We start from the raw sequence: 72,089 nt of genomic DNA on the forward strand, positions 1-72,089 counted from the left end.
GGAGATTGGCCAAACGCCGTCATGCATGGGTTGTAATAAATTCGTACAAAAGACTAAAACCACAACCCTACTTAGCAGCCCACTTCCGTTTATCACTAAAAAGGAAGTTTACGGCATATAGACTAGGTGATTACTACTCATAGGATCTGGTCCCCACTTGGAAAAGTAAACAGCAAGCAAAGACATGCCGTCTATGTGGGTACCATACAGAAACTTTATGCCACCTAATGTGCACGTGTGAGTCCGTAAAATAGGGGTTTCCAAACCGGTGTGGAGGGCCGGATCCATGCCAGATTTTTAAAATAACTCCATGTATCTCAATGGGGATCTACTCAAAATCTGGCATGGATCCGGCCCTCCAGGACCGGTTTGGAGACCCCTGCCGTAAAAGAAGAAAGAAGGAAATTGCTGAAATGAGTCTTAAATGACTTAAATATTCGTACTTGCCGACAGGCGGTAAGAAGTTGGATGGGTGCCACATCGAACATTTTAATATGCCGCGGGGTAAAATTTATGACACAAGTAGACAACTTACTCGCGAAAGTAGAATAAGATCAAGGTCCGGGGCCGGAAAGGAAATTTTTTTAGAAACTGTAAATATTTTAAAGCATGACTAGGAATATGTAGGGTGACCGCTCAGCCCTCAACAGGGCTTGGTCGCCCCACTCACTGCTGCCGCTCCTGCCTGCCTTTGCCGCCTCCTGCCTGCAGATTCCTTCGCTCGCTGCCCGCTGCTCCTGGGTATTTCCCGCTGCTCCTGGGAATTTCCCGCTGCCCGCTGCTTTTTGAATTTCCCGCCGCTGCCTCCCTGCGGCCCCGCCCCCCTGTGATTCCATTCGCCGCCCCGCTCCCGCCACCCAGCTGCTCCTCCCTCCCGGCTCCTTACTTATGACGCCCCCAGGGCGACCGCGCAGCGGACGCGCGCAGCGGGAGCGCCGAAGGTGTGCCAAAGGTAAGCCCGTCTGCGCCCGTCCGCGCCTGGGCCGCGCCCAGCGCCAGGACCCCTGGCCCTCCCCGCCGAGGCAAGACGACCCGACTGACCTACGACGCCGCCACTCTCAACGCACTCAATGCCGGCCGGACCCACGCCTGCTGCCGAGCCACCCCGAGACGCACCCACGGACCCTTCACCTGCTGCACCTGCAAGTTCACCTGCCTCCGAACCTGCCCCGCACCCGCCAAGACAAACACCAGCAGCAACCACCTCAAGTGCATCCTGATCAACAACCGCTCCATCCACAGACACGCCGTGGAACCTCCTCGACGCTACATCACCGGACGTCGCTTTCCTCACGGAAACCTGGATGAACGCCTCCTCTGCACCCGACATCGCCATCGCCATCCCGGACGGGTACAAGATCATCAGAAGGGACCGCATCAACCAGACCGGAGGTGGCATCCCCATCGTCCACAGGAACACCATCCGCATCACGACCGACGCCAACGACTCCTTCGCTGCAGCCGAACATCTCCACTTCCAGATTCACACCGACCCTAAGACGACCCTCAGAGGCACCCTCGTCTACAGACCCCCGGGACCACGCACACAATTCAGCAAAGACATCACAGACTTCATCAGCCCGCACACCCTCCCCTCCACTGACTACATCCTCCTCGGGGACCTCAACTTCCACCTGGAGAACAACAAGGACCACAACACCACCGCCCTGCTGGAAAACCTCGCCAACCTCAGACTCAAGCAACTGGTCAACACCCCCACCCACTACGCCGGCCACACGCTTGATCCCGTCTTCTCTTCCAGCAAGTACATCACCTTCAGCCACGCCAGCAGACTCCACTGGACCGACCACAGCTGCGTCCACTTCAGCTTCAAAAGATCCACGACCCACCACCACCCGCAACAGGTACCTCACAGGAATTGGAGCAAGATCACTGCAGACCAGCTCACCACCTCCCTCAGCCAGAGCCCACCCGCCAACACAACGGACCCCAACGAAGCAGCCCGCAACTTCACACAGTGGCTGACCGCCTGCGCCGACGACCTCGCGCCACTAAAGAACCCTCCCAGCAGACCCAGAAGCAAGAAGGCATCCTGGTTCACCGACGACCTCAAGGACTCCAAGAAGACCTGTCGCACCCTCGAGAAAGCCTGGCTCCTCGACCGAACCACCGACAACATGACCGCCCTCAAACACGCTACCCGCAAGCACCACTAGCTCATCCGCACCACCAAGAAGAAATCCCTGAAGGAACGACTGGACAACAACGCCCACGACAGCAAAGAGCTCATCACTATCATCAAGGAGTTCTCCATCCCCAGCCCCGGCACCAACGACATCACTCCGTCACAAGACCTCTGCGACTCCCTCGCCTCGTTCTTCCACCGCAAGATCGCTGACATCCACAACAGCTTCGGCGCCCCACCCACGCACCCAACCATCGAACCAACGCCCCCCACCGCCACCCTTCGCACCTGGACCACGGTGACCACCAAAGACACAGCCCGCACGATGAACACCATCCACTCCGGATCACCGACCGACCCCTGCCCACACCACGTCTTCAACAAGGCCGACTCCACCATCGCACCCCAACTCCGGAGCATCATCAACGCCTCCTTCAACACCGCCACCTTCCCGGAGAGCTGGAAGCACGCCGAGATCAGCGCCCTCCTGAAGAAACCTACAGCGGACCCCACCGATCTCAAAAACTTCCGCCCCATCTCGCTCCTCCCTTTTCCTGCTAAAGTCATTGAGAAGATCGTCAACAGACAGCTGACCGCCTTCCTCGAGACGAACGGATCCCTCGACCCCTCGCAGTCCGGCTTCAGAGCCAACCACAGCACCGAGACCGCCCTCATCGCAGCCACCGATGACATCCGGACCTTGCTCGACAAGGGGGAAACAGTGGCCCTCATCCTCCTGGACCTCTCCGCTGCGTTCGACACGGTCTGCCACCGCACCCTAGTCCAGCACCTCAGCAACATCGGTATCCAAGAGAAGGCACTGGAGTGGATCATCTCGTTCCTCGACGGAAGAACACAAAGAGTCCGCCTCCCCCCGTTTCGCTCCGAGGCCACCGAAGTCATCTGCGGCGTCCCGCAAGGATCTTCACTCAGCCCCACCCTCTTCAACATCTACATGAAACCTCTCGCAGCCATCGCACACCAGCACAACCTCAACATCATCTCTTACGCCGACGACACCCAGCTGATCCTCTCCCTCACCAGAGACCCCGACACCGCCAGAACCTGCCTACACGAAGGGATGAAAGACGTCGCCGAGTGGATGAAGGACAGCCGCCTGAAACTGAACTCGGACAAGACGGAAGTCCTCATCCTGGGATCTTCGCCCTCCGCCTGGGACGACTCCTGGTGGCCCCCAGCCCTGGGCACCGCACCCAAGCCAACCGACCACGCACACAACCTGGGCTTCATCCGGGACCCCTCCCTCTCGATGACCAGACAAGTCAACGCCGTCTCCTCATCGTGCTTCAACACCCTGCGTATGCTTCGCAAGATCTTCCGCTGGATCCGGACCGAGACCAGGAAGACCGTCACCCAGGCACTCGTCACCAGCCGACTGGATTACGGAAACGCCCTCTACGCCGGAACCACAGCCAAGCTACAGAAAAGACTCCAGCGGATCCAGAACGCCTCCGCCCGACTCATCCTGGATGTCCCCCGACGCAGCCACATCTCAAGCCACCTGAGGAACCTGCACTGGCTCCCCGTCGACAAGAGGATCACGTTCCGGCTCCTCACCCACGCACACAAGTCTCTCCACGACCTGGGCCCCAAGTACCTCAACGACCGCCTGACCTTCTACACGCCCACCAGCCAGCTACGGTCCACCAGCCTCGCCCTCGCAGCCGTACCACGCATCCGAAGAGCCACCGCCGGAGGAAGATCCTTCTCTTACCTGGCTGCCAAGACTTGGAACTCCCTCCCCATCCACCTTCGGCTGACCCAGGACCATCTCGCCTTCAGGAAACAACTCAAGACCTGGCTGTTCGAGCAGTAGCATACCCCTCCCCCCAAGCGCCTTGAGACCCTCCCGGGTGAGTAGTGCGCTATACAAATGGCATGATTGATTGATTGATTGATTGATTAAATCTAACTGTTAATTTTTTCTATATGTACACTTTATGGTTGTGACAAACCAAATAAAGTTATTTTTGACTGACTGACTGTATTGTAGACAGTATATACAATGGTCCTTCAAAGTAAAGTGTACGAGTCAGATGACTTCCCTCTACATTTGGGATTTCCTTCAGAGTACCAAGATATTCCAGTACAATTAAATATAACTCTGTCTGCCCCATGTGGTTTCTATAAATAATCATAACACAGTTTTCTAACCATGAAAGACCTCAAAATGTGAAACTTTTTTCCCACTGACTGATGTGCCAGTGCGCAATAAGTCCCAGAACATAAATGCTAGAATTGAATTGCCTTCACAAAGACAGATATATTGTGTAAATATTAAAATTAAATTAAACTCAGGACGGTGTCCATAAAACTGTTCCTGAACAATGTTACTGTAACTTCAGTGATAATTAAGAAGGTGAAAATAATGTTGCTCGTTTGGTCATGCAGGGAGGGCACTCGTTCCATGGAGATAAGATAAGCAGGTTGGGTGGTGTTGTGTTCTTTAGCTTGCACCTCCTATCTCTCTCTATCTCCCTCTCCCCTCTTCACCCCTCCTTTACATTACGTCACCAGCTGGAATGTTGACAGCTGGAGATTCGATTCTGACAGTCATCACGAGTCCAACGGTCATGAGTGATTCGCCCTGAGGCACACACTCACGCCGCTCCTGTTCAAGGTGTGCTGACCATTAAACTGAATAAAAGACCTATGTTACTTATCTCTGCCTCCAGAGTTATACATAACAATATAGCGACGAGGTAGTAGGATGCACACCAAAGGACCCACCAAGAAAAAGGAATAATAAAAAAGGCAGAACCGGAAGGAAAAAACTTGAAAAGAAAATCGTCTTTACATAGGCAAGTGACAAAGAAAATAAAAAGTAAGTCGGAAGCTTGTGGAGACGAGAGAATGAGTAATGGACTAATATACATTTAAGTAGTAAAGGAAAAATTAATTAATAAGTATTGAAGAACAGGAGGGATTGTGGTCTATACATAAAATAAAACATGTGTGAAAAGCCAAGCTAATGAGTCGGATGTCTAACTGAAAGTATTTTGGAAGCAAACCACTCTCCTGGCTCAAACGAGTGCATAACGGAAGCGCATTTATAACAGGTGAGAACTTTTAGGAATAAGATTCAAGTACTTGTAATTTAAAAAAAAAAAGAAACAGAGCATAAAAGGAGAAGGAACTAAGCAATTAATATACTGCGTCTTTCGTGTATTTAAAAGTGTTGGTGTATATAAAAGTAATTTGAGAGAATATAAAGCATGGCTTCAGGAAACATTTATAATCTACAGCCACCGGAAGCGTTCTTGAAGGGTGCAGGTCCACCATTGGTAAAATGGGAGGAATGGAAGGAGCACTTTTGTAATTACGTTTCTACATTTGAGAAAAATGATGAACCACTAAAACCAGAGGAGAAAAAAAAGATTTTATTACATAGTTTGGGTGCAGGTGGTTTAAAAGTGTACAATAATATCGCGAAAATGTTAAGAGAAGAAGAAGGAAGAAATGTTTTCAATGATGCCATAGAAGACTTCGATAATTATTATAAGCCCACGGTGTGTGTTGCTGTGCACAGATACAAATTTTACAGAAGGAAACACGGGAAGGAGGAAAGTATAGAGGACTATGTTTCAACACTAAAATGTCCGGCAAGGAATAACAGATGTACTAAGTGTGGACTAATGGGGCATTTTCAAAAAGCTTGTAAAAGAAGACCGTGGACAAAAATAAAATATGTAGTGGACAAAGAAGAGGAGGAACAAGAATCGTCGGATGACTCGGACTACAACCTATGTGTAGTAAACGTGACGGAAGAAAGGGAAGGTGAGGAAACAAGGATGGTTAAAAAGAAAAAACCCATGTGCATAGTAGAGATTGGTGGGGTGAACCTTGAAATAGTAGCAGACTCCGGTTCACCCTGCACCATAATCAACCATAATGTGTGGAGAGAGAAATTCGAAAGAAAATTAGGAGGGCGCATGGAAAAACCTGATATAACTCTAAAAACCTTCACGGGCGAACCTATTCATCTAATGGGTTTTAGGGAACTTGACTTTGGATTCAAGGAAAGGGTAACAAGCAGTAAGTTATACGTATCTGCCACTGGCCCTTCGGTGCTTGGATGGAAGGACCAGGGTAAACTTGGCATCACCCTTAACCCCAACAGATCAGAACCCGTACTGGTAGTACAACAGGACAAGGTCAAAACGCAGGTAAATCTCAAACCACCTCTACAACCGTTAAAAGGCCCAAACATACCGTGGAAAAGTGTAGGAATTGATATCATAGGGCCCATACAATTTAATGAAGAACAAGTGAACATTTTAGTCCTAGTGGATCATTTCTCGAAGTGGCCAGAACTAAGGGTTTGCAAGAGTGTGGATGCAAATGACGTGGTCAACTTCATGGACGGTGTATTCACGAGAGAGGGTATACCAACAACAATAGTAAGTGACAAAGCAAGGCAATTTGATTCTGACATTTTTACAAAATACATTGAGAGAAACGGAATGACCCACGTAACAACATCTCATTTACTCCCGGCTGACAATGAAGCTTTGGAACAAGTAGAAAGGATAATAAAAGGGACCATTCTACTAGCCAGCAAAAATGGACGATGTTGGAGGAAGGAAGTCAACAGAATGATATGGGAATACAGAATAACGCCGGGGGAGAATACTCTGGTAAGCCCATTCGAAATGATGAAAGGAAGGACTCCTATTTCCAAGGAAAATATGGGAAGGCTCAAGACAGCAAAGAGAACACGATGGTCGGCTGAAACAGTCAGGGAAAGAATACAAAAGGCACAAAGTCTGTGCAAAGAGAAAAATTACAACAAACATAGTTTCAAGGAAATTAAAGTAAAGAAAGGAGACCGAGTAAGAGGAAAAATAAATGGACGCTTTGTAAAGGGACAGAAAAGGTTCTCAGATCCCCTAATAGTAGAAAGAGTATTTAGCAACTCTGCACTCCTTAGCGATGGAAAAATCTGGCATGCCTCTTCTATTTCTCTGTGTGCAACGCCTGATGTGAATCCTATGAACACCAATGAAGGTAAACATGTGGAGAAGGAGGAAGGTGTCGGGGAACTAGACATCTTGGCTGGTTGTATGAAGAAAGTGAGAATTTAGAAAGTGAAGGAGAAAATATAACAAGGCCTACAAGTAGCAAGGCTAGCAGAGAAGGAACTGACATTGAACTTTTAGAATCCATGAGTAAATACGGAGACATTTACTCTTCTGACTCAGAGATGTCACCTGGCTCTAAAGCCCGTGCCACTACAAGAGGAAAGAAGGATGACGAGGAGATTATGTGTGGCAGAGACGTTCGCTCTTCTGACTCTGGAGATGTCACCTGATTCTAATGTCTGTGCCGCTACTAGAGGAAAACAGAATGGCGAGGAAATGTTGTGTGAGAATGTTGATATCATCACTACAGAAGCTGGTAACCCCGCAATCTCCGAAGATAGCCAAGGGGCGGTAGAGGACAATGTGTTGGAGAAAGACTTTACAGAAAAAGGGGCATGCACCAGCAAATGTGGACGCAAGTTGGTCAAACCTTGCAAGTACCAAGACTTTGTGGCGGACTAGCCATCCAGTTTGTTTTCTTACTATGTTTACTTTAGTCGTTCATCTCTTTTATTGTAAGGTAAAAAAAAGTTCCTTAGGGAAGGAGATGTGTTGTGTTCCTTAGCTTGCACCCCCTATCTCTCTCTATCTCCCTCTCCCCTCTTCACCCCTCCTTTACATTACGTCACCAGCTGGAATGTTGACAGCTGGAGATTCGATTCTGACAGTTATCACGAGTCCGACGGTCATGAGTGATTCGCCCTGAGGCACACACTCAGGCCGCTCCTGTTCAAGGTGTGCTGACCATTAAACTGAATAAAAGACCTATGTTACTTATCTCTGCCTCCAGAGTTATACTTAACAGGTGGGTGCCAGGAATGACCAATGGCCGAGGGGGTCGGTCACGTCTCCCAGCCCACCTCCTCTTTATAAGTGGACCCAGTTTAGGGGGCAGCATCGACTCCACTCCACCGACCACCTCGTGCAGACTGAGCGCCACCTCCACCGAAGCCACCAAGATGACCCTGAGTGACGCAGAGAAGGCCGCGGTGCTCTCCCTGTGGGGAAAGGCTTCTGGCGACCTCGAGGCGCTGGGAGCGGAAGCGCTGGACAGGTAACGTCCGAGCGCGTGACGCACGAGCGTTCTGACTTCAAAACTAGGAGAATGAAAGATGAGAGGTGGCTACTGTGCGGCCAGTTTTATTCTAGATTTGATGTATAACTTTGTCCTCATAAGCTCTGTTGCCGTTGCACTCAAGACAGTTTATACAATGTTAGGTAACAATATTCAAACAAGATAATGACAATGTGACAGAATTATCACAACAAAGAAACTCTCAATGAATCTTGGAGTCTTTAATGCAGTAGACAGCCAGCCGACACGTGTTTCATCGCACTCGCGATTCCTCAGGGCTAGATGGCTGTGTTCCGGTCAAAAAGGTCGCTCAGCTGGTGCTAATTCCAACCCAGCCAGGCCCTTGACCGTAGAAACTCCGTTTAAGTGTTCGAGTGTTCGAGTGAAGTACAGTTATTCGTGGGTCTGTATCAGCAGTCTCAGGCTTGAAAATCATAAAGTGTAATTCCTCTCAATTGTTGCCCACGGCGAGTAGGGTAATACTCTATAGGTGAAGGTATACTCGAATTGCCATGTATGGCTCCGTTATCTGTGTTGAGGGTATACCCGAATTGCCATGTATGGCTCCGTTGTCTATGGTGCTTCAGGCTCGGTAAAGCGAGCCGTGGGGTCCGGACGCACTACACGCCGCTTCTTCGCTTTACCGTGGTCAAATAGTAATGACTATAAATAAACATCACACCTTTCAAATATAGACTAAAAATACTGCCTGCCTGCAACACAAATAGTGCTGTTGCTATTTCAGCTGCCTTTACTGGCCTATTTATAATCTGGCCATATGATAGCTAGCTGTGACAATGCTGAAATCTAACTAGGAAGCAAAGATTATTAAAGTGCAGCCAACCCTAAGCTTTCAGATCACTTCCTAACAGAGTAGGTGTACTCTGAAGGAAAGAAAGATAACTGCAATATTGTTTTTATATTACAGGCTTTTCAGAAGCTTTCCCCAGAGCAAGACTTATTTCCGCCATTTTGACACCAGCTCAGGATCTGCTGATCTGCGCAACCATGGTGCCAAGGTGCTGGGCACCCTCGGAGAAGCGGCTAAAAACCTTGACAACCTCGACCAGGCGCTGTCCAAACTGAGTGACCTGCACGCCTACAACCTCAGAGTGGACCCCGGGAACTACAAGGTGAGAAAATATCACAGATTATAGCAAGCACAGAAACAGAACTACTATTCTTTCTGCAGTGCCTTCACTTTTCAGCAAAAGATCAAAGGTCAAGATGGTGTTTTATTTAATATTTCATGTTTAAAATTTGATCACACTCTTTATGTTACAGTCCAAATCAGCTTAACCCACATACAGGCCAGTGTGTAAACGAATCAGTAAGTAGTAGCAAGCTAACGCAGTACTTAATTTGATCTGGTGGTTTCCGGTGCTCAGCACAGGCACTTAATCATCAACACCGGGCTTGAGGACCTGTGAAGGACACATTCATTTTGGTAGGCACCAGGAGATGAAGTGATTCTCTCAAAAACACAGGATATTGAGCCGACGTAGAGAGTCGAACCTGATTCCCCAGATATGCAGTTGGCAGCTCTAGCCATTTCACCACATCCTTTCCCTACTTGTAGGGTTTCATAGTTAGTAGTTGGTACTGTTTTAGGCGGATCTAACAGGAGAAATTAGCTGGTGTAAGCTGCCTCCTTATGAGAACCCCAGCACTTATTATTTTACAAATTAACTACATACTAAGGGCCATATGTACTAAGCATTTTCCCATAGACACAGAATGGGTTAAACCCTGTGATACATCTGGCCCTAAGGCGCCAAAAAATAAAATAGAAACCAATTCCATGTTATGTAATAGTTTAAGTAAGATCAAAGCCATACACAAAAAAGAATGCATATGCCTCTTTCAGATAAATCATCTTGGATAATATACATGTACACGTAATTTAGAAATTATCTTACAAATGAAAAAAGCAGATATTTTATAGGGACACCAAAACACTGCTGAAAAAAATACAGTCCTTCATTTTCATTCACTCCTCTGGGGCTCTGGCTGCCTTCTCTCATGGCATGCTGTAGTTCTCTGGACAACATTTTGCCCTGTCAGCCCCAAACACTCTGAAATATGTTTATTGCAGACCATGGTTATTTCAGTCATGGACCAACTCAGGGAGGGACTTGATACCAACACCCCTCAGGCCCTGGTCTTCTTGGATCTGTCCGCCGCTTTTGACACGGTGGACCATTCCATCCTTCTGTCCCGTGTCTAGGCGGCGGGCATGGGGGAACAGGTTCTGACCTGGATAGGCTCTTTCCTGGATGACCCCACTCAGGCGGTCCACCTTGCCGAATTTTGGGCCCCGCCACGCAGGGTGAAATGTGGCGTCCCTCAGGGCTCTTCTCTCTCTCCCCTTTTATTTAACCTCTACATTTTTCCTCTTATTTTTGCACTTCAACAAATGGAGGTCACAGTTTACAACTACGCTGACGACCTCCAACTTATTTTTAATTTTTCCTCCCCTTCACCAGGCACCACTAGCTTCCAATCCGTCATGCTGTTTATCCGGGAGTGGATGAATGCAAACCACCTTAAACTCAACCCGGATAAAACAGAGCTGATTTTGACTGGAGGCAGTGGCAACCCCTGGTCGCCTTCTTTTTGGCCCCCTTCTCTTGGCCCTCCTCCCACCCCCTCTCACTCAGTCAAGACCCTCGGCATCACCCTCAATCATCATTTGACACTTCACACCCACATTAGTTCTGTTGTTTCTTCTTGTTTCTTTACCCTGCGCATTAATAGGAAATTATCCTGGTTTTTCTCTCCCTCTGCACTCAAACTAATTGTAATGGCCATGGTCTTATCCAAGATCGACTACAGGAACATTATCTATAATGGTGCCCCCGCCTATGCACTTCAACGCCTTCAGCTGGTGCAGAACCAGGCAGCCCGCCTGGTGCATGGCCTATCTAAATATCATCACTCCTCACCCCTTCTCACGGCCCTTCACTGGCTCCTCATTAAACAAAGAGCCCTTTTCAAACTCGGCTGCCTCACTTTCCAAGCCCGGCGGGCACTGCTCCCGCTTTCATTACTCTGCCATTTCCAATTACAGTCCTTCCAGAGACCTACGCTCCTCCACTAAATCTTTATTGGTCATCCCCCGTTTCAAGAAAAATCGATCAGGCGGCCAGAAATTTTCGGTTCTTGCGCCCACCTTTTGGAACACCCTTCCCTTCCCCGTCAGATCCTCCCCCTCCTACACTGAGTTTCGCAAAGCCCTTAAGACTTTTTTGTTCCAGCAAGCTTTTAGCCTATAGCCCCCGGTGCCCTCCCCAGCTCAGGAATCCTATAGCACCAAGAAACTGCCTAGTGAATGTGCGCTCTACAAATTGTTAAAAATTCAAATTCATTGCCCACATGCACTGCATAATGGTATGGTACAGAATATCGTAGTAAGAATATTATTTGACATAAACATGGCGTCCGAAATATATTTTGCAGAAATATTGTCCAAATGGAGTTAAAAGTAAAAAAGCTATACCCATTGGAATGATATTTTTGCAAACAATGTTTAGTACACAATATTATTGTGATTTTTTTTCTGCAGGTGTTTCTGACAAGCAACCTACAATAGTCCATGACCATAGTCACCAATGCAATGGACCATGTTTCATGGGGTCTGAGACTTCCTTCATAGTGCATCTCCTGTGTCCATTTAATTACCTCATTTCCTTCTTCACCCCTCGTCCTTTGGTATAGGCCCTTAATTTGGCTAGCCATATAACTGGGTCTGCATGTTTCCCTGCCCATCCAATGCCAACTCTGTACCCTCATGGGATCTTTAGCGAATTTGAGAACGAAGTCAAGATAATTAGGTCAAAGATGGTTGACATGGAGGGAAACGGGGAATAAGACCATCATTTAGGTGAGCCTATTTTTTCAAATTCTGCGTCAACTTTATGGGGATGAGAGCGTGGGCTTGTATGACACCAATGGAGCAGGGCAGGGATCTTTTGTGGCACAAATATTTCCCACTATGCACCTAGTGTGGCTACTAGAGATGTAGTGTTCTGATTGCCACATAAATATAGTGTCTTCTGATTACTCATTTCAACTCGAAGTATTGGATTGTTTAATAAACTCCCGTGCAGGACAATGCATTGTTTGGGTCTAATTTTGTAAAGCATTTTTGGCTTTTGTGGCCATAGGCTGTTTGGAAACCTTTAAATTTGACATAAATGTCTCCAGTCATGGTAAATACTCCTCTGGCCCAGGCAGGGACCATTCCTCGATTAGTTAATGTATTCGAATAACACGGTTAAACCTCAATAGAGAAGGCCATGTTGGTGCGTCAGGTCCCCTATAGGACACTCCCTCCATAAATACCACAGCACTAGGCCTCGGTCATAGGAGTGCATAAAGTATTCATGAGCCCTCTATTCGATTTTACACCAAGAAACATTCCTCTGCTCTCACAAGTACATGCTTTTTCAGGCTCCAATAGGGCACTTTCTCTCTAGTCCCCAAAGGCCTACCTTCTGCTGAGCCTGTGGCCTCCCTAGAATGTACCATCGCTGTACCATTAGTTACACCCACTCTTACAGCTTCCCAAGGCCACCCTGTTTTCTAGCCCAGTGGCAACACTCTCTTCGGTGCTTTCGCAGGACTCCTCCTCTAGCGCCAAGAAGACAGCCCAAAAACGCCCTCTTTTTAGCCCCGAAGATCACTCCTTAACCGGTTTTCGCCAAGAACGACCCCTTTCTGATTCCCATGTACATACCCACTTCTGCCCCAGAAAACCCTCTATTCTGGCCGCCCTCTTCTGTAGGCAGGAAGATTTGTGGGATTTGAAAGATTTAGTGATCATAAAGTTTAAACAACACAGCAACTTCAGTCAATAACTATTCACCAGGATGGTACCAGGTAGGTTGATAAATAATTTGCAATAGGCGACAAATGACAAATGACATTATTAGAAGGAAATATTTTTTGTATTCTTAGAAAAACGAATCCTTGCAATAGCTTAGTGGAATAAGCAGCCACTGCAAATATAGTTGGCTAGTATCTGGGTCACTCATTTTATTTCTTGTTTGGAAATTGCTCTGCCCTTTTCCCAGCTTAATGGTGCTGATTTTATTGACTTTAGTGTGAGGAAAGGTTGTGTCCTCTCTGCCTCAATTTAAACCACGTACCGGCATGTTACACATGTATCATTGCAGTGGGTGCATTAATCTTATCAACTATCTTATTCGTGTTGAAAAGGTGACCTGTGGGTTCCACAAACATGCATGCAAAAGGTTTGTAACCTACTGGGATTGGTGATGGAAGCCCAGGTTCGACACAGGTCACTGATGCTGGCACGTTAACCCACCGCGCCATTTTTGTGTGTTTACCCAGTAAACTGTTAGGCATTGTCTCTCTTGAAATGAACATATGAGCCTCTGCAGCAGATGTTTTGGATCAGTGATGTATTTTACTAGAATGAGAACAAGTGAAAGGCAATTTGAACACAGGTTTTTGTGCAGCAGTCATAATACCTCTCTGAGCAACAGTATCAGCAAAAAAAAGGAAAACAGGCAGGCAACTTTATTGCCCAGTCTTAGACCTAAATACATTTTAGAGTAATCGAATCTAGAATGTTTGGCGTTATTTCCTGAAAGTCATGAAAAGTATTAGGACTTGTAAAGCCAGTGGGTCTGGGGCTGAGTCGTACGTCTGAGGTCATTAAATTAACCTCAACAGGATGAAAGACTCAGCAGCGCCGGACAGACCTTTTATTCTAGCGGCCAGCTCCCCAGGGGGCTGGAGCCCTTAAATAACGTGGAAATAGCCCAGATTTAATTTTACTACCAAATGGTAGGTATAACATGTGCCCCAAGTGTGCCCAAGTACTGTAGGCAGCTGCTGACATCTGCTCTGAGGTGACAGGGGAGTAACAACAAGGGTAGGTTGTTTCCCAAAATGTTGGATATATGTCTACGCTACTCATACACACTCCATGATCGGGATTCTTTTACAAGGGCTGCCCCAAACCATGGTCTCCTAGAGTCATTGATGGCCAAACGGGAGCAATTACTGGAATGGGCCTCCCTCATCCCCATTGTTTAGCGCCAGCAATAAAGTGTCATTATTAGTTAGTGTCACCCGTGGTGTATCGAAAGGATGGTAATGCCACACAGGGCAGTAGCGAAACGGGCAGACGTAGAGGGGGGAAGGTAGCTCTCAGTTGGCTAGGGAAGGAATACAGAACATTACACATAAAATGGGATTGCTTTAGCACACATTCTCTAACGAATACAGGTATAACCTCCTAGCTTCAGGTTAACAGTTTGAAGCTTCATGTTCACTGAGAAGAGAATTAGGAGTGCATGATGCTTGCTGCAGGGGCACAAGCGAAGGCTGGGAGTAGGAACTTTACACCAATATTCTGGGATTGAGTCCAAACTCACCACACATCAGAATGTGGACTCTTTAGCGGCCTGCCCCGTGGCAGACGAAACGTGGAAGCAACTACTAGGTGACTGCGTTAGTTCCGGACACTTGCTTCCTGGGAGCGATGCAGATTAGGGGTCACATGCAGTAGGAGCATGCGTGGAGTAGCTACTATGCTGCGGTGCGGATTGCGTATAGGCCCCCTGGACCCCTCGGCCAATTTTGTGACGAGCTTGTGAGCTGCGCCATTAATCTCTCCTGCAATGCCCCCAACTTTACTATGCTGGGAGATTTTAATATTCATCTGGATGAAGGAGACTCCCATGCCTGTCAAAAACTGTTAACAGCTTTAGAGGTGATGGAACTCAAACAAATCGTTCTAGGTTCCACACATATAGCAGGTCACACTCTTGACCATTGTTATACCAATATGAACGCGCTGAAGTTCGAAAACTCAACAGTGGTTCCCTGGTCGGACCACAACCTCTTGTCCTTCTCCTTGACCCACTATAAGCAACCAATACAGACCAACGTCTCTAAAAAAATGTGTAGGATCTGGTCCAAACTCCCTGTGGACAAATGGACATCGGAACTTAGGAAATCAAAACCAGAGTATACTAATGACCCAATAGAGGCAAATGCGCGTTTTAATCATTGGCTAGAGGAATCCCTTGAGGTGACCCTGCCTAAAACTGAACTTTCCCATCGGAAAGGGGCGAATAAAAAAACGTGGTACACACCGGAGTTGAGAACACTCAAACAGATATGTAAACAGAAGGAGAGAAGGTGGAGGAAAGACTACGGTGAAGATAATAAAAAAGTTTACAGACTAGCATTACGCAATTATAAGCAGGCTATAAAAGTGACCCAGTCCAACTATTATCAGGAAAAAATCTCTTTAGCTGCTAGTTCCTCCAGGGAAATTTTTAAAATTTTTAAAGCCTTGGTTACCCCTCCTACCCCTGTTATGGACTCGAATATGGCACTCCCGCGCTGCAGGGACTTGGCAAATTTTTTTGCCGCAAAGGTAGCGAATATCTATGCATCTTTTCAAGCGACTGCCACAGGTGACTGCAATAGGGCTAACCCCCCTTTGGCACAAGATCTACCTACGCTCAATGAATTCTCCCCTCTGGATGTCGACAAGGCCCAATTGCTTCTGGGCAATTTGAAATCTGGATCACCTAGTGACATAGCTCCACCAACCATCCTCAAGCTTGTCTCAAACACAGTAGCCCCTGTGATGCAGAATGTGATTAATACATCCTTGTCCTCAGGGGTAGTTCCAACCATGTGGAAACAAGCAAGAGTAAGAGCGTTATTAAAAAAGCCCAACCTCAATCCTGACGATTGTTCCAACTACCGTCCTATTTCCCTGTTGCCCACTGTTAGCAAGATTGCGGAAAAACATGTTAACTCTCTTCTATCCACCTTCATTGAGGCTAATAATCTGCTACATTACACCCAGACTGGGTTTAGATGTAAACAGGGTACTGAAACGTCCCTGGTGGCTGTAATTGAGGAAACCAGGAAGATTCTGGACGAAGGGAAATGTGCGGCCATACTATTATTAGACCTCAGTGCGGCCTTTGATACCGTTAATCACGCGATTCTCATTCAGAGATTGAGTGATATAGGTGTCACTGGGACCGCACTGAACTGGCTTAGCTCCTTCCTGTCCAATCGGACCTTTTCAGTATTTGAGGATGACATAGTTTCAGCCCCAATACAGCTCCAATGTGGTGTTCCCCTGTTGCAGGGTTTCTGTACTCACACAGAACTGTGCACAGAGGAGTGGAACCTCGGCAAATTAGGGTGTCCCAAAACTTACCTTAGCAACCAACTCACCCCTTACCGAGCTAGCTACAGTGTCTCATTGGACATATCAAACACCCAATGTTTAGACAAACCAGAACATGAACTTACAGTACCTCAGGGTACGTGGGACTCATGAACACTCTTTCGTTATATTATCATTACAAACCAGAACATGGAGTAAAGAAGACACATGTGCATTTGAAATGTTTATTTACTAATGCCGTCTTCTCAGGCGCAGTATCTTTGATAATACAAGTATACTTATTATCAGTAGCAAAATTATCAGCATAGTTACTAAGACATAAAAAGCGAATGGTGACAGCATGTTAACATGCTGTAATGAATAAGAGTTAACAACACTTATATCTCACCCTCCCTAACACATATATTATATTATTATCTAAGAAGGTCTCTTTGGGTTGTTTTAGGGCGGGCCCATACCTTAGTGTCCTAGCATGAAGGAATCACATCAGCATACACCAGCTCTCTCTGCATGTGCACCGCATCAAGTGTGTTAACAATTCTCGTGCAAAGCAATATCAATCCCGCCTCAAGCCCAAGTTGGCAAAGGCTGCACTTGTGTTATGACTATGAAGGCGTGGAGATCAGACCTCATAACAATTCCATATCGTGTTGCTCCTGAAACTTCAGCACTCTCCGTGCAGACATGTTTTATTAAACAAAGCAGATATCAGAGCAATAACATATTATACTCACATTCACCACGCCAAACTACTAGGTTGAAAGCTAAGTCAACAAATGAGGGTCGTGTGCAGAAGTTGCAAGAAAGGAAAAATGGCGTTTAAATCTCAAACGTACCTATGCTAACTTAACACGATATAGGGATATATAGGAGTTATACAACACCCCCCCATGATCCGAGAACGGACTAAATAAGGTAACAGAAGTGCCATCACATGAGAGCAGAATCCATTTATAAACGAGCATGAATAAAGATTCAAATATAAAAATTAATGCTAAAAAAAATAGCCCACAAATATACTGTGGCTCAAGCCAATAGGCAAGCAAAAAATAAAATGTCTTGACCAAAAGTCAATAAAATCAAGGAAATGCTATCAATCAGCATGTCAATTTGAGGCAGTGTCTATGATAAGACCGTATATGAAAAGTAAGCTGCAACAGCCTCCAGGAGGAAGTCACTGTCCTCATCAGAAAACAGTTCAGCCATCCAATTTAAAAGATGAAAGGAACATACGTGATCTTCCAGCACCGGATCCTCTATAACCATCAGAGGACAGCTCGGTGGGTTCTCAAGAAAACTTAGTTCCAAGAAATTCTGCGCTGCCGACAACACATCCCAGGGACCCATTAGTACATGTGCCACCGCCAAGGCCATAACCCTTTCGTCAGAACAAACCAACTCGTGAGCAATGATAGGACTCATCAGTTGATCAAAATCGACGTCAGAAGATGCTGGTCCGCAGAGACACAAATCAATGGCCCAAAGGAAATCACAGGTCAGACAGCGAAATACAGGCTGGACACAGGTGAAATAGGAGAACCGAAAAGATAATCCAAACGCCGTGCTTAGAGTCGCTAACGGCAGTGTGCCATAGTAATCAAGCATGCGGGTGCGAAACCGCGTCAGTAGTAGCCGTGCGTGGTCTTGCACAGGAAGGGCATCCATATTTAAAAAGGCAGAAAACCACCAATGCGCCAGCCGCTAATGCAAGCAAAAACGGGAACCCTCCAAATAAGGATGAAAAAATAGAATGGAAGAATGCAGGGATGACTCCAAATATCTTCTCAAAGGAAGTCACGAGACCACCGCTAACAACTTTAAAAAAATGTGCTAGGCCCGTTGTGGAGGATGCGTTAAAGATAGAACGGACCATGGCTCCGAAATGCAAGGGCAAATCAGTGTTTAAAAGAGCCTGAACCTCCGTGCGGGTGTTAGCAATGTGAAGCACGAAAGTTTCACGGGCCGAGCTCAAGGCCACCTCTTTCTGGGACAATAGAGCTCTTATTCTAGCCATGCCGCTGAATTCTGCTCCCAAGGTCGGTATCTGTGGCCAAATGGAAGACTCCCTATGTTCACGTGTGGGAGGATAAAGAACATTTCTGCAGCAAATAACTCGCTCACTAACCGTTACTATGAAAGCTATACCTTTAATTAAACCACAGCAGTTTTCATTATTGAGCATTAAATAACTACCATTCTCTAACAATTTAAACGTGGGGATGATAGCAGGAACTGGCGTGCCCTGTAAAACGCAAGCCATATTCGGTCTGTCCCTGTTACATGAACCGTGTAACTGTATGTGTCTACACATTAAAGAATGATCTGGCGTCTCAGTACACTCATCCCCTGTTAGATAAACCTCTTGTTCATCCTTGAAACATCTGTATGTGTATGGGAGTGACCAGACCTCATGAAGAAAACCGCTACCTAAGGGTTCAAAACGACCTATTGGCACATATTTCATACAATTTGAAAACTTATATAAAGCAAACGGCAGCGTTATTAAACCGTGGATAAGCCACGTAGCAGCAGTGGTCTCTGCCACAGAAAAAGGTAAAGATTCCAATCTTTCAATATGGAGCATAGAAAAGGAAGCATCACGCATTGAAAGCAAGCGTTGTTTGTCTGTCAAATTAAACGGTGCAAATAAAGAGGAAACATTCATGTATCCCCAGGGAACTTTACCCATTTTTAGAGTCTGTAGTGTCCATGCAAACTGCATGATTGAACGTAATTGATTTTGACCATGGTATAATACAGACACTTCATCATGCACAATATCAACAACAGACGACACAATATTATCTAATGTGTAAATTCTAGAGGAAAGCACGTTAATGCTATTGTCAACCACTGCAAGCACTTTCTCAAGATTTGCCTGATCAATAGCCCTAAGGCGTGAAGCAGCCTCAATCTGTGAGAGTTTCCAAATTTCATTGTAAACACCATATAACCACCTTTTAGACCTGCCACTAGCTGGGCCCTTAATGAAATCATTCAAATCCACGTCTGCATTCAGTTTGGAAAGGTGATACTTAACCGCAGGTAAAGTTGAATGTTTCAGCCAAGCTTGACACAACTTGCCAACTGAGTAAGAGGTGACAGTATGACTCAAATCAAAACGGGGATCAGATCTAACAGTCTTAAAACCGTCAGTTATATTTAAAAATCTCTTTTGGCAAGAATCAGCACCACGGTGCCAAAGCAGCCAACCCTTGGGATTCATACTGGAAATGTTAAAGGAGGAATTCAGAAGCAGAGCCTGTATATCTCTAATGGACAATTTAGTAAAATTACTCCAATTCTCATATTCCTCCAACTCCGGGAAAGACGGGGTGTTTAACCTTTTAGATGTAGCCAATCCAAAGCACGTGGTCTGGGAAATGGTTTCATTTAAAAACCACATATGATTTGGGATGAGACATGCACGGTGCAAAGCCTCAGTGCCTTGTACCTGCCAGGCCCTTGAGCCCCAAACTGATTTAAGGTCTATGGTATCCTTCCATAACTCATACCCTCCAGTAACTAATTGATCCAGGAAGGCCTTTGAATATAACAATTTTGTATTTGTAAGTCGAACCTTGGACAGTGGCTGTTTGTGAAATTTAAAATAAAAGGACTCGGGATTGGACTGATTAAAGTCAGTGAAATAAGTATACTTTTTAAGAAACGTTTCTGAACTCCCTTGTGTTGGTGCTGGGCAATGTTCCCACTGAGTAAAATTAACCGCATCCCTTCGGGAAGATGTCTTGTGTAAGAAGTGATTGCCATAATGTTGGTAACAGAACAATTCTCCATAATTAGCAGATTCTAAATATAAATCCTCAGCATCAAAAGCAGCATAATATTTCAAATCAGAAAACAAACTTTCCACAGCATTAACATCCCAATCATCAGAACGAATGTTTTGTTTCACCACATCCCCCATATTAACTCTTAGTACATTAGGGACATTAACGACTTCCGTTGGACCATGTATCTGAAAACGAACTGCATCCCACGCGATTCCATCCAGAACAGGCCACGCTGTGATGTTAACCAAAGTCAAGTCTCTTTTTAATCTGTGTGTAGAATGTGAAGAGGAAAGTGGGGCCAAAGTTCCATTCAAATGAGTAATGCAAGTTCTCTCCTCGACATAGTGTCCATTCATAATGCGAAAAAAATAAAACACAAAACCAATTGACATAAAAAGGTAAACTGAAAAAAGGACCAGCCAAATGTATATCCAAGGAGGTATCAAAAAATGTTTTTTAAACAGGCTAGCATATACTGCAATTTTAGAGGGTTTTTTCGAGGCAAGGGAAGCAGAGTCAAATGAAAATCTGGATTCCGTGGCTAAACGAGCTTGCATGTCAGGCATGGACAAATCAGTGGGGTATGTATAGTCTGTCTCATCAAGGTTAGTTCCTGGTAAATTATTCAATAATGGACTGGAAACAGCAGGTAATTCGATGGCCACCTCAGGTTCATTATTAGAAGCAGTGGGCATAATTGAATTTCTCACAATGGAAGGACAGGAAACAGCCGGTGTCATGCTAAGAAGAATCGGCCACTCTGTGTATCTTGACATTGTCAATAGAAATAAACCTGTTTTCCTTACGACCTGGAAGTGGTGGTAAAATGACTGTTCTTGTGCCCTTCACTCCAAGCACTGGGACCGGAGCTCGATAGGAGGGACCAAACTCTTTCTTGTTTTCGATCTTCTCTCGAACCAGTTCTCCAACTTGGGGTAGCCAGCCAACTACCGGGATCTGCAACGCATCATCCGATGTGGAGGGCAAATGTTCCTTTGCAAGAGTGTCTCTCGTCTTTTGTAGATTCTGTAAAACATTGCAATGTTCATCTGCGTCAAAGGAAGTGGCGCGAACCACCGAGTCTAGACCGTCAAGGTCAGGGACGAACATCTTGATGCCAAAGAGCATTTCGTATGGGGTCCGCCCACCCAGAGACCTTCTAGGGAGATTATTAAGAGCACGCTGCACGCCATAGAGGTGAGCCAGCCAGTTTCTGCCAGTGCCTATAACTCGGGCTGTCAAAGATTGCTTTAAATCACGGTTCATTCGTTCAACTACACTATTACCCTCGGGTCTGTAGGGTGACGAAAACTTGACTTGGACCCCCATCGAAGTCATGGCATCCTTATACGCCTTAGAGGCGAAAGCCGGACCCTGATCCGAATGGAAGGTACCACAGGCAAAAATCCCTATAAAGATACGCAAATCTCTGATGACAGTCCGGGAATCAGCGCTGCGATGTGGCCATACCCACACAAAGCGTGTGCATGAGTCAACTGCTACTAAGATGTATTTATACGCAGTATCAGATGAAAACGGACCGCAGTGATCTAAATAAACACAGCCTAGTGGTTTATTAGAAATGTACAACTGAGTCTGAGGCGGACGCGTAGCAGTTGAAGGTTTAATCTGCTGGCATATGTCACACAGAAGGACATAATCACGCGTCTGTTTGTACAGTCCCCGCCACCAGAAACGTAATTGTAATTGAGTTACAGTGGCCGAGACGCCCGCATGCGCAGACGCCACACCTTCATGAGCCGCTGTAACCAAGTCTGCTCTGCGATCCGAGTTGGGAATCAGCCGTTCCCCAACATCAGGAATTGTCACAAAAGGAACCTTTTCGGGACTTAAGTGGTATTTATACTTCGAAGGGAATCCCGGAGGATGTTTACTTCCCTTCTCAGAGGCAGCAATCGCTGCCAAGATGTCGCTATCAATCTTGGTTTTAGACCTAGTAACTGCTGCAACTAAGTATGTAGATACTGCTGATTTCGCCGCTTCATCAGCAAGCGAGTTGCCAACAGCGTGAACTCCCACGCGCTGATGACCGAGAGTATGAATCACATAAACGAGTGGCAACATAGCCTTAAGCTCTGCCACTCGAACCCAGATCATTTTATGTTTTATTGTGCTACCCTTGGAATCATGAAAATCATTTTGAATCCAAAAGAACAAGTTTTCATTGTAAGACTGGACACAGTAGTAAGAATCACTTACAATTAGAGTAGTAACACTTGGATCTGCGTACTCCAAAGCTAGTAAGAGAGCACGAAGCTCTGCCAATTGTGCGGTGCAATCGCCCAGGGGCAACGTGTGTACCTCCCTGGAAATGAACTCATCATTCAACATAGCACCGACCACAATGGCGCATGCGGAAACGTAGGCATGTTTAGAGCCATGCGCAACCTGCGCCGACCCATCAGTGTAAATGATGCAATGGAAGTCTTCCAAAGGTCGCATCGCCAGAGGAGCAGGATGAACGAATTCATACTGCAAGTACTCCTGCGACCGTAAGGAAGCGTCAAAAATAAACATGACATCTGCGGATGACAATGACGCAGCCCACTGTATCCACCGAGGGTGCAAAGCCTTTGAATTTGGTACACTGGCTTTCGTGACTGCCTCTAAATGAGGACAGGGTGTTACCACTAGCATGCGCTTCCCCTGCGACAGAGCTCGTTCCTTTAGAATAGCCATCTGTACAGCAGTTAAAACCTTTTCTATGGTGGGAAACCGCATCTCAGCCGAGGTGTACAAGTGTGACTTGTAAGCAATAGGTACAGTGTCACCTTCATTAAAAGTGAGGTACGTGAAACCCACCGTCCCAGGAATTATTCTTATGACCAGGTTGGTGTGGTTATCACGAGTCAGTAAATATTTAGAAGCGAGCAGATCAGCCTGCAAGGATTGCAAAATGGCTGAATGCTCAGGCAGCCAGCATGATTTTGAGAAAGTTGGTTGTATCAAAGCATACAAAGGCTTGATACGCTGGGCATATTCCGGAATGTAAGTTCTGCCGAAATTCAAAAAGCCCAGTAAGGATTGTAATTTTTTCAGAGTTGTTGGTGCGCGCAATTGTGCGCACTTCTCCAAGAAGTGAGGAGCCAAACCTCTACCTTCATTGTTGAGCTCATAGCCCAAAAACAACACTGTGTGTTCAGCAATGTGCGATTTTGCAAAGTTGAATTTGTAACCCATGTCTGCGAAGTTGCAAACAAGAGAATTCACACGACACAGATGCTCCCAAATATCGTCGTCTGTGAGATATATGTCATCCACATACGAAAAAGCATCAGGGTCGAGTGCCTCCAGAATAGAGACAATTCGAGCGGTAAATACACCAGGACTATTCTTGTAGCCCATTGGAAGACGCCGGAATTGCTTTTGGACTCCAGCGCTTGTAAAACTGGTCCATTGGGAGCTAAAGCTGTCCAATCTGTGGGCATAAAAACCATTGGATATGTCAAGCGTTGTCTTGAAACGCTTACGCACGAGACTATCCACTAGGGCAGAGCCGTGGGTATTCTGTACTGCACAGTTACGGCAATGCGAGTTCAAATGCCGGTAATCCAAAACCAAACGATATGATCCGTCAGGTTTATTCACAGTAAAAAGGGGATTATTCATCGGTGACACACACGTTTCAATAACTCCCTGATATTCCAATTGTTCAAGGATTTCCGCGACGGAAGATTTTGCTTCACGCCGAATGGGATATTGAGGTTGCGGCTGCGGCTGAGACCGCAACGGAATTTCGTGGCAAGGCGACAATTTATCCCAACCACATTGGTTACGGTACAGAGCCGGCGCGAGAGCCCGAGCCCACTCTTCTGCAAAATGCTGCGCATGCTCTTTCGAGACAGTGTTCGCGAAACTGGGTAGGATTACCTCCTCCCCTCGCGGCGCCGCGAGCACAAAAGGTGGGGGCCAGTCAGCCTCCGAAAGTAAAATATCATATGTAGAAGACAGACTCTCCCAAAATACACCTTTAACGGTACGCTGTATGTCACCTTCAATTAACAGGACAATTTCATATAGTCTTTCAGGGGGAGCAAGTCTCGTATCCGCTGTTTCTATCACAACGTAGACTTCAGTCGCTGTCACCCTCAGTAGTGGACGCAGCGCCTCTCTGACTATGGTTATCTCCGCCGCGCTGTCCAGCAAGGTCAGAGCCCACGTCAGATTCCGAAGCCGCGTTCTCACTATCTGTGGCATATCGATGCGCTGTTAAGGCTGCGACTTTCTTTTTCGCAAACTGCGGACGCCGAGGCGTAGAATCCTCCTGCTTCACTGCGCCGTCCGTCTGGCGGGACTGACCACGTCCTTGTTGGCCACCACGTCCACGTCCACCCCCTCCTCCTCCACCGGTTTTCTGGGCCGATGTGTCCTGAAAGGAACGAGGAGAGCGTTGATCAGAACCCTGAAAACGATCAGGTGATTTAATCATCGCGCGGTCGCGCAAATCATAAACTTTTTCGGATGGCGCAGGAGCTTGTATTGCAGGAAAAGAACCCTGAGTCTGCATTGTCTGCTTCCCCTGTGTCTGTTTTTTAGGCCAATTTTGTTTCTTGGACTTTGGCTGGGCATCTGTCACTGCAGATTGCCCCTGTGGTTGTTTTTTCTCCTTCACTGGAAAATATTTCAGACCTCTACTTGTGCGGCCAATCGTTTTATAAGCGGCCACCACAATCTTTGCTAACTGGCGGGGTTTGTCGGCATCGGGCAGAGCAGCCAAAGCATTCGACACCTGAAAGTTAACTGCATCTCCTTTAACATTGGAGAGAATGAGATCACTTACAATCTCAAAAGAACCACACAGGCGCATACCCAATTCAACCGCTGCCTCTGGACCGTGATCATTCTGAACACGTCGAACGATTTCAGGCAGGGCAGTCATAGACGGGGTGCCGAAGCACCTTGTATAAACTGCCGCAAATGTTTTTCCCCAGCTGTCACAGTCAGCAAGTTCAGGAGTAATATCCTTCGGTAGAGTAATCGTCAACATTCTATGTTTATCAGCAGGAGTAGAATTCGGAAAAACCGCCTCCAGTTGATCAAACTTCTCCGCTAGCCAGAATGGGAAGTCATCGTTGTCAACAGGACGCGCACCAAAAACCGAATTTACCATCACTGGATTGAGACGCATTCCGCCTCGTTCCATGGGAGCGGCCGCACCCCCCTGGGGACCACCAGGAAGATGTCGACCGATGTATTGCACTAAAGCACGAATCACGGAAATGGAAACTACATGAAGCCTGCGAATTTCTGCCAGGGTACAAGCCCCGTGATTCGGGTGCGGGGTAAAGCCACCCAATGCAGGCCAATTCGTACCTGGAATCGAGAGTGGACCTAACCTCGCACGGGACAAAGAGTGGGGGAGGGCGCCATCAAACCAAACTCGATGCTGCCAATGATCAATAGGTATTTCCAATGCCCTGTATGGCGTATATTCAGCCGGGACATCCGAGGCGGTGTAGGAGTGGAACAAACCAGAATTAGCGTCCACAGCCGGAAACGTAACCCAAGAGTAAAACAACTCGTAAGGAAACGCCGGATCTGCACTTACCACGAAAATCACAGCCATCCCATCTACTGGGACCTGGTACGTCTGAAGATGGTTGCGTACCGCTACGCGACTATGCTGCGCAATAGCCACCGCTGCCGCCATTACAGAATTGGAAACAAGAAAACACAAAGAATACTTTGTAGCACAACTGGGTAGTAATCCAAAGAAACCGTTTAAGTAAGAATCAAGCTTGAATAAAGACCTATTACAAAAAATAGGTAGGTTTCACCAACACCCCGTTTTCCGGAAACGGATGTGAAGGGGTTAAGGCATGAATGATAAACTACTCGAGTGTCATGATATAATACCACCGAAACCGTTGGGCGCCATGTTGCAGGGTTTCTGTACTCACACAGAACTGTGCACAGAGGAGTGGAACCTCGGCAAATTAGGGTGTCCCAAAACTTACCTTAGCAACCAACTCACCCCTTACCGAGCTAGCTACAGTGTCTCATTGGACATATCAAACACCCAATGTTTAGACAAACCAGAACATGAACTTACAGTACCTCAGGGTACGTGGGACTCATGAACACTCTTTCGTTATATTATCATTACAAACCAGAACATGGAGTAAAGAAGACACATGTGCATTTGAAATGTTTATTTACTAATGCCGTCTTCTCAGGCGCAGTATCTTTGATAATACAAGTATACTTATTATCAGTAGCAAAATTATCAGCATAGTTACTAAGACATAAAAAGCGAATGGTGACAGCATGTTAACATGCTGTAATGAATAAGAGTTAACAACACTTATATCTCACCCTCCCTAACACATATATTATATTATTATCTAAGAAGGTCTCTTTGGGTTGTTTTAGGGCGGGCCCATACCTTAGTGTCCTAGCATGAAGGAATCACATCAGCATACACCAGCTCTCTCTGCATGTGCACCGCATCAAGTGTGTTAACAATTCTCGTGCAAAGCAATATCAATCCCGCCTCAAGCCCAAGTTGGCAAAGGCTGCACTTGTGTTATGACTATGAAGGCGTGGAGATCAGACCTCATAACAATTCCATATCGTGTTGCTCCTGAAACTTCAGCACTCTCCGTGCAGACATGTTTTATTAAACAAAGCAGATATCAGAGCAATAACATATTATTCTCACATTCACCACGCCAAACTACTAGGTTGAAAGCTAAGTCAACAAATGAGGGTCGTGTGCAGAAGTTGCAAGAAAGGAAAAATGGCGTTTAAATCTCAAACGTACCTATGCTAACTTAACACGATATAGGGATATATAGGAGTTATACAACACCCCAGGGGTCATCCCTCAGCCCTACTCTATTTAATATTTACATGAGACCTTTGGCTGAGGTGGTGCAACCCTGGGGAGTACAGTTGGTAACTTATGCTGATGATACTCAGCTTATCATCTCCCTGTCGGGGCAGGAGACGACTTATAACAACCTATCCTCCTGTCTTAGTAAAGTTCAGGATTGGATGAACGACTCTTTTTTGAAGCTTAATGGAGCTAAAACAGAGGTCATGATGTTAGGACATAAACCACCTACCTCTGTGGATATGTGGTGGCCGGACTCTTTGGGGCAGCCTCCAACCCCTAAGGAGCAAATTAAGAGCTTGGGAGTGTGGCTCGACCCAGCCCTTAATTTTCAGGTCCAAGCCCGGAAGGTAGCGGGGACTGGTTACGCCCTCATGAGAGCACTCAGAAAATTTTTAGGACTACTTCCCTTTGAGGCTAGAAGGATCCTAGTCCAATCCCTTATACTATCTCGATTAGACTATGCCAACGCAGTCTATCTAGGGGCCCCTAAAGGGACAATCAAGATCCTTCAGACCATCCAAAACTGTGCTGCCCGATTGCTACTAAACATCCCACGCAGAACCTCTGTCAAACCAGCATTGAGGCAATTGCATTGGTTGCCTGTGCAACAACGAATTCAATTTAAAGCGATGACTATTGCTCACAAAGCCCTGCATAACTCGGGACCAGACATTCTTGCACCCTTGTTTATGCCTTATCAAACATGCAGAACCCTGAGATCCAGCAATAAGAATCTACTGGCAATCCCCAGGATCAGGAGATCGCGCACCGGGGGCAGACGTTTCGCTCTACAGGTTGCAAAGCTCTGGAAACAATCTTCCAGATGCTATCCGATTGGAGGAGAACCACCTCAGGTTTAGAAAAATGCTGAAAACCATGCGCTATAGAAATGTGTAATCATTCATTCATTCATTCATTGCGGAGACATGGTCAGGAATAACAATTTGACTGTTAAAACATATCTGCTAGGCTGTGCTTCAACTATTCCAAGTATTGATCTGGCAGGGATTTGCCAGGACATTCACTGTAATAATTATTACAGCTACGGTGATAAATTTCATAATCACACCACTTTACTTCTTGGACAAATATCACTGGTTGTCCATTGCATCAGATACAATAATGCGAATAGTCACTTACCGGTCCTCGGTATACTGTTCCGAATGAAAACAGCTAACGTAGTGCATATTAAGCATAGGAAAGGTGAACAAATAGGATACTTTGGAAAAACCTCCTTATGTTTGTCAGAGTGAGGCAAACTAAGTAATAGCTTCTGGAAAAGAGCTACAAGCGATTTTCTGGGATTAAATTCACAAATGTAGTCAAGGGGTGAAGCTAGGATTGGCCCAGGTTGTGGTTGGCTTGTGCACCCTGCCCCGGAGGCCAAACCTTACAGCTGACTTGCGTGTGGGTGATGGGCCATTCCTATGTTCTCAGGTTGGTACAATGGGCTACGTCCGAGAAATGGAACTTGGCTTTCGCGAGGACACAAATCCTGTGGTTGGGTGTTCCTGTAATGCAATGGGGTCACTGAAGTACAAGCTAGAGCAATGCAGGGTGGGGAGGGGTGGTCCTCCCAATATCCCCCTATTTCACCTGGGAGGGAATGATCTGGTCACGCTGGGGAGGCGGGTCGGCTAGGCAAGGAAGCTTTATGGTAGCCAATCCAGGTTATGAAACAGAGAAGCATGGACTAAGCGAGGATGTGTGTCTCCTCTTGTAGATATTGACAGGTAATGCCAAACAGCTTAATTCAAACTGCAGGGTTCACAGGAGGTGGAGGGCCCTGGGCCAGGTACACTTAAGCGGGCGCCCCGAGTCAGTGAATTAGGGGTTATTCAGGTCCTAAGGTGGCAAGATCCATGTTGTTGGTAGCTAGTCCCGTGAGAGTGAGACCTGCCCTTCTAGCATAATCAAGTGCATGTAGGTTCAGATGGGGCGTTACCATGCGATAACCGTGGTATCCATTATGTAGTAAAGCAATTTGAGGCTCAAACTAGAATAGCACCCTGCGTACGGGGGGCCCCCACACAATACCCCACCTTTCATCTGGGAACGGGTTGGGAGCGGGTGAGCTCCTGTGGTCTGAGGTTCCTCGCAGGGCCAGATCACCGGTAGCGGTAGTGCATTCCCGCAAGAGGGTCGTAGATCCATGCAGAAGTTCATGGGAAGAGAGGCATGTGTTTCATTGGGCAGGTACCAATACGAAGAGAAAACGGAAGGGTACTATGATAAAGGTGCACTAAACAGCGACCGAAAGTAGCTAGGTGGGTGGGGGGGCTCTGTCATCGACGTGGGCCTCCTCCAGAGCTGTGGCGGAGTACAGGGCGATCTGGAAGCAGATGGACAGTAAGGGTACCTCTGCGGCAGAAGGATACAGTCAAGATACCTCTGCCTGGCACAGTAAGGGTGCCTGAGCCAAGCACCTGGAGCCGAAGGAGGTTCCAGGAAACAGCGTCGGCGCCCCGTTAGTCCTTCGGGCGGTCGGGGGGCCTGATCTCTCCGCCCTGACAGGGGGGGGGGCGGGAGTATAACGAAATGGTAATATGAAGCACCGTTAGAGCATCGTCTCGCCGTGCAAGATGGCTCCTTAGGCATGCGGGCCAGCGAGGGGCTGCCGCTTTGGATCGCCTGTAAGATGACCCACCTTAACGCTATACCTGTGCTGTACGAAATAAACCTGCAGCAGTTCTTTCCCACAAATATGTCTCATGAGTTTCCTTGGTATGTAAGTGGAATTGGCATGCGGGGCGAGCGCTGGCGGTGTGGGCACTATGGGGCTGAGTCGTACGTCTGAGGTAATTAAATTAACCTCAACAGGATGAAAGACTCAGCAGCGCCGGACAGACCTTTTATTCTAGCGGCCAGCTCCCCAGGGGGCTGGAGCCCTTGCAAGTCAGTGTTTAGGGCAGGGGGCGCTCTTTCGTTTCCATCACCCCCCCGCCCCCACCCCCTTCTGAGATTACCTGCTGAAGGCACAAGAAGGCTCCAAGAGAGAGACATGGAGGTAGGGGGTAGAGAGAAAAAAATCAGAGATGGCGAGAAAGAGAGAGGGAAGTTCGACTGATGGAGAGAGAGAAAGAGAGAGAGAGAGTTGATGAATTCCTAAAGCAGCTGAATTTTTCCCAATCTTGAATGTCTTTGTTGACTTCCAAGGTGGACTGGTCTGGAGGGAACTGAGAGGTTTTTCCACAGATTGGTGACTTGGAATGGCAGGATGGGGGAAGGAAGGGTGGAGTAAAGCAGAGTCATGTCCATATCACACAGGGGCACTGGCCGCTAGAGAAATATCACAGCTTTCCATCAGACCACCTCTTTCAGCGAAATCACCCGTTTTACTGCTACCCAAATCAATGATACAATGTCATTGATCGTTGAATGATGAGCATTTTAATTATTCTTGTACTTGTCGCTGTGCACGGGTTTCTGCTGGAGCGTTAACCCTCTAAATCACCTCGCTCTCTTATCACTTATTTGAACTGCTTACCCTTACATACTTACCTTAATACTCTTCTTTTCTCTCAGCCAGTCCTTTTTTGTGGATTTGTTTTCAAGAGAATGTTTTTAGGGCTCAAAACACGAATTCGAACGTTCCATCATATCACTCTCCCCTAAAGAGATTTACACATTCCACACTCCATGAGGGAGGAAGAGCGCCACCCAATTGCTTTCTGAGTAGTGAATAAAGGAAAAATAAAATGATAATAAAACAAGTTATTATCATTTTATATTTCCTTGCTACGCCCGTTATGCCAATTCAAGGGCGAGGTGGGGCCGGGACATGATGATTGACACTGGGAGGGTAAAGGGAGGACGAGTGGTACACACTGCTACAAGTGCGCATGTCTGTTTGGCCGGCCGTCTTAGGTTTTTCCAGTCCAGCTGTATTCCACAGCCGGGTGGAGAAACAACACTGTGCCAGAGTGAGTGTCAAACCAGTCCCCTTAGGTCAATCCTCATGCTGCTCTTATGCTAGGTATAGCATGAAAGCAGCATCTAGATTGGATGGGGAGTCTGCGATGTGTCGCAGAGACTGCTGGGAGCATGAGAGCAGAGTAGCACCGAGGTGTGAGGCGGCCGGCAGCATCAGGTAAGTCTTTTATTCATTTATTTTAACCGCAGTGCAACCCCCATACCCCTACCACCACCCACCCCACCACTTATTAATTGTATCCGTTGCCACTGGGTTTACATGTTGTTTATGTTAAATTTTATGTAATAAAGGAGTATGGAGGAGGGACGCAAGCCCTTGAGATGGAACTTAATTTGTGTGGGCTGTGGCTGGGGCAGGGTCTCTGTTTCTGGATTTAGGTGGGCTGCAGTCTGGGCAGGGCCTCCACAAACCCCAAGCTGTTGGAGGTGGGCTGCATCCGAGGCAGGGCAACCACCGCCCAGCAGCTAGGGGGCCACCATCACCGAGTGGATTATAGGTAGTGTTTTAAATGGAAATATAGAAGTGTTAGTACTCACTAGAGTCGCTGTTTGCTCCTGAGAAGTGCCAGTACTCTCCCATTAAATATAATTCAGTAGTGCAGAAAAGTGCAGGTACTCTTCCTTTCAAATTAAAGAAGTGCAGGTACTCCGCACCGGACAGTACCGGGCCATTTAAAGCACTGATTGAAGGCGGGCCATGGCTGCCCGCTCCCCTCCAGCAGATGAAGGTTAGCCAATAAAACAAAAATATGGGCCATGGCCATTTTTTACATCAATACCAGTCTGAGATTGTGGCTCTGGTGGGTAAAACAGCTGTTAAATCCCAGATTGCGGTCCATTCAACACCCCTCTCTGGTTTTGTCTTCTACAGGGCAGCTCTTGACCTGTACTATAGCTGCCCGTTCCATTCTTGTATGTTTTTCCTATGTTACATGTCAGTGTGCAGCTCACTGCACACTGACTACCGATCTTTAATGCTGCTTGGTGAATCCGGGCACTATCTGCGGTGTTGTTACTATTCAAGCCGTTTTGTTCTTTCTCTTTCAGCTGCTGTCCCACTGCATTCAGATTGTGCTGGCCGCCCATTTCCCTGCTGACTTCACCCCTCAGTGCCAGGCTGCCTGGGACAAGTTCCTGGCCTCAGTATCTGCTGTGATGACCTCCAAATACAGATGAAATGTACCTCTGATGTCAGAGGGATATGTACAGTAAAGAGAAGAGGAGACAGAGGATATACCTCTTAGGACACCTGGATAATAGCTGATTTTCAGTATTTTCTGTCTTTTCAATAATGTATCACTGTTACTTTATTAAAATATATGTTTAAAAAATGGTTTATGTTGTTGTACTATTCATGCACGATTTTTTCTTAAACATAATTGTCACGTGTTTTTTGCTCAAAACCACAGTGCGTGGAAGAGTTTTGAAGGAAATTTGCAATCTGGTCCAGAGCAGGAGAGATTACAAACTGGGCCTGGTTCAAAAAGCCGTTTACGCTCTTAAACCTGATTTACAACTGCATGTTGGTTTTGCAGTCGTTTAGCCGCTTACTTCCATGTACTAGTGCAGGGATCGATGTAGGGCAGATCAACTGGTGCGGCTGCACTGGGCGCTGACCTGTGGAGGGAGGCGCTGATCTCAGTGGGGCACTGTGTTTAGTAGCAACGCATGATTGGAGAGATGAGAGGCACTTTTGCCTGGTGGTAGTGAGAGAATCCTAAGAGGCGGTCATGGGGTGTGGGGCTGCCAAAAATGATTGTCGCACCGGGCATCACTGGTGCTAAAGCCAGCCCTGTACTAGTGTCCCATGGAAATGGTTTTTGTTGCTGTTCCATTCCCAAACAACTGAAAGGAACATAAATAGAATCTGTGTAGTAGTCATAGACACGCTATTTTCCATCATCAGCAGTATGTCACTTTTAATTTGCTAGTCAATGTTTTGTTTAAGCGGGCAGTGTTCTGCACCGGAAGTGAAAAAAATCAGGCCTTGGGACGGGTCTGTACCTGGCCATCCATTTAAATCAAGCTCCTACCAAAATATGGTGGGGCAGAGACTTAAGTCACAACCCAACCCCCCCACCTCCCCCTCCGAAGCTATGATCAGTGCTTGATTTAGAGAAAAAATTAAGCACCATGGCCCTTCTCAAGATGCCACTTCAGCTTGCACCACAAATTGCCTTTCCAGTGTTGCCAATGATAGTTCCAACACAGCTACCAGCCATCACACTCCTACAAGTGTGACAATTCTGACCATTTCAAGCCCCCTAAACTATAAGAATGGCTTGGGTGGCAGGTAATAGTCATTTCTAATCTATTTTGAATGAATAAACACTGTTGTTCTGCTCATCTATAAATTAGATAGACTGCACCACCATGTGGCAGACTGTCACAAGCACTGGTGTTGACAATTAAGTGCTGGTGCTGAGCACCGGAAACCACCGGCTCAAATTATGCACAGGTCTGGACCCTTTAAGTCAGAGGTCTTCAAACGTTCTGATGCCGAGACACCCCTGACGAAAACTAGATGTGAGGACCCCCTCCTGACGTAAATTTCTAGAACTTGAGCCTCCTCATTATTGCTAACTATCGACAACCATAAACACCTCCAATTCCCCCAGCAAATCATTTATACATTGGGGAAATAAATTAAAACGTGTTTAGCAAACCAAAGGTCAGTGGTTGGGGCGTGGTCAAAGGTGTGGCTAAAAACAAAGGGCCTCATTTATGAGGCACTGGCGTGGGAGGCGCCACAAGTCTTCTTGCAGCGCTGCCCTACGCCAACGTGAAAGGGCAGGAATGCACCTTATTTATGAAATTTCCCTCTATGTTGGCACACAAATTGCTGCCTAGCGCCAACATAGGCCGGATAGTAGTTGTGCAGGAAGGGGCACCTCCCTGCACAAAAACAATCCTGAGAAGGGTTTTCCTCTTTCCATGTGTGCTGCAGATGAAACATTTCCCCTTGTTACGCCTGCTGTAGGGAGGCGTAAAGTTTGGCACTGCCCCAGGTTTACATGGTTTTGTAAATCTGGGGCAGCATCAAAATCCATGCGCGTTGTGTGGCGCAAGCCTCTCATAAATCAGCCCTAAAATATTTTGTTCATTTTTAGGTCTTTCACCATCAGGTAGCTACAGACAAAATAATGGGTAGCTTAAATGAAAAATACATTAAAAAAGTTTATACTCAATGGCGAATGCACTCACTATACAGTACATTATATAACCTCTATTATTTAATGCACTGCATAGGTCTGAGTGTAACCAGAGAGCCACAGAATTACAATTGGTTGGTGCAGTGGAAAATAGGGACTTGTGTATTTTTAGTGCTTTGAGGTCACAGTCTGTGACAGAAAGCACTGTGAATTTGTAAGACATTATTTCATACATGCTTCCAAAATGTAGATTAGTGTAATATCAGACGGTAAGTAATGCATTTTTCTTTTTACGTAACTGTCCCTTCAGCACCTTTTCAGGGGTACTAAGCCTGTGTAAATACAGTTTTTGTTACAGCCCAGTTGCTAACCACAACACAAAAAACACATACTTGCAAGCAGGAACCATGGCATGAAGGCTTAGTTTAAGGATTGTTTTACCTGTCTGTTGGGCCTCTTAGTTTTACAGCACATGACATTCAATTTATGTCAGCTGAAGCATTTTAAGGAGCACAGTTGTATTTGTCCAAAAGGAAGCGCATGTTTTGCATTCCAGGCAGAAGTTAGGCCTGGAAATGCGCGACCCCCTTGAAGGGGGCCCCTTCCCAGGACTTCAGGCCCCCCTGGGGGTCGTGCCCCACAGATTGAAGACCTCTGCAAGTGAGGAGTCATTCCTTGAAGTCACACTCCTACTTGAGGCTTTCGCTCAGGAACCAACAGTAACTGGTGCACTGCCTTTTCACACACTGTGATCGAAGATTCCAGAGTGCTACTTTTTATGCTCTACATACTCCAGCGCTGAGGCACATCGGCATAAAGATTTACTGAGCATTAAAAAGAGCACAACAAGCTCCCCCAGGGTTCAACGAGCAGATGGCTCCATGTCACTGGGGCATCACTTTTCCATGCCTGGGCTTTGCATTTATATATCAGTGCATTCTGGGCATTGTAGTCTAGGTTAATTTTAATTGAGCTGATTAGAACAATATTTCTCAGACCAATGATATGTAATAAAAAGGTCCTGGAATGCAAAAGTAATGTCCCAGTGACAAGGAGCCTTCTGGTCATACTTTGTCTTCTGGCCGGCTGCCTTGGTGGGCAATTGATAATGGTCCTGCCTGCTTTGGTATATACCTTTGACATGAGAACTTGGACCAGGAAGTAATGAAGAGGTATTGCGCAGCAGAGACTCCTCCACTATGGCGGAGGAGCGTTGCAACCCCTTCAAGCAGCATAAAAAGAATTAAACGTAACACGATAATAAACCCAGCTTTATTATCATTTTATTTTTTTTCTTGGGGGGTGGGCCAGGGGGATGAAAGGCACGACGAGGAGTGGTATGCACTGTTATCAGTGTACATGATGGTTTGGCCGGCCATCTCAGGTCGGCCAAAGCATTATGCACTTTGAAGCTGTCTCCAATCTGAGCTGCATTGCCGGATTGGAGACAGCAAGCACAGGCTCCAAGTCTCCTTGGAAGCTCAAACCATTGGCGCTCAAGCCAATCCTGAAGCTGCTCTCGTGTATAAGAGCAGCTTCAGGATTGGCGTCAGGGGAATCTTGGAGCCTGCGCTTGCAGTGGAGCCACGAGAGGAACAGAAGACTGGAAATGCAGCGGGCGGCAGGTCAGTTCTCCCCCCCTTTCATTAATGTCTCCCCCACCCCACTCTCACGCCCCTCTATTCTCCTCTGACACTACTGGAAATGCATCAATTACTTGCCATGAGTTGTATGATCCTACTCCATCTTTCAGTTCTTACTCCCCTCCTGCCCTCCCTGCTTCCACTGTAGTCTGCTGGGCTGTTTAGGTCGTCAACACAGGAGGTTTCCAAGTAGAGGTGGTCCTTTATAGGCGCACCTGGAGGGGGCGGTTCCAATGTTTTTTCTTTTAGGTAGGCAGAGGGGTGCTGCGTCTAGGGTGTAAACACACCTCATGAGGTGCCCCTTGGCAGGAATGACACTATGCCTTCTGTAGGTATTTTATGATCAGAGACTGTTTCTTAGGTTAACCAGAATTGTATCTTTCCCTCATTAGCATATCTTCAACTAAAGAGCAAAAAGTGATAGTGTTAATTACTACTTTATTACACTGATTGTATCTACCTTGGAAACAGCATTGATTCATGGGTATACCTTATATGTTATATAGAAACAAGTGCAGCAGGTGTAAAATCCACAGAGCCTTTTCACCAGAGTTGGAGCTTGTAACTTACAGTATACACAAAGATCTTTGCAACAAATGCATTAGCCCCCTGAGCTATCTCACCATTGATAGATTTGTGAGGCAGGTGTATTTCCTCATCAGCAATCTTAGTGTGTGATCCATTTCTGGCAAATAAGTAAGCCACGACAGTTTTATTTTCTCATTGTTTCTTGCTATGATGTTTTTTGTGGCAGACGTTTTAAAAGATATTAAAATTTACTGGCAGACCCCAGGCTTGATCATAAAAACGAGGCCTGGGCGAAGCACTATGCTACGCTCGGGTAGTTTGCGAAGTTTGTGTAACTTTGCACTACGCGAACTGCACGTAGCACAGTGCGAACACACGTAGCGTAGTGCAGCGGTCATTATTTGCTTGCTCGCGGTCCTCAACGTCAAGTTGGCAACGGCGAGCAAGCAAAATGACATCCTGATGAGACTTTTTCCTCGTTCCCGATCAGAAACATCAAGTTGCCGATCGCGAGCGTGGAAAATAAACCTCCCTGCGAGATTCTCAAAGCGGGGAGGTCTGGTTTCTTATTGCGAGTGATCGGGTATGCTCGGGACCGCTCGCGATGACAAACTACCAGTCCGTGTTGAGAAAGCTGCTGCTCAAGTAAAAATCTCCTCGAGCGGCAGAAGACTACAGCTCGCAATGTGCAAGATGCCGTTTTCAATTATTCCACAGTGCCGGATGCTTGTCTGTACCGTGCAATCATTGAAAACGGCATCTTGCACAGTGCGAACATGCTACTACGCAGTTCCCGTAGTGTTACGCGTAGCTTGCGTAGTGCGAAGTGCACTTCGCGTAGCTTCGCAAAGCGCTACTTCGCAAACTACACCCAGCCCTAATAAAAACCTTTTGAATCCATCCCTTTTCTGAATTCTTCCTCCATCTAAGTTCATGTTTCTGTGAATAAATGCTTTTGCATTTCTATCACTACAACCTCAGAAGTTCTTATCACTGTTGACAACAATAAATATGCAATCCAACAATTCTGTAAAGTTTACACTTGAATGCTTATATGGGAATGCTGTCAGCCACTAAAATGGCTCCTTCTGCAGAAGGAATATTACCCCTGAACTATTTTAGCAGGACTGGAAATTGTGGCCTGAAGGTTACATAGAGATCTCCGTATAAAAGCATGAAACCATCTCGATATCTCACTAGCATGTGGACAATAATTTTGCAGGCTGCAGGCAGTGCTGTCCAGCAGGCACATTAACCTCCTGAGCTACTTTATGGTAAATCATACTTCTGACCACCTAATTACATGTACATTCCTTAGGCAAGTACATTAACTTCCTCAGTTATTTTATCCATAAATACACTGTGACTTGCTGGATATATGTAGCTCTCTGGAACAGGTGCCTTAACCACATGAGCTACTGTAGCAAGCAGTCTCTTTAGGACCAATAAAGTAAGGCAAAACAGCTTTAGTTTTGCATTTGTCCTTGCTGTCAATTTTTGGGTGGAGTTTCAAAAATAGTTCAGATACTCTACAAAGTAAAGAGTCTGCCCCTCGTGGGAGCCTTGGTAATTCCATCCCTTTGCTGCAACTGACAATATCTCCAATGTGTAGGTTTCCTGCGTATATTTATTTCTGTTTCCATTGTTGCGCTTCAGAGTTCTTATTATTGCTGACACAAAATGTATGTGAAATCAGGCGCTTCTTCAATATCTATGGCACCAGCGACTCCCTCCAGCAGCTGGAAGCATCCGTAATGAACATAGCTCAGCGAGTTAAGCACTTGCTGCTAGCGTTTGATGCAACCCAAGGTCAATGTTAATCATTCTGAAGTCAATTGAATACTAATAAATTAAGTAACAATATCGCTTGCCATATACATGGTTTGGAATGGACACACTAGTACTGTTTAAGAAGTTGCTGGTATGACCTAGGCCAGAACCTCCGAGGGGAATGTGATCATCTAGACCAGTGGTTCCCAAACTTTTGACTCCTGAGGACTCCCATTGAGTCACCACTGGAAGCTGGGGACCCCCAAGTAATTTTAGGATTTAAATTTCAAACATTAAAACAGTAATTATAAAAAAAAAACAGACGTGTGTCCACAAAATAAATACTCAAATTACTATGGATTGATTTTAGGGGCATATTTTCAAGCCCCTATCATCATGAGAATGTCACTTTTTTAGACTTTCCCGTGGCGATAGGGGCTTTGCCTTATTTACAAGGCCGCAGTAAACGTGGCTTATCGCTGCCTTTTAAATAGGAGCCCCTTTCACCCAATGCTTAGTGTTAAAGGTGTGTGCAGTGATTGTGGCATTGGAAACATTTCTTACCAAACTACGACAGGACGCCCAAATCACTGGTTTCACCCCCGGCCCTAATCAAGTCAAATTGTCTGTCTATGCAGACGATATCCTTTTCTATTGTTCCAATCCTGAGTCCACTCTACCTGCCTTTCTACTTCAAGTTGACGCCTTCTCGCAAGTCTCGGGCTATCGCCTCAATCGTGATAAATGTGAAGTCTTACCTCTGAATGTCTTATGTCAACGTCATTACTTTGACCATACTGGCTTCTCCTGGCAGTCGACTAAAGTAAAATATTTAGGATTATGGTTTTCCCCTTCTATCTCGGACACTCTGAAGGCTAATTTCGAATATATGACAAAGAAATTGACTGATTCTATTACCAGATGGCATCCTCTCTTTCTCTCTTGGTGGGGCCGATTGGATTCCATCAAAATGATGTTAGCTCCTATCGTCCTATACTCACTTTCCATGATTCCTGTCCGCATACCTTGTTATTATTTTAAACGGTTAGATTCACTCTTGATGAAATTTCTCTGGAGAAATAAGCCTCCGCGGATTGCCTTGTCTTCCCTTAAAAAAGATAAAATGTTTGGGGGTCTTAAATTTCCGGACTTTAAATCATACCATTATTCTTTTATCCTCAAACAAGCCTCTCGTTGGCTTTCCACAGAAGTTCCCACTTATCCTCCTGTTTGGGTATCCATGGAGAAATCTCTTATTTCACCGTTTGATTTTCCGGAGACTTTTGCCTTCTCTGCTAACGCTTCTTTCTTGAAATCTTCTGTCATTGCTCATACCCGCCATTTTTAATCCCCCTTTTACCCTCCTCTTATCCCTCTCTTGCTTCTTTGTCCCACCAACCCATCTGGCATAATCAATTGCTTCGCATTAAAAACCGTCCCTTTTTACTGGAAATCTTGGAAAACCAGGGGTTTATCTTGGATTTCCCAACTCCTGCTCAATAATGTTCCTCTACCTTTTGCTGATCTTCAAATTCAATTTCTTCTCCCCACTTCCTTTAGAAAACAATATGACCTTTTAATACCTGTTCTTCACCAATATCTTCAATCTCTTCCTTCTTCCTCTGAGTTGCCCTGCTCTTGCTCTACTATTTTTCCGCTTTTGGAAGCCTCTCCATCCGCTTCTCGCATTTACAAATGTCTTATAACTCCTTCTGAGCCAAGACTGAATTGGCCTGGGAACAGGATTTGTCGATATCTTGGCCTGTCTCTTTATGGGATAAGCTGTGGTTAAAAATACATAAAACGCCCAGAGCTGCTAACACTACCCAAACTCTTTACTTCGTATACCAACGTTTATTACTAACCCCGCAAAAACTGGCTTCATATTCCCATGGCCTCTCACCTAAGTGCTGGTCCTGCCCTAGCCAGACTGCAGATTTACTCCATATGTTGTTTCATTGTCCCAATATCGGTTTCTTTTGGCAATTAGCTTGGTCCCGTATGCACGATATATTTGGCTTTACACTTTCTTCCTCCCCCTCCACTGTCCTTTTGGGCTATTTATCTCCTGATTTGTCTCGTTCCCCTTCTCACTTTAAGTTGTTTGACTTATTTTTGGCCGTAGCCTTTCACCTGATTACCTCCAATTGGAAAGACTCCACGAAAAACAGTTATTCGGCTTGGTGGAATGCTATTTGCTTCCATCATAGACTTGATACCAATTATGCTACCCCCGTTTCCTTAGCTGTAAAAAAGGGATTTATTATGGATTCCTCTTACTACTTACCTCTCCAAGCTCTCTTCCCCACCTCCCACTATTAAGCAGCATACATAGAAGTGACAAAACAGGATTTCAAAAGTGTTTATGTGCTGGAAGGGGATCCTTCCTATTCATAAACATTCTTCCCCTGCACGCAGACACCCTTGCACTAAGGAGCATTGGTGTTTGAAGTACCCACTTCACTTCATTTATGGAAATCCTTTACTACACAACAAGGATGTAGGGACTGTTTATTTTGCTGGAAACTGGGTTTAAAATTTCAGAAACTGAAATTAAATTACATTTTTTATACAATGAATACATTCACGACACATCCCTTTCTTGTCTTGCCACCTCTCAGCAAATTCCCCCTCTGCCCATCAAATGTCTTTTAAATATAAGTGTATGTAATTATTTAAGTAAGGCCTAATTATGAGTTTGGCAGTCTGTGGGACCGCCAAATACTTTGTGGCGGTCCCTGGGCTGCCAGACTGTCGGTCCATCCGCTGTATTACAAATACGGTGGTGGGAATGCCACAGGACCGCCACAACCACCGGGGATCCCTGATCCCGCTGCGGTGGCGCAACGGTGTGTGCCTGTATTATGCTGACCGTGCTGCAGCATATTACAAGTTTCCTCACTTAGACCCTTTTCATGGCTGTCGTTTCCTGTGCTAGTAATGTGCCTCAGTTTAAAATCTCATTCTTCTCAATGCTCAAGAAAGAGAGATTCCTGGAGCTGACTTCTCTGACCAGACTGCTCCTGTCTAGACTGGCCCGGCGCGTGAGACAGGAGAGCTCTAGAGCCAGTCTCTCTGCTGAACAGTGCACATGGCAAAACTGTCTCTTTGTGTGCAACAGGTGAAGAGCTCTGAAGGTAGTCTCTATGCAGGTCAAAACACATGGTCTAGTAGAGCCTGAAGTATGACAGTGCTTAATATGTAAAAGATAGAGTGCCGGGTCTGAATCTCTGCTTGGAAGCCCCGGGCAGCGCAATTGAGCGTTGGCGTGCCTAACACAAAGGCTGGCAGTCTGAAATCACATCATGCTTCTTAAATCAACTGCCAGACACTCCCTGCCCCCATTTCTCTCTCTTGCAGGTCCCTGCTTTCTCCTTTTGTGACGATTTTGCCGCCTTTTTTATACTCCGTTTTCATGATCTGTGTGTTTTTTTCGTTATTCGTAAAAATAAGTGCCGGTCCCCAAGAAATGTGTAGAAGTCAAGACGAGCCATCCCATCTACAGTTCAGTGCACACAGGGCCAGACTATACCTTTTAATGATCCATTTGTGCAAGAAAGAAATGTACTGGAGTCAGCCCCTCAAGGAGATGAGCACACTGCACTGAAGTCAGCCCCTCAAGGAGATGAGCACACTGCACTGGAATCAGTCCCTCACGGAGAAGAGAACACTGCACTGGAGTTGGCCCTTCATGGAGAAGAGCACACTGCACTGGAGTTAGACTCTCAGGGAGAAGAGCACACTGCACTGGAGTCAGCTCAGGCAGAGGGGCACACTGCACTGGAGTCAGCCCCTCACGGAGAAGAGCACACTGCAGTTGAGCCAGCTCTTCCCACAGAAAAGCACACTGCACTGGAGTCAGTGCCTCACGCAGAAGAGCACAGTGCACTGGAGTCAGCCCCTCAAGGGGATGAGCACACTGCACTGTAGTCAGCTCCTCACGCAGAAGAGCACACTGAACTGGAGTCAGCCCCTCACGCAGAAGAGCATACTGCACTGGAGTCAGCCCCTCAAGGAAATGAGCACACTGCACTGAAGTCAGCCCCTCACGCAGAAGCGCACACTGCACTGGAGTCATCCCCTCAAGGAGATGAGCACCCTGCACTGGAGTCAGCCCCTTATGGATAAGAGCACTCTGCACTTGAGTCAGTCACTCATGCAGAAGAGCACACTGCACTGGAGTCAGCCCCTTATGGAGAAAAGCACACTGCACTTGAGCCAGCCCCTCCCACAGAAGAGCACACTGCACTGGAGTCAGCCCCCCGCCCAGAAGAGCACACTGCACTGGAGCCAGCCCCTCACGGAGAAGAGCACACTGCAGTTGAGCCAGCTCTTCCCACAGAAGAGCACACTGCACTGAAGTCAGCCCCTCATGGAGAAAAGAACACTGCACTGGAGTCAGCCCCTCATGGAGAAGAGCACACTGCACTGGAGTTAGACCCTCACGGAGAAGAGCACACTGCACTGGAGGCAGCTCAGGCAGAGGAGCACACTGCACTGGAGTCAGCCCCTCACGGAGAAGAGCACACTGCAGCTGAGCCAGCTCTTCCCACAGAAGAGCACACTGCACTGGAGTCAGCCCCTCACACAGAAGAGCACACTGCACTGGAGTCAGCCCCTCACGCAGAAGAGCACACTGCACTGGAGTCAGCCCCTCAAGGAGATGAGCACACTGCACTGTAGTCAGCCCCTCACGCAGAAGAGCACACTGCACTGGAGTCAGCCCCTCATGGATAAGATCACTCTGTACTTGAGTCAGCCCCTCATGCAGAAGAGCACACTGCACTGAAGTCAGCCCCTCATGGAGAAAAGCACACTGCACTTGAGCCAGCCCCTCCCACAGAAGAGCACACTGCACTGGAGTCAGCCCCTCAAGGAGATGAGCACACTGCACTGAAGTCAGCCCCTCAAGGAGATGAGCACACTGCACTGGAGTCGGCCCTTCATGGAGAAGAGCACACTGCACTGGAGTTAGACTCTCAGGGAGAAGAGCACACTGCACTGGAGTCAGCTCAGGCAGAGGGGCACACTGCACTGGAGTCAGCCCCTCACGGAGAAGAGCACACTGCAGTTTAGCCAGCTCTCCCCACAGAAGAGCACACTGCACTGGAGTCAGCGCCTCACGCAGAAGAGCACACTGCACTGGAGTTAGCCCCTCAAGGAGATGAGCACACTGCACTGTAGTCAGCTCCTCACGCAGAAGAGCACACTGCACTGGAGTCAGCCCCTCACGCAGAAGAGCATACTGCACTGGAGTCAGCCCCTCAAGGAAATGAGCACACTGCACTGAAGTCAGCCCCTCACGGAGAAGAGCACACTGCAATGGAGGCAGCTCAGGCAGAGGAGCACACTGCACTGGAGTCAGCCCCTCACGGAGAAGAGCACACTGCAATGGAGGCAGCTCAGGCAGAGGAGCACACTGCACTGGAGTCAGCCCCTCACGGAGAAGAGCACACTGCAGCTGAGCCAGCTCTTCCCACAGAAGAGCACACTGCACTGGAGTCAGCCCCTCACGCAGAAGAGCACACTGCACTGGAGTCAGCCCCTCACGCAGAAGAGCACACTGCACTGGAGTCAGCCCCTCAAGGAGATGAGCACACTGCACTGTAGTCAGCCCCTCACGCAGAAGAGCACACTGCACTGGAGTCAGCCCCTCATGGATAAGAGCACTCTGCACTTGAGTCAGACCCTCATGCAGAAGAGCACACTGCACTGAAGTCAGTCCCTCATGGAGAAAAGCACACTGCACTTGAGCCAGCCCCTCCCACAGAAGGGCACACTGCACTTGAGCCAGCCCCTCCCACAGAAGAGCACACGGGTCAGCCCCTCACGCAGAAGAGCACACTGTACTGGAGTCAGTCCCTCCCGGACAAGAGCAAACTGCAGTTGAGCCAGCTCTTCCCACAGAAGAGCACACTGCACTGGAGTCAGCCCCTCACGCAGACGAGCACACTGCACTGGAGTCAGCCCCTCAAGGAGATGAGCATACTGCACTGGAGTCAGCCCCTCACGCAGAAGAGCACACTGCACTGGAGTCAGCCCCTCAAGGAGATGAGCACACTGCACTGGAGTCAGCCCCTCATCGATAAGAGCACTCTGCACTTGAGTCAGCCCCTCATGCAGAAGAGCACACTGCACAGGATTCAGCCCCTCAAGGAGATGAGCACACTGCACTGGAGTCAGCCCCTCATTGATAAGAGCACTCTGCACTTGAGTCAGCCCCTCATGGATAAGAGCACTCTGCATTTGAGTCAGCCCCTCCCACAGAAGAGCACACTGCACTGGAGTCAGCCCCTCACGCAGAAGAGCACACTGCACTGTAGTCAGCCCCTCACGCAGAAGAGCATACTGCACTGGAGTCAGCCCCTCAAGGAGATGAGCACACTGCACTGGAGTCAGCCCCTCATGCAGAAGAGCACACTGCACTGGAGTCAGCCCCTCATGCAGAAGAGCATACTGCACTGGATTCAGCCCCTCAAGGAGATGAGCACACTGCACTGGAGTCAGCCCCTCAAGGAGATGAGCACACTGCACTGGAGTCAGCCCCTCATGGATAAGAGCACTCTGCATTTGAGTCAGCCCCTCATGCAGAAGAGCACACTGCACTGGAGTCAGACCCTCATGGAGAAAAGCACACTGCACTTGAGCCAGCCCCTCCCACAGAAGAGCACACTGCACTGGAGTCAGCCCCTCACTCAGAAGACCACACTGCACTGGAGTTAGCCCCTCAAGGAGATGAGCACACTGCACTGTAGTCAGCCCCTCACGCAGAAGAGCACACTGCACTGGAGTCAGCCCCTCACGCAGAAGAGCATACTGCACTGGAGTCAGCCCCTCAAGGAGATGAGCACACTGCACTGGAGTCAGCCCCTCATGGATACGAGCACTCTGCACTCGAGTCAGCCCCTAATGCAGAAGAGCACACTGCACTGGAGTCAGCCCCTCATGGAGAAAAGCACACTGCACTTGAGCCAGCCCCTCCCACAGTAGAGCACACTGCACTGGAGTCAGCCCCTCATGCAGAAGAGCATACTGCACTGGATTCAGCCCCTCAAGGAGATGAGCACACTGCACTGGAGTCAGCCCCTCAAGGAGATGAGCACACTGCACTGGAGTCAGCCCCTCATGGATAAGAGCACTCTGCATTTGAGTCATCCCCTCATGCAGAAGAGCACACTGCACTGGAGTCAGCCCCTCATGGAGAAAAGCACACTGCACTTGAGCCAGCCCCTCCCACAGAAGAGCACACTGCACTGAAGTCAGCCCCTCACTCAGAAGACCACACTGCACTGGAGTTAGCCCCTCAAGGAGATGAGCACACTGCACTGTAGTCAGCCCATCACGCAGAAGAGCACACTGCACTGGAGTCAGCCCCTCACGCAGAAGAGGATACTGCACTGGAGTCAGCCCCTCAAGGAGATGAGCACACTGCACTGGAGTCAGCCCCTCATGGATACGAGCACTCTGCACTCGAGTCAGCCCCTAATGCAGAAGAGCACACTGCACTGGAGTCAGCCCCTCATGGAGAAAAGCACACTGCACTTGAGCCAGCCCCTCCCACAGTAGAGCACACTGCACTGGAGTCAGCCCCTCACGCAGAAGAGCACACTGCACTGGAGTCAGCCCCTCACAGAGAAGAGCACACTGCACTTGAGCCAGCTCCTCTCATATGAGAGCACACTGCTCTGGAGTCAGCTCCCCACGCAGAATAGCACACTGCACTGGAGTCAGCCGCTCATGGAGAAGAGCACACTGCACTGGAGTAAGCCCCTCATGGAGATGAGCACACTGCACTGGAGTCAGCCCCTCATGGAGAAGAGCACACTGCACTGGAATCAGCCCCTCATGGAGAAGAGCACACTGCACTGGAGTTAGATCCTCACAGAGAAGAGCACACTGCACTGGAGTCAGCCCCTCACGGAGACGAGCGCACTGCACTGGAGTCCCTCACTCAGAAGAGCACACTGCACTGGAGTCAGCCCCTCACACAGAAGAGCACACTGTACTGGAGTCAGCCCCTCAAGGAGATAATCACACTGCACTGGAGTCAGCCCCTCACGCAGAAGAGCACACTGCACTGGATTCAGCCCCTCACAGAGAAGAGCACACTGCCGTTGAACCAGCTCTTCCCACAGAAGAGCACACTGCACTGGAGTCACCCCTCCAGGAGATGATCGCCCTGGAGTCAGCCCCTCACGCAGAAGAGCACACTTCACTGAAGTCAGCCCCTCGAGGAGATGAGCACACTGCACTGGAGTCAGCCCCTCAAGGAGATGAGCACACTGCACTGGAGTCAGCCCCTCACGCAGAAGAGCACACTGCACTGTAGTCAGCCCCTCTCGCAGAAGAGCACACTGCACTAGAGTCAGCTTAGGCAGAGTAGCACACTGCACTGAAGTCAGCTCAGGCAGAGTAGCATGCTGCACTGGAGTCAGCCCCTCATGCAGAAGAGTACACTGCACTGGAGTCAGCCTCTCATGGATAAGAGCACTAATCTGTACTTGAGCCAGCTCATCACCCAGAAGAGCACACTGCACTGGAGTCAGCCTCTCATGGATAAGAGCACTAATCTGTACTTGAGCCAGCTCATCACCCAGAAGAGCACACTGCACTGGAGTCAGCTCAGGCAGAGGAGCACACTGCACTGGAGTCAGCCCCTCAAGGAGATGAGCACTCTTCACTGGAGTCAGCCCCTCACGCAGAAGAGCACACTGCACTGGAGTCAGCCCCTCAAGGAGATGAGCACACTGTACTGGAGTCAGCCCCTCAAGGAGATGAGCACACTGCACTGGAGTCAGCCCCTCACGCAGAAGAGCACATTGCACTGTAGTCAGCCCCTCATGCAGAAGAGCACACTGCACTAGAGTCAGCTCAGGCAGAGTAGCACTCTGCACTGGAGTCAACTCAGGCAGAGTAGCATGCTGCAGTGAAGTCAGCCCCTCATGCAGAAGAGTACACTGCACTGGAGTGAGCCTCTCATGGATAAGAGCACAATGCACTGGAGTCAGCCTTTCATGGATAAGAGCACTAATCTGTACTTGAGCCAGCTCATCACACAGAAGAGCACACTGCACTGGAGTCAGCTCAGGCAGAGGAGCACACTGCACTGGAGTCAGCCCCTCAAGAAGATGAGCACACTGCACTGGAGTCAGCCCCTCATGCAGAAGAGCACACTGCACTGGAGTCAGCCCCTCAAGGAGATTAGCACACTGCACTGGAGTCAGCCCCTCAAGGAGATGAGCACACTGCACTGGAGTCAGCCCCTCACGCAGAAGAGTACACTGCACTGGAGTCAGCCTCTCATGGATAATAGCACAATGCACTGGAGTCAGCCCCTCATGGATAGGAGCACTAATCTGTACTTGAGCCAGCTCATCACCCAGAAGAGCACACTGCTCTGGAGTCAGCCCCTCACATAGAAGAGCACACACCACTAGAAAGCTTTTGTTAAATCTGGAGGAGACTGCAGGACAGTGCTTAATTTGAGCCAATGGTTGCCGGTGGGGGGACACTGGCACTTCTTTTTAGAGGCCAGCACTTATGTTTCTGCATCAAGCTATTAATGCGAGCAAAAAAAGGCAAACAGGAAAGAGGGAGAAAAGAAAGACGAGCAAGCTTCACAAAGGGAGAAAGCAGGAAGCTGCAAGAATGACCTGAGGGGGCAGGGGGTGGCTGTACATTGATTAGAAAGGCCTGAGATGGGTTTAGGACTGTGCAGCCTCAGTATTCTGTGCTCGCACATCGTCCGCTTTTTTCAGAGGAAAGCTTTGGGCACCGACACCTTTTTGGGCTAACTGGTTCACCGCAACAGATGTAGACTACACGTTTGCCTCTACACTAGAAACACAAGCATTTTGGAGTACGAACAAGAATTCCTCTGCCAAATGAAATAATGCGTCTAAAATGCTATGATTACATCATATACAGATGGTTCTGCCTAGCCTACCATATGGACAAAGCACCAACATTCCGCAGCATGCACTATTGTGAAAGGGCACATGTACAATGGAGAATTCCATCCTGAGAAAAACTCCAAACTGTCACTTGGTGACTACACAGACACTGGAGTGGAACGTTTGCCGAACCTGACCGCCGTTGTTGCCCTGGTTCCACGGCCCTGCTGACATTGGTGGAGTTGATCCGCCGCTGCTCCTCGCGCTTCGCGGCGTGGTCACTGTGTGGAGACTCTGTGTGTGCTGTGGAGGAGAGCGGCTGCTTCAGGGGTGGAGCACTGCAGGGACTCACTCGTCCAGGAGCCCCTGCGCGACCTTTGCCATCCGGTAAGCGCCCCCTGTTAGCCCCGCCCACAGGCCGTTACACTTCCCATAAAACCAGTTCATCTGCTCACTGCGCGGGACGCGCCAGGCGAAGCCCAGGCAAAGGGCGGGCCCTCAAAGGCCAGAGGAGGCCGGGCTGGGCCCCCCCTCTGACATCGTTACCATAAGGGGGTGAGCCTAATATATTTCTACAACTTTGCTTATGGATTGCCATATCTGGCTGCTATCTTTGTGTGTAACTACCTAGGACTAATATACTTTTTGACATGGCCAAATCATTATCTAAAGGAAGCTCTGGGGGTGGGGGGTGGGGACCTTGGATGATTTCCTGAAACGCGCTGAAACTACTGTAGCCAAAGAAATTGAACTCTTTGAGAGAAGGCTATCGTCAGAACTATTATCCCATATTCCTTTGGCTGTAGAAAATGATGAGCTCCCTCCGGACATGAGTGCTCCTCCTGTCTCCAATATTGTAAACGGGGCTATTGTTGATGTCAGTTTGTCTATTGACTCCGATTCCTCTCATGTGTCTACCTTATTAGTCTCTCCTAAAATTATATGTACTAGGCAGCTACGGTCAACTTCAGTTACTAACAAAAATGATGCGCCAGGGAAAAGAAAGGCAAACGACTCCCTAAAAAGTACTTGGCGAAAAGCTAAACAACCTAGGAATAGCAAAAATAAAGGCATTATGTCTGGGAGGGGTAGACAGGATGGGAGCATTACCAAACAAACTATGGAAGATAGAAGGAAAGAAGGCCCGGAGCTACATAACTATGTAAATGATAAGATCGGGGATAATATGGCCTATTTTATTGTAACATTGGAAGAACGGTTGAAGGTTTTTCTTACCCCAGTCATGGATGAATTGGTGAAAATAGGTGGAAGACTGGATACTATTGAAAAACATCTCACTAAACAGGAAGTGCCAATGCAGGGGGGAAATCAACCTGATACACTTTCTCTAAGTGTAATAACAACAAGGGTAAATGACCTAGTAGATTCCATGATGGTCACTGTGCCCCAAGTTGCAGTCCCAACTAACCCAGTGTTGGAGGTGGCAGGGGGGGAAAGTCAAGGTTTAAAACAAGGGCACTTAGATCAACCAAGGAGAATAAGCCCCTCTGTGCGGGACCCTCCTCGAGAAGCAGCGGTGCACCTTCCCCCAGAAGCTAGTCCCTATTCAATAATTTTAGCGAATGTTCCGAAAACAAATAATGGGAAAGAGGAACACTGGACTACCCTTAGAAATAAGGCCCTACAATATTTGTCTGTCAAAACTGCTTTGGGCGAACATTTGTTTAATAACTTTAAAATGGTGAGAAGGGTACCCTGGGTGGGGAAAACAAAGAAACTCTTAGTGGTGACTGTGTAGTTGTAAGTTTCGGCTGCCCTATATTGGTGGATCATATTCTAAAACAGGCAGGTTCATTTAGGATAAATCCTGATTATGTAAATGTTCTCTCTTTGGGCTTTTTCTATCCCCCAAAAAACTTTGGAGGGTATGGGGGAAGCAGGAAAACTATACAGTTAGCTCCCTTTGCTGGGCCTATTGAGCTGACCAATAGGTATGAGGCATTAAGTGACTTAAATATGAATGACTGACTCTGTGGTGCGGAGACGCTAGGCCTGGGATTATCCACTCCGGGTGTCGATCGTAACGTGTGCCCACCCACAGATTTGGAGTCCCAGGATCGACTCTGTAACAAACTAATAGGCATGATAGCTCTCTCTTCTGACCCACTTCTAGTTTCTCTCCCAAATGAGGTGGTCTCTGAAAGAGCCAAGCACGAGGTGCAATTTGTAGGGGAGGGGTCTTCGGAGAAAATAGCTGTTCATACTTTAAGGGCTATGGAGCTTTGTGAAGTCACTAGCGTAGTGACATTAAATGGAGGGGCCGTTGAAGGAGGTAACAACTATAGAGCCAACTTGACTAAGAATAAGCTTGCGTTTCTATCTTGGGACGTTGCTGGGCTGCGCTCAAAGAGGGGGGATCCAAACTGGGAGGCTACGTTATCTCCTTTTCACATAATTGCACTGCAGGAAACCTGGGACTCAGAGGAAGGTGATTAGCTGGACGGTTATCAAACATTTAATAAATTTGCAATACCGTCACCAATGAGGAGATCCAGGGGTGGGTTGTTGCTATTACTTAGCCTTAAACTACTGTATAGAGTGGAGTTAGTGGAGTCAAGCTCTCCAAATATCTTGGCGGTTAGACTGGATGGGGAAAATTTGCCCAAAATTCTGGTGGTAAATTTTTATAATTCTTTCACCAGGACTGATGAAATGGAACATTTGAGAGCACTGTCAGTTTTTCTGGAGAATTATAATATGGGTAGCGAGGTACACTACAATCTTATAATTCTTGGCAATTTTAATACTCATATTTGTCCCCTTAAGTGTTTACAAAACATTGATCATGAAGCTGACCCGTGGGGTGGTACTCATTTTGAGCACACCAGAATCGGGATGTATCTCGAGAGTCTTTTATCCGAGTTTTATTTGGTTGCCCTATCACAAGGGGACGTTTTGTGTCCTGTTCCGACCTTTGTGGGTCAAGGATATCAGTCCTTTGTGGAATATATCTTTGTCTCGTCCCCTCTGATGGAGAGAATAGGTTCGTTTAGTGTAACACAAAATGGTTTTAGTGACCACAACCCCCTTAGTCTGGATATCAATATCAGGGCTCTTAAAGGGGAAAATGTGCTGGCTCCTATCAAAAACTCAAATATAGTTACTATATGCCAGGGGAGGAGAATAAGGTGAGAAGCAGTTACCCCTTCGACTTCCTAGAAGATCTCTATAGGTGTAATGCGGAGGAACTGAATATATGTACAGGTGTTCATTCAGACCCATCGGAAATTCTGGGTGCCTTTAACTGTTTAACAACTTATGTATCAGATAAGCTAACTAGGAAAAATAGACCCAGAAAACAAAAATTGGAAGGTTGGTTTAATCAGGCTTGTAGCAGCACGCATGTTGCCCTATTAGAGGCTCTGAAAGAGTGTGAGAGGGACCCACATAGGATTGCTATAGCGAGAAGGGCCTATAAAAATGCCATAAAACAGAGGAAAAATTAGTTAAAAAACATGGCTTGGGAAGACCTGACCAAATCGAGTGTCCTGAAAAGTAGCGCTCAATTTTGGAAAGTGATAAACAGTCTATTGTTTAATGAGACAGATAATATAAACAAGGACTGCCTTATCGCACCAGAAAAATGGGTGGAGCATTTTAGTGGTCTTTATGCTGAGATATTTATATCTCCCGCTCCTACTAGTGGGGTGAATACACAGACTGAAAAAAAGCATCTTTTCTGAGGAGGAAATATTAGAGGCAACTGAGACCACTGCAAATGGGAAAGCCCCAGGGCCGGATGGGGTCCCTGCGGACCTGTATAAGGCGGATCCGAATCATTGGGCAAAGATTCTAACTTCTGTTTTTAATGCAGCTGTTAACGTTGGCCTACCAGAGAGCTGGGGTAGAGCAGTTATTGTCCCAATTTTCAAAAAGGGAACGAGGGAAGATCCGACATGTTATCGGCCGATCTCACTACTAGACTCGGCTGCGAAAATTATGGGAAAAGCTGTTCTAAATCGATTGACAGACTGGTTGGAAGAAAATAATGTTCTTTCGGAACTGCAGTATGGGTTCAGAAAAGGAAGAGGTACTGCTAGCCAATGTTTAAATTTACATCTTCTTATAGGGAAATATACAGTCGCAAAGCAGGGAGATCTGCTCCTAGCTTTTATGGATTTGTTGACTGCGTTTGACCTTGTAAATCGGCAAAAATTATGGTCTTCCTTAGCTGACATGGGCTTGGACCCTGTTTTAATATCCTTTCTATCAGAAATCCACGATAATACCAGTGCAGCAGTCCGCTACAACCAGGACGGAAGTCTTACTGATGCATGGCCTGTAAAGCGGGGGGTACGGCAGGGCTGCATTTTGGCTCCCCTGTTGTTCACGCTTTATATAAATAATCTAGGTGATGCTCTAACCCTAGTAAGTAAAGATATCCCAAGAGTTGGCTCAAAAAAAATACCAGCGTTACTTTATGCGGATGACGCTGTTTTGCTAGCAAGAACGGCAAGAGGGCTGCAATCTCTTTTAGATTGTTTTATCAATTTTATGGACTCTCTAGATCTAATAACACATTTTAAAAAATCGCATGCTATGACAATTGGTGAAGGGAGGGCAAAGAAAACATATTTTTTCTGTAAAGGTCAGGTTCTCATAAAAGTACCCACATTCCCGTATTTAGGTGTTGTGTTTGATGAGAGAAGGTCGTGGGTTTAACAACGTGCCCTGAAAAAGAATATACTACCAAGAGCAACAGGTGCTCTGTTGGGGTTTGCAAAACGTTTAGGTTGTAGACCCTTACCAGCTCTTGTAAAAAACATACGATGCAAAGTGTATACCCATGGTCCTTTACGGGAGTGAAGTTTGGGGTTATTTGAACATGTCCGAGATCCAAACCACAGAAAATGTTTTTTTAAGAAAATTGTTGTCGCTCCCCCAAACTGTAGCTGCTTTTAATGTTCATGAAGATTTAGAGGTGAGTTATATCGCAGATCAGATTGCTTTGGCCCCGTTGTTGGGGTGGCTTAGAGTGTGGGCGCAGAAAGCACCAAATCTAAATCAGTTAATTATTCAAGACTGCCTGTCTCTAGACAGGGCCTTGGACATCCCTTGGATCAGCTATATTAAAACTCAAACTGAGTTAATGGGTTGTCCTGAACTGTTTACGAACCCTGTGGCTTTGAGTAAAAGTGCTATTAAAGCGGTAAAGGCCCTGTTTTTGAACAGGATACAGTCACAGAGAGAAGAAGAGGAACTGGTGAAACCTTCGGTGAGGAGTTTTATAATGTTGAGTACCTCTAAAGACATTCAGCCGTACCTAACTTATATAAACAAGCCGTTCCATCGCTTTGCGCTGATAAGATTTAAGTACAATATGCTCCCATGGTTACTATCCTACCCAAAAGGCTTTGCACAAGTGGGGATATTGGGGCTGTGTCCATGTGACAATTGTTCTGACCAGAATACCCTTCATATGATCTTTTTTTGTAAGTTCTATGTGCCTCATCGTAGGAAATTTATTGTCCCATTGTTCGGGTGCCAAAATGTTGACCAAGTCAGACCGGCCTTGACTTTTTTACAAATGCTTGGGTCTCCAATGGTCTGTTTTGGGGTGGCAAGCTACATCATTGGGGCGATCAGGACCGGAAATAAAACATCGTTACCCTAATTTTGTTATAACCCCCCTGTAATTGGGTGCTTTCTGATCAAGATTCTGTGGGTGACAAAGTGTTTTTAACTGTATTTATTTTAACCAGGGTTGTAACTTTGTAATGTACACAGTGCTGCCTGTAGTTTGTATCCAATCATTTAAATTGTGAAAATTGTTGGATGAAATGCTGTACTGTGCTTTGATGGTTTAAAATTTTTTAACAGAATAAAGAAGATTTCTGATTCTGACTGCACAGTTGGTAGGACTAAAGTCTCTAATTCTGGCACTGGAAAATATGTATCCAGAATAACCCCCACTTAATGTGCGTGATTCTTATTACTGTGTCCAGTCTTCGAATGAACATGTATAATATTGGAACCACAATGGATTCAGAGAATAAAAGGGTTGCACAATCAAGCACACAATGTTTTGAGACTGGTGGCAAAGCTGAAAGATTGTTTACTACGGACTCATGGGATACACACAATGAGTCATTAACGTGCAGGCGTACACTTTGCAGGAAATTCTATGGCTGATAAAGCTACAAAAGCAAAAGTTTGCAATGCTGCTGTTGTTGCAACCTCTCTTTTAAGTAGGAGGATAGACAGAGACTGTCAGGTTCTCACCTTAGTTTCTACGGAAATGCCACGGAACTGAAGAAAGGTCCACAACTTCCCCAATCAACGATTGGGACTGACTATTGCCAATCAAGAATGGTAATCCAAGGGAAGAAGGGAAACAAAACAAGGGAAGGTGGGGAAGAGATCCCTCGACGCAAAGCAAACTTCACAGGTCTTCTTGTCAAAAACAAAAAGGCTGAAAGAAAGGGACAATAGGTTAGAAGATAATTTTTTCACTCTATGGACTATACTCAAAGGATTATCTCTATGACTACCTTACTGGTCCCTTCTATTGCATAGAAATGAAGATATAAGGTGTAGTGTTGAGCGAGTGTCTGACTGCATAGAAGGAAATAAAGTTGTGAATATACAAATATGCTACACTCCAGTATATATCTAGTACTAAAAATAAGCAGCCCACCTGTACTAGCTCAATACTATGGAATAAATTATATCCTGTGGATTTCTCCCTGTGCATCTGACAGCATCCGGAACATTAAGGGATGAGAGACCCTCTTATCATGTTCAGGAAACTCTTAAGCAGTACCCAAATAACGTTATAAAAGAAATAACACAAAATGCAGCGCCAACAGCGCTGTTACCGTGTCCACGGTCTGGTGGTCCCAGAGTGTCCTGTTGGAGACAGCTTCCAGGTCCGGCTGGCCGATGGGAACAGAGGCCAAGGAGTCCGGCCAGAAGGCAGAACAAGCAGCCCAGACGTCCGGCTGACCAGTGGAACCAGGCACCAAATAGTCCAGCCAGTCAGTGGAACGCGGAACCCCAGTGTCCGGACCACCAACGGGAGCAAGGACTTGAAACTTCAGTCAGCCAGAGGGATGCGGGTAATGAGAGAGTGTCCCAGTCCAACTCGGGACTAATAGTGAAAAGTAAAGTACAAATATCCAATGGAGCGGGTATTACAGGATCCAAAGGTGCGGGCGACGTGGAAAACCAGCAAGGAGGCAAGTCTAAAGTACACGAAAACAAACGTCTGGTGAAAGCAGCGAGGAAGTACAGCTGTGGAAGACCCGACGCAGGGAGTGAGGGGACGTGACGGTCACTGGAAGTGGAGACGACCGGAAGCGGATCACAACTAGAATGCAAAGCTCTGGTATCAGAGGAGAGTAAGGCTTTAGGCTTGCCTGACCACCTCGCGCATGTGCGTTCCTGAGCCGCCATCTTGCCGGTCGTGATGTCGGCCATCAATAGTAGTGACTTCTTCCCAGACTGTTTTGGGCACTCGGTTGATATTATATTTTTTGGCCCATTGATCATCCATAAAATTGCCTGAGGCGCCCGAATCTATCATAACCTTAACTTCAAGTGCCTGCTGTTCCCAGGACCATTGAGAGGTAACAAAGAAGTGACGTGTCTGACTCGCCATTAAGTCTAAGGATGAGACATTCAATCCAGAGTTACCCAAAGTCCTCGTCTCATAGGACCTCGGGCTTCTTAGTTTTCTGACTTCCTGGCTTGTCGTGGTTTTATTTGACATTCTCTAAGGAAATGGCCTTTTTTTCCCACAACATAGGCACAACTTGTTGTCTCTTCTTCTCGATCTTGCTTCATTACTTAGTGGCCCCCTGAAGCTCCCTATCTGCATAAGTTCCGTCTCGTCTGCTACCTTTTCTGACTCACGTTTCTTTTCACAATAGGTTATCCACCTACCTTCTGATTTGCCCCTCTCTCTTTTACACTCGCTTATTCGGTGGTCTAATTTGACAACCAAATCTATTAATGCGGAACATGTTTCAGGGGGATCTACTACCTGTGCTAAGGCATCTTTTATGTCATCTCTCAACCCTTTATAAAATAAGGGACTTTGTTTTTTCTGGGCCACCCTGCCTCCACCACTAACCTGTGGAATGTGGAAATATAGGTGGTTAAATCTTTGGTCCCCTGTTTCAGGGTCAATAATTCTCTGTGAAGTACTGGGTTTTTCAGAACCGGTACCGAACCGGTAACCCAGCGGTGCCAGGGACAACACCCAAAGACTTCGGGTTCTTCCTGTTTCAGACTACAGAAACACAGAGTCTTCTAGGTGAAGTCAAAGATCGAGTTTATTGGCTGCAACCAAGTAACAGGTATCCTAGAAGTACAACACAGTGTATATTCTCAGGAGACTGCTCAATCTTACAAAGCCAGCCTTCTCTTTTTATACAAAATATTATGCTTCAGGCAAACATTCCTATTTTTACGGTTGACCATTCACATATTTTCACTACAAAGAAAAAGCAGAGTCATGATGACAATCCCACATTTCAGTTTGTTCAGCCCACAATCAATTACCCGGCAAGGCCCAGTATTTTCATCAGATATCGACGGACCCCAATAAAACGGGCACCTCCTCCTTGTAAAGCAAGTCATAAAGTAGGAAACAGGGACAGGTGTGTGCAAGATTAGGCGTGGTTTGTGTGCGTGGAAAGGTTTATGGCATGTTGTGCCTTGATGCTATCTCGACCGGCCACTGGGAGAGGAACTGCCCAAACAGGTTCTGCCCTGGGCAGTGGAATCAGCTTGCCCAGGTCGCAGAGAAGTCAGCAAAGGTGTACGTGTCCTTCAGAATCATGTTTGGCCTTAATCATTGGCCTATGTGAGGGCAACTCACAAAATGGCTGCCGTACACAAAATGGAACCCAAGGGTTCAGGACGAAAATGACGATTTCAGGGTGAAATCGTCACTCGAATACGACGTAAATGCTTGAACATAGTATACTGGCCATTTTCGGTCTGCTGCTATCAAAATCGTCATGATATGACGATGTTTATAACACGGGTCCAGAATTTTCAGTACCACAGACCCTCTTTTTGCCCTTACATAGGCAATAACCTATACTCATGCTAATCTGAGTCCAGGTCTATATTCATAAAGTCATTGAGATGTTGCTGTAGCATCATCCTGTTACTTAGCTCGTCCCTCGATACAGGCTTCCTTACACATGATGTAGCACAGAGGCCACATATAGCAGGAGCACACTGTACGCACAGACAGAACAGGAAAAGGACTGCTAAGATCATCCCAATGACCATCAGAATTTTCCATCCCCAGCCGGATACCAGTTCCCAGAACCATCCCATTAACGACCAATCTCCTTTGTCTACATGAATAGATTCGGAAATCTTATGCAGTTTGGAGATGGCCTGGTACACTGTTGGAGTGTTATCTGGGATGAAAACACAGCAACTCGATTGGATCACTCTACATACCCCACCTCGGTCTGCAAGTATGACGTCTAACGCGACCCTGTTCTGAAGGGTCATAAGACGATCCGACTGGAGCTCAACAGTCAAGTTACTAAGGGCACCGGCAGTTTCAACCACGGTGGATTCAACCACCCTTGTCAATTGCCTTATGTTCTTGCTGTTAACCATGGGTCCCCAGAATGGCAGAAAACCCCTCACGAAGTCTCCAAATTCTTGTTCTGCAGTGTCCTCTTCACTGAAGACACCTCTAACTATCCTTGTCTTATGGTAATCTGCCGCCGCTGTGTAGGTGGGAGGCAACAGGAACGAAACAAAACATGTGCCCGAAAAGTCAGGGGGCAACCATGTATAGGCTCTATCATGGCAGATGAAATAGGTACCCTTAGCTGCTAAGAACGGAGGGGAAATCTGAGACGCAAAGACATATGTCTCAGTGCAGATACTCTTCCCTAACTGAGCTCTGGGATTCTTGCCAATACCTTGCAGACATAAGTGACCCTGATGGGGTACAATCCAAATCGGGGAAGATCTCTTAGCTTGCTGTTTCTCACTCAGAGTAACTCCATATCCGGTCATGTTCCATCCTATATATACTAGTGTCTCATCTCTCGGGATAGTCTCATAGTAGATATCTTCTGTAATCATGTCGACTATACCCTTCACTAGAGCACTATTCTTAGGAGTGTCTGTCACAGAACGTAGGGGGTAGATCTCATGTGCGTAGATGAACATTGTTCTGTATGCCCACACAGAACCATTGTGGCTGAAAGGCAGAACCAGATAAGGGATACCTTTATCCGTTGTGTGAGGAATAAGACCGCACACCCAACAGTTAGTCGTGTTTATTACTAGTTGGTGTTGGTGCAAAAGCTGAACGAAGGAGTTATTAACCGCTTCAGCGCGGCGCAGATTCCTGCGCTGTGCTGAACGTTCCATTGAGCCAATGGAACGATGACGGAACGGTTCTGTCATGAGCACAGCTCAACCGTCGCTCATGACGGAACCGTTCTGTCATAAGCATGGAAGGGGTTAATAAACTCTAATCTCCTAGCGGATTCATGTTCAGGAAGAGGTTGAAAAGAATGTGAGGAAATAATAGTAGGAGGAGGTATGGGCGATGAAGTGGGTGCAAATGTCACTCGAAAAGAGAACAAAACATATCCTATAAAAAACATCATAACACTGAACAACATAAAAATGCATAGTATCAAAAAACGTTTCTTTGTCATCATTCAGCAAATTGTAGTCTCAAAGTTCATTTGTTTGGCAGGTCTCTCCATCTCGAAAAACTCCATCCTCTCTAAAATGCTGCTCGCGATGGTAGGGTGTTCTATGCTAAGGAATGCTTCTGTCAGTCCAGGGCAACTCCCTTAGACCAACCAGAACTGTCGACCTAACGTCTTCAGCTGCACCCCAAAGACTTTGGGCAACCGCGACCCTACAGCGGAACCAGGATGGTGGTTCGAAAAACAAAAATAAAAAAGTTTCTCAGATGGGAGAGCTGCACTTTCAAAAATGTTAGTAAAGAAAAGGAAGATTTATTTGTCCATAGTTCTCGGCCTCGGATTATAGCGTTGTTTCCCGGATACTGTCTGATCTTTAAACAGGAGTTCAGGCTCTGTAGTGTCAAATCGATTTGATGATGGCACAGCTTCTTGCAAGAGATTGTCACTTTCTTTTTCAGTAATTGTTCCTTTCACACGTGCATCACTGAAAGGCAGAAATTGCGGCACAGTCTCAGTCTCAGAGTCAGCGACACCCCCCTGGACCCACCGGTCATACGGCAGAGGCAAAGGGACCCTCTTGCAATGTACGCCGTGGATCCAGTTCTTTTTTTCTTCCACTCGCACGGCGGATCTCGTTGACAGCAGAACTAGGTGAGGGCTGGTCCAGCGGGGCTGATTATTCTTTGTCCGCTGGAAATTTTTCACCAGAATCCACGAACCAGGATTGATGTTGTGGCCTGGATCTTCGGATACCTGAGGCAGAGAATCGTGAACCTGTTGGTGTAAAACACGCAATTTAGCCGTCAATTCGTACAAATAGTCAAGCAGTACAGGGTGTTCGATTTCACTAAATTTTGTCGGCCTTGGCACTCCCCATATGTTGGCCGGGCGGCCGAACACGATTTCGTACGGGCTAAGCCCCACTCGCGAATGCACAGTCATTCTGGTTGATAGGATTGCTAAAGGCAGAGCGTCAGGCCATTTAAGACCAGAGCTTGCTTGTATCTTGGCCAACTTCAGTTTTAATGTGCCATTGTAGCATTCTACTAGTCCAGCTGATTGGGGGTGATTTGCAGCGTGGAATTTCTGCTGGATGCCTAGCCCTTCGCATACTTTCTTCATCACACAACCCACAAATTCACTCCCATTGTCACTCCAGACCATTCTCGGCATTCCAAACCTAGGGAAAAACTCTTTCACAAGGGCTTTAGCAGTGGACAAGGCAGTGTTGTCTTTTAAGGGATATGCTTCTATCCATCTTGAAAAGGCACAAACAACAACGAGTACGTATTTTAGATTGTTGCACCTTTCCATGTGGATGAAATCTAGCTGCAAAACCTCGAACGGATACGTTGGAGGCGCAAAATGACCAGCTGGAGTTGGGGTTCCCCTACCGGGATTGTATTTCAGACACACCATCCAATTCTTGACCACATTCTCTGCACACTTAGGAATTCCAGCATTTTGCCATACTGGAGCCAACAACTTACAGATCCCTTTCGCACTGATGTGAGCCATTCCATGAGCCATTGTAACAACTGCAAGCACATACGCATCGGGTATCAACCATCGCTGATGCTCTGACAATTCAACCCAACAACCATTCGCATCCAATTTACCTGTACTTTCTCTCCACACATTAAATTCTTTCTCTGTAGCTTCAGCTTGCATGGATTTACACTCTCTATCATGTCTTCACACATTCCAATGTCACCAATCCATCTTGCTGGGACTGCAGGATACATTCGACTCATCACATCCCTTGCTTTTTCTTTTGCGACTTCGTCTGCAAATGCATTCCCACGACCAATATCATCAGTCACCTTCTTGTGTGCACTGCATTTCACAATCGCAACTTGTGAGGGCAAAGTAAGTGATTCAAGGAGCTCATTCACCAATTGACCATGCTGAATCTTGGCTCCAAGCGAAGTCAGGAACCCACGTTCTTTCCACAATCGTCCAAAGCTGTGAGCCACACCAAATGCATACTGGCTGTCGGTATATATGGTCACTCTCATTCCTTTCGACAACACACACGCTCTCGTAAGTGAAATCAACTCTGCTGCTTGGGCTGAATTATGTGGGATACGTGCAGCTTCAACAATCGTATGCAAAGTCGTAACAGCATATGCCGCAGTCGTATCACCATTCGGAAGCTTGAAGCATGAACCATCCACCCATAAGGTACCATCACACTTTACAAGGGGAGTGTCACTAAGATCTATTCTCCCTTTCGTTTCTTCTTCTGTTCTGAGAACACAATCATGCTGTTCAGAAGTATCTAACTCTGTTTCAATCGGCAACAACGTAGCTGGGTTAAACGTGTTGCTTCTTTTTATGTGCACATGACTCGCTAACAGTGTCAACTCATAACCTGACAACCGAGCACTAGTTAAGTGCTGTGTCTTGGTTCTGTTTAACAACGTGTCCACTGCATGTGGAACCATCACAACCAAAGTATTATTCATGACTAAACCAGCAGATTGTCGAATAGAAACAGCTGCTGCTGCTGTGGCTCTTAAGCAACTCGGCAACGCTTTAGCTACCGGATCTAAGGTCGATGAAAAATACGCGCGCATAGACGCTGCCTGTTCCCAAACAACTGTGTCAACACTGACAATGCACAACCTTCTTTCTCATGGACATACAATGTAAAGGGTCTACTGTAGTCGGGGGTACCCAACACAGGAGCCGAAACATAATGCATTGCGCAATTCGGAAAAACTTTTCTGACACTCTTCAGACCACGGGAGGGGATTCCGTGTATCTTTACAAGTTTATGCCACCAAAGGTTTGGCCAACAAGGAAAAATTTGGTATCCATTGTCTGCAGTAAGATGTAATACCCAAGAAAGCACGCACTTCTCTCTGTGTCCTAGGCACGCTCAGTTTTGCAATTGCCTGAATTCTTTCTGGGGTCAGTTTCCTTCCCTCCTTCGATAAGAGATGACCTAAGTAGGTCACTTCTTGTCGACAATATTGCAATTTCGAAAGGGACACTTTGTGATGCAAATCAGACAAGTGATGCAACAACGACAACGTGGCTTCTTTACAGATTTTCTCAGTGTCTGCAGCAACAAGAAAATCATCGACGTACTGAATAAGTAGCGCCATCAGGCAAAACAATTGTGTCAAGCTGTGCTTTTAAAGCTTGACTATATATCTATGGACTTTCACAGTTGCCCTGGGGAGCGCGTTTGAAGCGGAAGCTTCGACCTCCTAAACTGAAGCCGAAAATATCCCTACTTTCCTCGGCAATCGGGATGCTGAAGAACGCATTCTTCAAGTCAATCACCGAAAACCAAGTTGCAGAAGCTGGAATCATAGTCAATAGGGCAGTGATATCAGGGACAACTGGAAATTGTGGCACAACGATTTTGTTCACCTCTCTAAGATCAACCACAAATCTGTAAACGGGTGGCTGAGAAGGGTCAGTACGCTTCAAAACAGGCAGAACAGGACTATTGCAAACGTTGCCTCTTGTCTCTTCAATTACATCTTTTTCAATCAAATCATAAATGATTGCTAGCAACGCTTTTTCACCTTCACTAGAAATCATATATTGGGGAATTCGTGGCATTTTAACATTGGCTTTCAATGTCACAACATATGGCGGTATTTCCAAAAGACCCACATCATTAGGACCAGTAGCCCAAAGAACATCAGGAAGGGACGACAATTCTGTCGGGAGTTTATCCCTCGACAAATACATTGGGGAGACTACTTTCTTACCTAGTGTAAGTTGTACTCCTGAAGGAGAACAATACAAAGTCGCATACAATCTTTTTAACAGATCCAATCCTAACAAATGTTCACCACAACCTGTTGTCAGAATAAGGGGTGCTTCTAATTCACATGGTCCAACAGAAAGGGACATAGCACTAGAAATCGGGTTCCTAACCGGGGCGCCAGAAAAACCTACTGAAACATTCATTTCGCCAGACAAAGGTGCGCCAGGGAGTTTAGAGTGCATAATAGAACTCTTTGTAGCACCAGTATCCAACAGAAAAGGTTCTGACACACCTGATGTAATCACCTCAACGTAAGGTCCATTCTGATCTACTGGAACTGAAACAACTCCCTCTCTTTGTCTATGGCTGTCCTAGCAATCATTACCCTCCATATTCTCATCTTCTGCATAGTAGTCATCAGCATAGTACTGAGCTGTTCTAACAGACGCGTTATTCTGCTGATCAAACCTATTCATTGAATTTTGAGGTGGAAATGAGCGCACGCTCTGGGGGAAATTTCCACGTCCTCTACCTCTAGGCGCTTGTGAAACACCTCGACCTCTTGCACCAGAAGCACCATTCATGCGCTGTAACAAAATAGGACAACTATACTTGAAATGACCCTCTTCTTTACAATATGAACACTGATTGGGACCTACAGGAACACGCTGTTGAGGATGCTCGAACCTTTGCGAGTTCCTCTGAAACTGTTGAGGTTGCTGATAGTTACTCTGACCACCACGTGGTGGATACGCTTGTTGCAAAAGAATCTTCGTTTTTAATTCTTTAGTTTTCTTGTCTACTCTATCCTTCTCATCTTTATCCCTATTTTCGTAGTACTGTGAGGTAGCCAATATCTGTGCTGAAGAGGAAACGGCCCAAGAACTTTCTGAATCTTTCAATTTTTTACACAATTCGGGAAGCAAATTGTGCACAAACTTGTCAACGAACAACCGTTGACCACCTTCTGTACTCATATCTTGACCGCTGTGGTCTACGAAGGTCTCTTCGAACCTCGTGAAAAAGTCAGACACCGTTTTGTCTTTCTTCTGCTTACATGCAGACAACTTGTCCCAATTGACACGCAATTCAGGCATTAAAGTCTTCATATACGTAATGATCTTATCAGGAAGTTTGGTAATCAAATCCTCAGGTTTAGCACCGCCTACTTGCCTATTGTCGGCATCTCTAAGATTAACCCATGTATCACCCAATTCAACCGCATGATCTGTATGACGAATCTTACTCCAAATAGGTTGTGGAACAACATTGCCAAACAACATGTCGATGTCCGCCAAATTCATAACACACGAACCCACAGTCTGAGTCAATTCTTTGTAGTACCCTGCTGGATTTTTGCGTGGGTCAGGCAAAGACTGCTTAGTAGCTAAAACTTCAGCACGTTTCCAGGGAACATGTACCCAGACGCGCTGAAAATGAGCCGGTACAGCCGGTGGATTATTACCTGGACCAGCATTAACTGCTTCCTTCCACACTGGAGGAACTTCTCTCATTGGATATTGCCTTGCTTTTCTCTTAGCAGAAGCGTCAGGTTCAAACAACGGCTGAGAAGGAGACCCACTCCTAAACGATAACAACGTCGCAACTGCTTCCTTAACATCGGAACCCACAATGGTTCCCTTCGCAAACTCAGACTGTATATTGACCAACTCGGAAGGAGCCTGTCCCACATCATCATCTTCCCATTCCTCACGAAGGAAAGTACACATTTTATCGAAAACATATCTCTGCTTCGTGCTTCCCATTGATGGAAGACATCCGCAACAGATTCTACACCATATCTTAAAGGACGAGTGACCCATTTACGCGCTAGGCGGTCCAAAATTTCTTTCTCTCGCGAATCAGGCAGTTGGCTACTCAACTGTGTACGCTCCGATTCAGGGGTCGTACTAGGTGACCCAAAGATAAAAGGAAGAAGATTAGTAACAGTGTTTGTCATTCTCTGTCGAACAGAAGGAGAGGTCGACAAGACGGGAGATAAAGCAGACTGAGAAAATGTCAACGTAGGAGCAGTAGTAGGGGAGGTAGCAAGAACAGGTGGAAAAGTTGCAGGAATTAAAGGCGGGGCAGGTAGCAAAGTCAGTGGCCCTTGAGGAGGCTGCACCAGAGGAGTAGGAGCCAGCTGAAGAGCAGCTGGTGACTGTGGAAGAACTTCAGGCACAACAATCGGGGGTTGCACGACTAGAGGTTGCGGAGGTGCGGTAGCATTCTGCGCATAAGGGGGTGGCGAACTCAATAAGTGCGACATTAGAGGATCTTTTTCAAGTTCTTTTGCTGCATTTTGCTGGAGAGGTGGCAAAACTGGATAGCATTTATCGATCGCCATTTTACGTTGCCTGTGCAACTGTTCACTCGCTTGTTCTTCCTCATCATCTTTATATTGCTTAGCAGCTTGCATTATTGAAATACCCTTTTCTCTTTTATTCTTTTTAGCTAATTTAATTTCTTTCTGTTTGGCTTCCTTTCGCCATAGGCAGAAAGAGTCAAACATTGCCGGCCGGGCTTTCTTCTTGAAAAGTCTAACCTCTAGATTATCTAAGATTTCCGTGTCAAAACTACCATATTGGGGCCATTTTAAAACACCATCTTTTCTGGTGTATTTGATCCATACTTCATTATATGTAATTGGACCTACGCCATGTTTCACATAAAGTTCATAAGTTGGAGTTCCAATCGGAGGAACCGGACACGAGTCCTCCAATCGGGAATCCCTATTACAACCAGGACAAAACAAATTTCCAAGTCTGCTAAGACCAGGCATCTTCGCTCACTAGTCTAGCTTCAAACTTCAAGGGATTATCGAATACGATATTCTCGTGAATACACGAGTCCCTCGGTTTTGGTACTTGCAAGTTCCAAATCAAAGATCCCAAGGGGACACTCAAACTAAGGACTGGGAGACGCTCCACTTATACTTAACTGAGGTATCGATGACTTCACCAGAAGACTCGTCTATCGTTTCGCTCTACCAATCATCAAGGGTCCAAAACAGGGCGATAGTCAGGGCAACAGTCCTTCGTAGCCGTCGGGAAGCGGGGAACCTCGCAGCAAAGACTTTCGGACCACGTCGACATGCAGGGGTCGATGAAGTGGCGGCCTTCCTCCAGAATTTTCACACGAAGCTCCTCACGAACCTCTGGCTTGGACCGGTACCGCTGAAATCGGCCCCACGTTGGGTGCCAACTGGAGTACTGGGTTTTTCAGAACCGGTACCGAACCGGTAACCCAGCGGTGCCAGGGACAACACCCAAAGACTTCGGGTTCTTCCTGTTTCAGACTACAGAAACACAGAGTCTTCTAGGTGAAGTCAAAGATCGAGTTTATTGGCTGCAACCAAGTAACAGGTATCCTAGAAGGACAACACGGTGTATATTCTCAGGAGACTGCTCAATCTTACAAAGCCAGCCTTCTCTATTTATACAAAATATTATGCTTCAGGCAAACATTCCTATTTTTACGGTTGACCATTCACATATTTTCACTACAAAGAAAAAGCAGAGTCATGATGACAATCCCACATTTCAGTTTGTTCAGCCCACAATCAATTACCCGGCAAGGCCCAGTATTTTCATCAGATATCGACGGACCCCCAATAAAACGGGCACCTCCTCCTTGTAAAGCAAGTCATAAAGTAGGAAACAGGGACAGGTGTGTGCAAGATTAGGCGTGGTTTGTGTGTGAGGAAAGGTTTATGGCATGTTGTGCCTTGATGCTATTTCGACCGGCCACTGGGAGAGGAACTGCCCAAACAGGTTCTGCCCTGGGCAGTGGAATCAGCTTGCCCAGGTCACAGAGAAGTCAGCAAAGGTGTACGTGTCCTTCAGAATCATGTTTGGCCTTAATCATTGGCCTATGTGAGGGCAACTCACGAAATGGCTGCGGTACACAAAATGGAACCCAAGGGTTCAGGACGAAAATGACGATTTCAGGGTGAAATCGTCACTCGAATACGACGTAAATGCTTGTACATAGTATACTGGCCATTTTCGGTCTGCTGCTATCAAAATCGTCATGATATGACGATGTTTATAACACGGGTCCAGAATTTTCAGTACCACATGTGTCAGCTGAGTGTGTGAAGGCGTGTCTGTCAAACAGCTTTCTAAGTTCTCTTCTAAATGCACTGTAGTCTCGTAACAAAGGGTCATCTCTCTCTATCAGAGGTATGGTCCAATTAGCAGCGGAACCCCCAAGATATGAAATAACAAAGGATACCTTAGCTTGGTCTGTGAGAAAACAAGCAGTTTGCACATAAAGTGCAACAGGCATTGGCTAATGAAAGCTGCAAATTTAGTAGTATCTCCTAAAAAACGTTCAGGTGGGGCCAACGGTACAGGCTGAGGGGTGGATACCTGTATTACTGGGCTTGGTGTGCTAGGACCTGAACTACCTACATTAGCATCTGCCCTTCTCTCCCTCTGTAAAGCATCTACTCTGGCAGAAAGAGATTGGGTTTCTGCCTGTAGATTTCCAATCATATGAGCTAAATCAGCTGAGGTCACCTGGTTCAGTTCCATGACGCTTAGGCAGAAAGTAATCCTTTTCTTTTTGGGCTTTGCGTTCTGTCAGGTTCTCACCTTCCCCCAATCACCGATTAGTACTGACTATTGCCAATCAACAGTGGTAATCCAGACGAAGAAGGGAAACAAAACAAGGGAAGGTAGGGAAGAGATCCCTCGACCCAAAGCAAACTCCACAGGTCTTCTCGTCATAAACAAAAAGGCTAAAAGATAGGGACAATAGGTTAGAAGATAATGTATTCACTCTATGGACTATGCTCAAAAGATTATCTCTCTGATTACCTTACTGGTCCCTTCTATTATGTAGAAATGAAGATAAAAGGTGTAGTGTTGAGAGAGTGTCTGACTGCATAGAAAGAAATAAAGTTGTGAATATACAAATATGCTACACTCCAGAATATATCTAGGACTACAAATAGGCAGCCCACCTGTACTAGCTCAATACTATGGAGTAAATGATATCATGTGGATTTCTCCCTGTGCATCTGACAGCATCCAGAACATTACGGGATGATAGACCATCTTGTCATGTTCAGGAAACTTTTAAGCAGTACCCAAATAACATAAAAGAAATAACACAAAATGCAGCGCCAACAGCGCTGTTTCGTGTCCACGGTCTGGTGGTCCCAGAGTGTCCTGTTGGAGACAGCATCCAGGTCCGGCTGGCCGACGGGAACAGAGGCCAAGCAGTCCGGCCAGAAGGCAGAACAAGCAGCCCAGACCTCCCGCTGACCAGCGGAACCAGGCACCAAATAGTCCGGCTAGTTAGCGGAATGCCGAACCCCAGTGTCCAGCCCACCAATGGGAGCAAGGACTCGAAAGTCCGGCTAGCCAGAGGGATGTGGGGAATGAGAGAGTGTCCCAGTCCAACTCAGGACTAATAGTGAAAAGCAAAGTACAAATATCCAATGGAGCGGGTATTACAGGATACAAAGGTGCGGGCGACGTGGAAAACCAGCAAGGAGGCAAGTCCAAAGTGCACGAAGATGGGCGTCTGGTAAAAGCAGCCAGGAAGCACAGCTGTGGAACACCCGACATAGGGAGTGAGGGGATGCGAGGTCACCGGAAGTGGAGAGGACGGGAGGGGATCGCAACTAGAACGCGAAGCGCTGGTTTCAGAGGAGAGTCAGGCTTTAAACTTGCCTGACCTCCTCACGCATGTGCGTTCCCGAGCCGCCATCTTGACGGTCGTGATGTCGGCAATCGTGACAGAGGCTGTCACAGCTTCTTGCAACAACGTTAGTTTGCTGAAAGGCTTTCCACGCAAGCACTCCTACAATATAGATGCACAAAACATACCATATGCTTACACTCCTGGAGTGGGGGATACATGAATGTCTCATTCTGATCACAGCTTCCCCCGCTGACTGTGGACCGGCTCATATATTGAGGGAGCTGCTCTCTGGTTGCCCCGACCCCCCCCATCCCTCCTTAATGCATCCATCTCCCAGGGTTTAGTTCCGTCTCTGTTTAAATCAGCCACAGTCATTCTTATTTTTTTTAAAACGGGCTTTGATCCTACTCTCCTTGCTAACTTTAGGCCCATCTCCCTGCTCCCTTACCTAAGTAAGATCTTGGAGAGCCACATCACTTCGTGCCTGTCGGCCTATATAGAGGACAATCATCTTTTAGCCTCCCATCAAGCTGGCTTTCACCCGGTCCACTCGACCGAATCTGTGGTAATTTCTGTTCTTGATGAGTTGAAGAGCAAGGCGGATTCCAACTCTCCCCAGGCCCTGGTGCTCCTTGATTTGTCCGCTGCTTTTGACATGGTCGACCATTCTATCCTTCTCGGCCGTATCAGGGCAGCGGGCATCCAGGTCACCGCCCTCTTTTGGCTCTCCTCATTTCTACAGGGCAGGACGCAGGCTGGTGCCTTGCGGGGGCCACCAAGGTTCCTCCCTTTCCCCTCTTCTTTTTAATCTTTATATGTATCCCCTCATCATTTCTCTGCTTAACACGGAGGTCTCCGTGTACAATTACGCAGATGACCTTCAGCTTGTTTTTGATCTCGCCCCTGCCCCTGATTCTCTCTTTAAATTTCAATCCGCACTTATTTTTATTTCTGACTGGATGAATCAAAATCACCTCAAGCTTAACCCGGACAAAACGGAGTTAGTCCTGACTGGTGGCGCCATCTGCCCCTGGACTCCCGCCTTCTGGCCTTCCATCTTCGGCCCCCCTCCGGTTCCTTCAGTAACAGTCAGAACCCTGGGCATCAAAATCAGCCAGGACCTCTCCATGTGTCCCCAGGTTAGTTCTGTTGTATCATCCTGCTTTCTGTCCCCCAGGATTATCCATAAGATCTCCCGTTTCTTTTCCTTTGATGCCCTTAAAATAATTGTTTTGGCTATGATTCTCTCACGGTTGGACTACGGGAACTGCCTGTACGTGGACATTCCTGCCTACGAGCTCCGGCGCCTTCAGACCATCCAGAATCAGGCTACCCGCCTCATCCATCGGCTTCCTAAGTCCCACCATACCCCTCCCCTCCTCAAGTCCCTCCATTGGCTTCCCATCCTGCAGAGAACCCTCTTCAAGATGGGATGCCTAGTTTTTTATGGCCCGCGACCGCACTGCTCCTGCTTTCATTAACTCCATGATCACCCACTACCACCCCTGTCTCAATCTTCGCTCCTCCAGCCAGGCACTCCTCAGTGTTCCCCGCTTCCGTAAGTCCAGAACTGGCGGTAACATATTCTCTATTCTCGCCCCCCGCTTCTGGAATAGTCTTCCACTCACCATCAGGTCCATCACTGCTTATCTGCACTTCCGTAAGGCGCTCAAGACCTATCTGTATGCCCAAGCCTTTACAACCCTGTAATTCCCTGGTTGCCTCTTCCATCTGACACTGTCAATCTTCCAGCGCCAGGAAGCCGCTTGGCCACAGTGCGCTTTACAAATATTTTCAACTTCAACTTCAACTTCAACTTCAACAGGATCGGTTTAATTCTATCTGCAAATGAGGGCCTTGCATCAGCATATTTAGGGTTGGATGCTACAATGTCATTGTTGCAGCCGTGCTACTGGTGGCCTAGTCTTCTCAAAGAGACCAAGGACTTTGTCTTTAAATGCGACATCTGCCAGCAGATGAAGGGTTTCACCGTGGCGGATCCGCCACAGACATATCTACTGATTTCAAACAAGCCTCTGGCTTATGTTTACCTGGACTGTTGCTGCCGTTTGTCCTCAGACTGGGCTAATAAATATATCTTGGTAGCAGTGGATTCCTGCTTTCAATTCTTATGAGTCTGGTACAGCGGTCGGCTGACGCCCCAATAGTTATTAGGGATCTGCGAGTCGTCATCAGGACATGCACAGTAAGCACATTACATTCCACACAGGGTCCTTTGTTTATCTCTAGGGCTTACAAATAGGCCATGTAAAGTTTGGGTGAGACCCTGCATGTCTCTTCACCATACCATCCTGAGGAAGATGTGGTTACGGAGAGGAAAAACCATGACTTAAAGAAGTCTTTAACAGCAAGTGTATCAGACTCATGTCGCAGTAGGATCCGTCACTTATGTGGGGTCCAGAGGGCACTTAACCTGCCTATAAAATCCCTGGTTGTCAGCCTCCCTATGAAATACTGTTCATGGTAAAGATGTAGGTCCTAGACTTTGACCATCCCAGCAACGTGGTGGTGGAAACATTGTTTGACATCACTGAACATTTGGTTGTTTTACAGGAACGGAATGCCTTCCAGCATAGACAAAGCAATGTCCAAGTAAAATGAACCACCACTGGGGAATTAGAAGAAATACCAGCAAGGCCTGGCTGAGTCCCGAAGGTTGGGGATCTGGTCAGGGAGAAAATAGTAGACAAGTAAGAATTTGGGCCATCTTACAGAGCGCTTAACCCTATCCTGGCTGTTGAAGCTACTAGAACTGTACTTCTTCCACCTCTTGCCGGCCACAAAGACAAAATATTTGTCTCCATTGATCTGAACAAACCATACTTTATTGCTGATTCTGAACAGTAAGCCATGTCGGCTCCTGGGTAGCTACCTGCTTCCTTTTGCTACCATGTATCGGATAAACAGGAGGGAACCCATAAACCAAGTTGGGATGGGTGTAGACTGTAAGTGTAAACAATTCCCAACAGGTATCAATAGGAAGACAGTTCAAAGGGTGTATGCAATATGCATTACAATGAAAAGAAAAAGGAGTCACTGTAAATTTGAGAACAAACGGGTATTATTCACCATTTAGAATGCTAGGCAGGTCTTTTGCAAAATCATACAGTTAAACAGCACTGTATACAATAAATGGGGTGACAACCCGGTGGCACTTGGTGCAAGTGATATATACATGAATATGTACAGTGAATAGTGACGGTGGTGCAAGTGCAGGGGTGAAAACAGCGTGGTCGGCGCGAAGTGACAGTGAAAAATACACAGAGTAATGGCTCCAGGGATTTAAGTAATAATCACTTAAAACAAGATTCAATTCCAGGAGTACAAAATAGGTAGGGCGCCATAAAATTAGGCTGTGTGGTCGACGGCGTTTCGATCCTCATCAATCGGGATCATCATCAGGACGGGGTTGTTGGGGAAAGAACACAGTGCTGTGGGGTAAGAGAGGACGAGTCAGGGAAGAACCTAAGGACTGACGGACGCGCGAGTGGCTAGCAGTAGGTAAGCTGCTGACTGGGATATGGCTAGGATTGCAGGTGGGAGATGCCAGGGTTCTAAGTAGGTTTGTGGGTGGGCTGGAGCAGTGCGGCACGCGGCTGGCGACAGGACCTAGGAGTGGCGCTAAGGGAGACGCTACAATTGAAGAGAAGCGCTGCAGGTACAGGGATTCTGAGCAAGCTGTCTGGGGTCTCTGGTGGGTAGCAGAGGGCTAGCGTTAAATTCCGGGTTGGCGCTGCGGAGGGAGACTGGAAGATAAGCGCGGCGCTAAAAGGGCAAACTGTCTGGGGTCTCTGATGGGTGGCAGAGGGCTAGCGTTAAACCCGGGACTGGCGCTGCAGAGGAGGTCTAGAAGGTAAACGCGGGAGCTGTGCGGGAGGCAAAGAAGCAATAGCTTAATGCATGGCTCTTTTGTGGATGAACGGTAAACTT

The 72,089-nt window shown here is 46.9% G+C and overlaps 1 long non-coding RNA gene across 1 annotated transcript; it reads left to right on the forward strand.

Annotated features, from left to right (window-relative positions):
* The first annotated feature begins 4,768 nt into the window (after positions 1-4,768).
* LOC144785377 (uncharacterized) lies at positions 4,769-32,433 on the forward strand. Its single transcript, XR_013601844.1, has 3 exons — positions 4,769-4,991; positions 9,252-9,456; positions 32,148-32,433. It is a non-coding gene; the product is annotated as an uncharacterized LOC144785377 (long non-coding RNA).
* Positions 32,434-72,089: the final 39,656 nt, after the last annotated feature.

The sequence above is a fragment of the Lissotriton helveticus genome, chromosome 10 (assembly GCF_964261635.1).
Source record: "Lissotriton helveticus chromosome 10, aLisHel1.1, whole genome shotgun sequence".
Lineage (NCBI taxonomy): Eukaryota > Metazoa > Chordata > Amphibia > Caudata > Salamandridae > Lissotriton > Lissotriton helveticus.